We start from the raw sequence: 60,948 nt of genomic DNA on the forward strand, positions 1-60,948 counted from the left end.
ATAGATGATAGATAGATAGATAGATAGATAGATAGATAGATAGATAGATAGATAGATAGATAGATAGATAGATAGATAGATAGATAGATAGGCAAGCAGGCAGGCAGGCAGGCAGGCAGGCAGGCAGGCAGACCAATGATTTGATGGGATGGCATCACTTGGAAAAAAAGCAGCCTAGACACATCTAGGTATGTCTTATTTACAAACTACCCACCGCAAGTCTTCCTTTTCTTAAATTTAATTTTATTCGTGGCATTTAGAAACCACCCCTCTCTCGCACAGAGAGGCTTTGGGCACAGTACAAATAAAAGTATATTTTGCCTTCCGTCATCTGTTTCTCACCAAGTCCCTGTTAACCAGTGTGTTTTGTTATAAAGAACATAGGGTCCTTAATTAGCATTGGTTGGCATTGCAGGAGGTCGAACAGAATCTGTGACTAATAAATCAACTGTGATTGATTCATTACACAATCAAACAGTTGCTTAAGCATAAAACAGTGCAAAATTTATTGTCAACCAGAAAAACAGTTTTGGTCGCTTTAATTTGAAGTAGGAGGTGTGCCTTTTACCCCATTAAAAAGTGGGCCTCGCCTAAGTTTGTTTTTCAGGGTGGGCACACACTTCAAAAGAGAAATCATGTAAGAAAGCTCACAAAGCATCCAGGGGAAGAAATTATTTGGGTAGGAAACTGATTAGGGAACTGCTGGAAGATCATAGACTTTGTCAGATCAGGTAGAAATCTATGAAAGGGAAGATAAAACCATATTTCTGTTTGTAAAAAGGTGTTAGAAAAGGAGAGAGGGGGCAACAATGAAAAGTAAGACTTCTTATGATAACAACAACAACAAAAATGAAGACTAGATGCAAGATAATATGCATCTTAAAAGGATGATATTGTCAAGGCCGGAAAATCAGGAATCAGGACAGTTCAAATGAATACAGGTTTATTGCATGCTAACACTCCCTACAAGAATCTGAACAACTGAGGAGAGGAGAGGAGAGGGAGAGGAGAGGAGAGGAGAGGAGAGGAGAGGAGAGAGAGATGGAAGGAAGAAGAATGGAAGAAGAGAGGAGAGGAGAAGAGAAGGAAAGAGGGAAGGAAGAAAAATGGAAGAAGAGAGAAGAGAAGAGAAGAGAAGAGAAGAGAAGAGAAGAGAAGAGAAGAGAAGAGAAGAGAAGAGAAGAGAAGAGAAGAAGGAGAGATGGAAGGAAGAAGAATGGAAGAAGAGAGGAGAGGAGAAGAGAAGAAGGAGAGAGGGAAGGAAGAAAAATGGAAGAAGAGAAGAGAAGAGAAGAGAAGAGAAGAGAAGAGAAGAAGGAGAGATGGAAGGAAGAAGAATAGAAGAAGAGAGGAGAGGAGAGGAGAGGAGAGAGGGAAGGAAGAAGAATGGAAGAAGAGAGAGGAGAGGTCTGGAAAACTTAATAGCATATTTACATCTAGCCATTAAAGTCTGCTTTAAATAAAACAAGATTTTAACAAAGAAAGATTTTAGCTCCAAGCATCCACACCCATTTCTGCCTCCCATCCCAGACTTATATGGATAACATTCCATTGTGGTCGCATTTATTCTATTTCTTTTGACAGAACCATGTTGTTTTGCAGGTTCTGAATTCCTGCTTCAAGATCTCTCTGAGGTCCACTTAAAAGGAAACTACTCGAATGGCAGAGATGCTAATGATAAGGACTGCCTTGAATTTCTCTCTCATCCACATGGAAATACACCATGAGAAGCTGATATATATTTTAGGCTACACTGATGTAATTCATGGGAAAATGTTAATGCTTTGTGCAGCAGCATTTGGTTGTGATTCCATAGGAAGACCATCCAGACTGAAAAATGGCTTCAGATAAGAACCTGAAATATTTGTTCACATTAGGAATTACAGTAAGAGCTCTGAGTAGATAAAATAAAGGTAAAGGATTATAAATGCAGGGTACTTAGAGATATAACCCCAGGACCTATTATAATTTTATTAATAATGGTTTTATTGGTGTTTATAGAAAACTGAAATATTGGAAATTTGGTAGCATGTGAGTAATACTTAAAATTTAAAATATTGGTGACCTAAAAATGGTAAAGGTTCCCCTTGTACATAGGTGCTAGTTGTTTCTGGCTCTAGGGGGCGGTGCTCATCTCCATTACAAAGCCGAAGAGCCAGCGCTCTCCAAAGACGTCTCCATGGTCATGGGGCCAGCATGACTAAACGCTGAAGGCGCACAGAACGCTGTTACCTTCCCACCAAAGGGAACTATTTTTCTACTTGCATTTTTACATGCTTTCAAACTGCGAGGTTGGCAGAAGCTGGGACAAGTTAATGGGAGCTTACTCCATTACACGAACCCCCAAACTGCCAATCTTTCTGATCGACAAGCTCAGCGTCTTGGCCGCTCAGCCATCTCGTCCCTTTCTCTGAGTAGGTAGTAAGAGGTATTTCAGATGTAGCTCAAAGGAAGCATCCTATCTGGTAATTTTTCGGCTGTTTCCATACCACAAGCAGATGGACTTACAGGTTTGCTTCACTTTTGCTTGCAACCCTATTTTTCTATGGCCTAAGATATACAGCTCTCCTAACCTACAAACCAAGAGCATTTGTAAAACTCTTGCCCCGCCTGCTTTCTTCACAGAGGCATTTTGAAGGACTAACATCAATTTTGAAATCCAGTCCAAGTTTTTCCACTGTTCCAATTCATGCGAAAGGAAACCAAGGGAGGGTGATTTTTGACTTTCTTTCTCGGAATGATATCATCTTTTCTGTAAATTCCCTTGTAATAGCTCATTCATTCTTTCCTTATCCCCCAAAATCAGGTTTAAATTTCTTTGCAGTGTCTGGCCACTGGAAGGAAGACATTCCTGTTCCCTTATTGAAGGGGAAAGGTAGCAAGAACACAAAATCTGCTGGAGGATTAGCTTGTCTGGGAAGTTTTCCATGGAATTCTGGCTGAAATAACATCAGCGAGCAGAATTTGGAGAGGGCACAGAAGTTTTATTTAGCTAGTAGACATAGATGGCCAACTATTGTGTACACGATAATCCTAGATGGCTCGAAATGAAATTCAATATGCATAGAATAAATATGGTCAACCAAAGCCACAACAACACCATATATCCCAACTATAGTGTCACAACAGCACTCAAATTCTATATTTAAATTTACATTTTCTTGCTTTACTCCTTTCCTTGCCCAACGCCTGAGAAAAGACCCAGGTCTTCATAGGTCTCTAGAAGGCTAATAAATGGCGGCCCTCTGAATCTTAGCAACTTTAAGACTTTTGGCCTTCAAATCTCAGAATTCTGGCTAATGATCTCTGGGAGTTGAAGTCCACAAGTCTTAAAGTTGCCAAGTTTGGAGACCCTGTTCTAAAGAGTCAGGACAGCTACTGGAAAGGGGCATTTCTGAGGTCACAGCGGATGGCAATATTTTATGTGAGAAATCTGGAGTACACCCACCCTATTGGAGCTGGTAGGATGGGCAGGTCCCACAAATATTCTGAGCATAAAGTATGCAGCTAAGATTCTTGCTCTTCAGCAAGTCATTGAGAATTGTGTGAAATTGGGAAAGAATGTTTATTTGATGTTTGATTTATAAGAAGTCTAAGCTGAGATTAACTGTGTAGGCATAAAGTCACCACTGATGGGGATGAGCTTCTGTTACTTTCCCCAGCCTCTGCCAACCTAGCAGCTTGAAAGCATGGAAACGCAAGTATATAAATAGGTACCACTTCAGTGGGAAGTGTACAGCATTCCATGTGCCTTTGGTGTATAGCCATACTGGCCACGTGATGAAGGAGACATCTTCAGACAACACTGGCTCCCTCTGCTGGGAAACTGAGATGAACGCAACCTCCTAGAGTTGTACACAATTTTACCTTTTTTTTTTTAATGGACATAAAGTATGGAACGTTCTGATGAATTTGGAGTTGGAGGTCAGTTGATGAATCAAAAAAGAACAATATATAAGGGAAGAAAGTCTAAGGGAAAATAAATGTTCCACCTTGAGGAGGGGTAAAGGAAGAATGAGTGATTCCTCTTGGGTGATTTGATGTATTTAAGGTGAAATGAATAAGGAATGCTTCATGAATTAGAGACACATGGATTGGGGACATAAACATGGATATAGGCTTTGATGAAGACTATGTTGCTCATAATGTGAACGATTAGCAGCTAATGTTAAACAGAGTACATCATGTATCAAGAAGTTGACTGGAAAACTAATATATATATATAAAAGACCAAGATAGTTGCATCTAACAGGAGAAAGTGTAGATGATTGCACTGGACTTTCTGTTTTTTGTCTGAAGACATTTTGCTTCTCATCCAAGGAAGCTTCTTCAGCTCTGACTGGATGGTGGGAAATTGAAGAATTTATCCTCTTTGCAGACCACTGATCGTTTGCATTCTTTTTAAAAAGTCACTGAGGCCACTTGGAGGTTTGTCTGTGTCCTCAGGATCACCTGAGTAGTACAAATGAGTGTGGATCTTTCTTGGAACTGCTGAAAGCACCTGTGTTGCAGACTGAAGATGGACGATGCCTTATCTCTCCCCTTCTGTTGAAAGAGGGCTGTTCAATTTTGACACAGATGTCCTCTTTGACCCCTCTTTCAAACCAGTGGTCCTCTTTGTCCAAAATGTGGACTTTGCTATCTTCAAAAGAGTGGCCTTTGTCTTTTAAATGCAGGTGGTCTGCTGAATCTAGTCCTATGTTGTCTCTCCTTCCATTCCCCACCATCCAGTCAGAGCTGAAGAAGCTTTTTGGATGAGAAGCGAAACATCTTCAAAGAAAAACAAGAAAGTCCAGTTGCTCTTGAAAAAAAGCACGTTTGGAACAACTGGGACCTGGATGACTGAGACTCTCCATAGATATTTGGATGATTGCAAATTACACATAAATGACAACAAACCAAGAGAAAATCTGTGAATTTTCATAGAAGGTTAACCAAAGATGGAAGAATATTTAGATGTGCCAACGCAGGCAGAAAAAGAGTAAGCAATATGTAAGGAATAAATGTTTGTCCAATGAAGCGAAAATGGAATCATCTTTGTTTTAAGGAAGTGAGAATTGGGAGAAACTTCAAAGTAAATTGAATGCAGCAAAGATAGGATATTTAAGAAGCATATGCAGTGAAAGAAGATGAGATTGGGGTTAACAGCGAGCAGGTGCTGAGTGAATGTGGGTTGAATATAAAGGTGACTGATCACTTCAGAATAAATCTTTCTGTCGTTTGATCTTACAGAGAGAACAAAGGAAGATTCCATTTGAATTTTAAAAAAAAATTTTTGAGGAAAGAGTAAATGGCTTGAGAGGAAGAAGATTGCCAATAAAGTTGTAGTTGGATGGACTTCATCTTCTCAAACCCACCCCTCAAAACGCATGGCAAGTGTAAAATCAAGGTAGGGGCATACAAGTAGTCCTTGACTTATAGCCAGAAATTTAACAACCAGTTCTGCCAAAGTGGTGCATACTGGTTGAATCTCACTACTGGTGCTAACCATAATAATACAATTACATATACATTGTTTTTATCTTCCTAACCTTAATATGCTCATTATAATTATAATATATTCTTTTATGTATCAATATGTATATTATTATTTTCCCAATTTGTGCTTATTTTCCCCCCCACTTGTTGTGGTTCTTCCATATTCACCTCTTTATCTTTAATCCATACTATTCTCTCTTTATGATTCCTTATCACTTTCTCCAAAAATACATTAAAACATCAATAACATTTCTTCATACAATGTGTTTATTGACAGCTGTTAGCTCAGTGGCTAAGACGCTGAGCTTGTCGATCAGAAAGGTTGGCAGTTCGGCGGTTCGAATCCCTAGCACCACATAACGGAGTGAGCTCCCATTCCTTGTGCAGCTTCTGCCAAGCTAGCAGTTCGAAAGTATGTAAAAAATGCAAGTAGAAAAATAGGGACCCTTTTGGTGGGAAGGGAACTGCATTCCATGCGCCTTAGGTGTTTAGTCATGCTGGCCACATGACCACAGAGACGTCTTCAGACAGCGCTGGCTCTTCGGTTTTCTAACGGAGATGAGCACTGCCCTCTAGAGCCAGGAATGACTTAGCATGTATGTGCGAGGGGAACCTTTACCATTTTTTAGGTCAGCAATATTTTAAAATTTTAAGTATTACTTACTTTCCACCAAATTTCCAATATCTCAGTTTTCTATAAATGCCAATACAACCAATTATTAATAAAAAAAATTAATTGGTCCTGGGGTTATATCTCTTAATCCCCTGAATTTGTAATCCTCAAAAGCTATAAATTCCAATATATTTTTTGTGCACTGTTAATCATAATAATACATTTAAATATGCCTCCGTTTATTACATTTCTAATGAGCCATAAGTTGGCTTGTTTGAGTTAAACAGAAGCTGCCAAAATCTGTTCTGGGGACCTTCACGGAACGGATGCAGTCTACCCGCAAATCCTTCTGAGATTCTGGAAGTCAAAAGTGATCAACATCTTCCCACCTGCCACAGGCTTGCATTTTCAAACGATTGTTTTCTTCTAAAAGCAAACTAAACCTTCAGCCCTTTTGGGATTTGCCAAAAGCAGACAGCTGGTTCTGAAGAACCCGCTGCATTTCAACGGCCCTTTTTACTAAAACCACCTCATCAACACCAATGCCACAAGTCTTATATCCTAACATTTCGACATACTTTGAAGCTTTCCACAGCTTTTGTCCCCATCTTCCTATTCACATCCTTGACCTGGCCTCTTGTGAATCCGCCGGCACTCACAGGATGTTGTCAGTGAGTAATGAGTGTGGCAGAGGAATGAAAAAACAGAGAGGGGAGGGAGTGGGCATGGAGACCACTGCAGTGGAAAATGACAGGTGAGACCACTCCAGAACAAAGAGACATTATAGCGTTAAGGAAGGCCATAGCGCCCTCTGCTCCTAAAATAAAAGAATCAAATCAAATACAAAATAAAAGAATAAATAAAATAAAGGAATGAAATTTTAAAAAAGAAAAGAATAATAAAAAAGAATAAAAGAAAAGAAAAAATGGAAAAAAAGAAAAGATAAATTAAATTAAAGAATAAAATGAAAAATAAATTAAATCAACAAATTAAATTAAATTAAATAGCACTTAGACTTATATACCACTTCACAGTGCTTCACAACCCTCTCTAAGTGGTTTACAGAGTCAGCCTCTTGCCCCCAGCAATCTGGGTCCTCATTTTACCCACCTGGGAAGGAGGGAAGGCTGAGTCAACCTTGGCGAGATTTGAACTGCCAAATTGCAGGCAGCCAGCAGGTAGCAAAAGTAGCCTGCAGTACTGCACTCTAACCACTGTGCCACCTCGGCTCATTGAGTTGAATAGGTAATCCAGAGTATAAAAACGAGGGTGAAATGAAGATTGTAGCCACTTTCCATAGTCAAGAGCTTCTGGGAGAAAGATGAGATAGCAATAGCAATAGCCCTTAGACTTGTATACAGCTTCACGGTGCTTTACAGCCCTCTCTAAGTGGTTTACACAATCAGCCTTTTACCCCCACCAACAATCTGGGTCCTCATTTGACTGACTTCAGAAGGATGGAAAATTGAGTCAATAGCAACAGCACTTAGATTTATATACCGCTTCATAGTGCTTTTACAGCCCTCTCTATGCCGTTTACAGAGTCAGCCTATTGTCCCCAACAGGGTATCTTCCCCAGCTCCCTTCCCCCCTCATGGCTGATGGCAGATTGGCATCTAGTGAAGCCTAGTTGCAAGCGAAGGATGGCAGCTCTGACAAACTGTTTCACCAATCACTCCAGTAAAGCTAGAATTTGAACCGTGAATGCGGGAAAGCAATGGCGTCAACTTCGCAATCAAAATATATTGCTCTCTCCGTCATCCCAAAGGCCTTGGGGAATGAAGGAGCTTGAGAAACACGACTAAAGGCCAGACGGAAGGAACCCCTCTTTGCTTTGTCAATATTTTTCAGTAAGGCTTTTCATACGGTCTCCTGCTTGGGCGGGTCGTTGGACTAGATGCCCCACAAAGTCCCTCCCAACTCTGTTTAATCTCATCTTAATCTTGTTATGGAAATCAAGCACCTTTCTTGGCCTGATGGACAATGGATAAACAGGGACAGAATCCTATGGATTCTCCTTGAATTTTTAGCAGTACGTCAGGGTATTTTATTTCAACTCCTGAAATATTTTCTGGGAGTTGGTAATTTATGATTTCAATCATTGCTTTTTATCTGAGCAAGCCTGAAAGGTAATCCTGGAGGGAAGAGGTCCTTTTTTGTATTTAACATCCGTCTCCCATGCTGTTTTACCTCCTCTTACATTTCAAATCCCAAAATTATGCAACTAATTTGGGTTTGATTAATTAAGCAGTTTTAAATATCTGTAATTATGTGATTAATTAAGTGGATTTAAATATCTGTAACTGTTTACAAAGGCAAGGAGACTGAAGCCTTCCCTGTCTGTAGACATTTGGGGGAAGCCACTCTGAGGTCACTCTGAAGGAGGAGGAGGAGGAGGAGAAGGAGAAGGAGAAGGTGAAAGAGAAGGAGAAGGAGGAGTAGGAGGAAGGAAAATATTGAATACAAGGCCCACTCTACAGAGTCAACATTATATCAGTTTACCAAGCTTCATTATACTGCTAGTGGGGTGATAATTAAAAATCAGAATGAACACTCTGAACTTCAACGAAGAACACCTAGCCGTTATTTCTTTAGGAGCCAGCAGGTGGAGAGATTTCATTTTTCTTTCAAGTGCTTTGACTAAAACGGCCATGGATGTGCATCTACAATGTTGGAAACTGCAGGCGTTGGGAGTGGTGATTCAATACCCAAAACAAGCTTCGAAGGCTTTCTTTGGCATCCTGTTCCACAGCCCTGATCAGTATCCTTTTTTTCTGCTGTTTTTATTGGGTAGCCTGTTGGGGAATGGGAAAGTGAGTGACAGACAAAGCAGAATACCCTATTTAACAAGATTCATTACCCATATAGCCCCCCATTACTGGCGTTCACTGCAATAACGCAACATGATAATTAATTCCCTTCAATTAATTACAGCATCACTGAAGTGGAGGAGGGGCTGGTGCAGATCACAATAGACGCAGTAACAATTAGCATTTCGAATGAGTGGCCCCCTCGTTTTGTGTGTATGTGCTTATTCATATTTGTATTGCTGCTGGTAAATGAGTTTTAATTAGAGTTTTCGAAACTCTGTTGTTGTTGTTATTGTTGTTGTTGTAGCTTCTGTTTTCAAGAAGCGTTAGCTAATATCTAACAAGAAGATTCTTGCAGACAGAGAAAGTTCCCTGTTTTGTTTTTGTGTTTCGTGTCTCTTGAAGATGTTCCAGACTTAAAAAGCTGTGATTAGCCATTTTATCACTTGGATCAGACAGAAGGAAACAAAGCCTGCAAAATTTACTGCAGTATTTTAACAGCTAGTTGCTTCGGAATGCCTTGGTGATAGGGGGTGTTGGTTAAGGGCTTAGAAAGAATCAAAACATCTGGAGAACATGAGATTAAGAATTCATTGACCAACTCCCCTCCAGATATGCCCAGAACTGATTCATCCACCTCTGAATTGACATTTATTTATTTTTATTTTATTTATTTTGTCAAACAATTATTAGATAACAAGTATAAGTATAAACATGGTTATAAATACATGAAATGGATACAAATAAGAAAAAGAAAAAAGAAACAATAGGGCAGGGACAGTAGGCACATTTTGGTGTGCTTATGCACGCCCCCTACAGGCCTCTTAGGAAAGGGGTGAGGTCAATAGTAGACAGTCTGAGGTTAAAGTTTTTGGGGTTTGGGGAAGAAACCACAGAGTCAGGTAGATTATTCCAGACATTGACCACTCTGTTGCTGAAGTCGTATTTCCTGCAATCAAGTTTGGTGCAGTTTACCTTGAGTTTGTATCTATTGTGTGCTCTTGCATTGTTGTGGTTGAAGCTGAAGTAGTTATTGACAGATAGGACATTGCAATGAATAATTTTATGTACTATGCTTAGATCGGACCAAAGGCAGCGTAGTTCTAGGTTGTCACAGGGAAGAGAGGATTAACTTATTTTCCAATGTACAAGAGAACAGGACAAGAAGCAATGCGTGGAAGATCATTAACAGGATAGTAAAAGAATAGAATTCTTTATTGGCCTAGTGTGATTGGACACACAAGGAATTTGTCTTGGTGCAAACGCTCTCAGTGTACATAAAAGAAAAGATACGTTCATCAAGAATCAAGAATCATTAGGTACAATACTTAATGATAGTCATAGGGTACAATAAGCAATCAAATCATACTAGGAAACAGTTGATATAAATCGTAAGGATACAAGTGACAAAGTTACAGTCATACAGTCACAAGTGGGAGGGGATGGGTGAAAAAATTAAAGAAAGATCTAACCTAGAACTACAGAGAAGTTTCCTGACAGTGGGAACAATTAATGAACACAACTTTGCTTCACAAAGTTGTAGCTGCTCCATCATTGGAAGTTTAAAAAAAAAAAAAAAAAGACAAGACTAGACAACCATTTGACTGGGATGGTATAAGGCTCCTTGTCTTGAAGACCTTAGAGATTCCGTCCAGCCCTATGAATATATGTTCTATGTTTTAGCCAGTGGTGGGATTCAGCCAGTTCACGCTACTTCGTTGTTAACTTTCTGAGCAGTTTGGTGAACTGGTTGTTGGAAGAAATCATTAGGGCAGAGAACTGGTTGTTAAATTATTTGAATCCCACCACTGGTTTTAGCCACTCTTCACCTAGTAAACTTCTGCTAGAACACCTAAGTCCATTAGCTAGAATTGGAGTCAACTGCCAAATATTAGCTCAGTGAGATGGATCAGACGGGAAGACCTAGTCAAGGGTGCTTCTGAATCAATGCTTTGTTCAGGAAAGGGGCAACTAGGAAACTGAAAATCTAGTTTCATAATCGAACTCATGATGCTTCTCTGTGTCATATATATGTGTGTAGGTGGGTATATGCATAATAGTTATCTTTCGAGAGCTGAATGTAATGAAATTTCATTTCAATGTAGGCTGATTAGTGTACATTTAAAGTGACAATAAAGTTTTTTATTCTGTTATGTAATTCTATTTTTTTCTGAAGGCTTTCATCTAAAAAAAAAAGGCCACTCTTGGTTTCTCCCAAAGATTCTTGTTCGGGAATAATTTGTGAGAAGATAGCACTAGCAATAGCCCTTAGACTTACATACCACTTTACAGTGCTTTACAGCCCTCTCTAAGTGGTTTTACAGTCAGCCTCTTGCCCCCAACAATCTGGCTCCTCATTTTATCCACCTCGGAAGGATGGAAGGCTGAGTCAATAGCAGTAGCACTTAGACTTATATACCGCTTTATAGTGCTTTACAGCCCTCTCTAAGTGGTTTTACAGTCAGCCTCTTGCCCCCAACAATCTGGCTCCTCATTTTATCCACCTCGGAAGGATGGAAGGCTGAGTCAATAGCAGTAGCACTTAGACTTATATACCGCTTTATAGTGCTTTACAGCCCTCTCTAAGTGGTTTTACAGTCAGCCTCTTGCCCCCAACAATCTGGCTCCTCATTTTATCCACCTCAGAAGGATGGAAGGCTGAGTCAATAGCAGTAGCACCTAGACTTATATACCGCCTTCACAGTGCTTTTACAGCCCTCTCTAAGAGGTTTACACAGTCAGTAAAAAGTGAAATACAAGAAAAAAGAAAACAAAAGAATAATACAAAAGGAAAAGAAAAAAGAAAATAAATAAATTAAATTAAAGAATAAAATAAAATAAATAAAATTAACAAATTAAATTAAATAGCACTTAGACTTATATAATGATTCACAGTTCTTTTACAGCCCTCTCTAAGCAGTTTACAGAGTCAGCCTGTTGCTCCCAACAATCTGGATCCTCATTTGACCGACCTCAGAAGGATAGAAGGACGAATCTTATACTTATATATCGCTTTACAGTACTTTACAGCCCTCTCTAAGCGGTTTACAGAGTCAGCCTCTTGCCCCCAACAGTCTGGGTCCTCATTTGACCCACCTCGGAAAGATGGGAGGCTGAGTGAAATTGGAACTGCCAAATTGCAGGTAGCCGGCAGTCAGCAGAAATTAGCCTGCAGTACAGCAATCTAACCACTGCACCACCGAGATGCAGCTTTGCCCTTCTTGCTCTCATTATAAAAATGTTAGAGAGCAAATCTTACTGATTTCCTGATCCATTAATCAATTCATCATCTTTTATCAGTGAAAAAGAACATTCCCGAACCACCCCCTGAAATAATAATAAAGACTATTCATATATGTCAAAAATGATTTGAGCACAGAAAGTGATTACTGCAAGACAGGCTGTAAAAAACAACAACAACACAGCCATTCTGGTCTGTCTTGTAAGTGGCGGCAGCTGTAACGTATTTAACAGATGAAATCAAACTAAATATGTGTTTTTATATCCCAGATCAGCTCGGGGACACTGATGGAATGTAATATTTGCCTCTTTGAAGAGGATTGTCATTAGGACCATTTTTGCAAGACAATTCAAAACAAGAAGATGTTTTTCTGTGTCCAATATACAAGATAGAATTATTTAAAATGTTTCATTTACTTCTTGATTGATGATACTGCTAGAGTGATACACAGAAAATGTAATATGAATTGGCTGTCTCTTTCTGCCCCAAAGCTCAGACGTGAGAAAGTGACATAGGCAGGAACCAACTCTCCCCATAGTTTGTTCACAGGGTGGGATTCTACCAGTAAGGACTGGTTCAGGTGAACCGGTAGTTCCAGTGAACATTTGGCTCTGCCCATCCACCCCTGCCCTAGTCTGTCCTTTATTTCCGTGTTTTGCAGCTCAGCTGGTTCGCACAGCAGAGCACTTTTGCCGGGCCTCAGCTGTTTTACTCACTGGGGCTCCAGTAGAAGGTAAGTTTCAGAGCTGAAAATGGGTGGCTTTCAAATGCTGTGCGCATTCACCAAATCAGCTGTTACACCGGTTGAATCCCACCTCTGTTTGTTCACCACGCTGGGAACAGACTCTCGCCTTCAGAAGTTGCCTTCAGAAGTTGTGGGTGCTCCTTCACTGAAGGCTTTCAAAAGGAGATCAGCCAATCATTTGTCTGAACTCCTACCCTCAAAATGACGCTATAGAGCAGGGGTCCCCAACCACCGGTCCCCGGACCGGTACCGGTCCATGGAACAATTTCTACTGGGCCGCCGGTTTGCTGGGCACCGCCATCTTGTTTTGATGAAAAAGTGCTTCTGGTGAGCTTTTCTGGGTAGAAAGTGGCGTTTGGGTGCTGAAAGAATCCTCGCGCCTTAGTTTCATCGAGGGGGGGCAGCTTCGAACAAAACTAAGGCGTGAGGATTCTTTCAGCATGCATGGCAAGGCGAGCCAAGCGACCATCCCGAAGCCGTCATGAAGCCCGTCGACACAGGTACAAAGGAGGAGTTGAAGGTGGCAGGGAGAAGCGGGGGACGGCTGGCTGGCCGGTCACTCGGCTCGCCTTGCCATGTGTGCTGATGCCGGTACCAGGCCGCGGATGATTTTGTGATGCCGGTACCGGGCCACGGCACAAAAGAGGTTGGGAGCCACTGCTATAGAGCACTGCACACCAGAACAACTAGATGCAAGAACAGTTTTCTTCCAAAAGGCCATCACTCTACTAAACAAATAATCCCCTCAACACTGTCCAACTGTTTACAAAGTCTGCATTACCTTTACTATTAATCCTCCTATCCTTCCTATCACCCATCCCCTCCCACTTGTGACTGTATGACTGTAATTTTGCTGCTTGTATCCTAACAATTTTTATTGACTGTTTCTTAGTATGGTTTAATTGCCTTTTTGTGCGCTATGACTATTATTAAGTGTTGTACCTTATGATTCTTGACTCTTGGTGAATGTATCTTTTCTTTTATGCACACTGAGAGTATTTGCACCAAGACATAATCCTTGTGTATCCAATCACACTTGCCCAATAAAGAATTCTATTCTATTCTGTTCTATATAGGGTCTCCTGCTCAAGCAGAGTGGTTGGACTAGAAGGCCTCTGAGGTCCCTTTCAACTCTATTGTTCTGTGTTCTATCAATTCCTTCTTGTCCAGTAAAAAGAACTTTTGTCCAACCGAAATGGAAGTTCTCTAGTAAAAGAGAAGAAATCGAGAAACATGCCAAGGTAGAGAGAAGAGACAGAGAGAAATTGTTTTCCTTCAGCCTCAGATTTAAACTTGGAGTTCTGAGAAAAACCAGAAAACAAGTGCCGGTACAACTGAAACAGAAACAAATTTCTGATGGGAGAACTATGATTTGGATAGACACAGATCGAATAATGTGGTGGCCTATTAGTGAAGACAGTCCCCTCCCACTCAAAAAGTTGAGAGTTCAATCCTAGGGAACAGCAGATATTTCTCTCTCAAGCTGCAAAGAAAAAGTATCTGCTGTGAACTCCATGTAGGTGTCACGAAGGGGGCCCGGACAATAAATTCTCAGCTCCATCCAGTCACCTCAACTCTACCCCGAATTAAGGGATAACAGGGCTTTAAAAAGGGAATTCAGTCTCAGATTTAAACTTGGGAGTTTCCAGAAAACAAGTGCAGTACAGGTACAATTGAATCAGAAACATTTCTGATTGAAGAACGGTGGTTTAGATAGACATAGATAAATGTTTAGTTAGCATTATGCTAAGGTATCATCATCATCAACTGCAATCTAGTTCAGCTACTGTGTTATTATCTCTGATGTTTACTTTCTCTATGCACTCCAGTTATTGTATGCTTAATGCATCTTCGGATTTCTAGGCATATTATTAGCAGTTTCCAATCAACCGCTTTAGATTTATCTTCTCCGTTCTGGCAATCTATTGGAGATTCCTTTTTGATACTGTCTATTATTTTAGTAGCGTTATATATGTATTTATTTCCTCCAAACTTGATTGTTTTTCATGTGCCTCCTTAAAAATAAAAGGAGATTTTTTTTACATCTTCTTTTCCTTTTTTTAAAAAAAATATATTTATTTCTTATGAGATGGATGTACCAATCTGCAGAGAAGGGACTGATTCCCTAGTTGCAGATCTCATATAGGCAATACTCAAGTTACAACAGTTCTTTTTGTGATCATTCAAAGTTACAACTGCGCTGAAAAAAAATGACTGATGACCGTTTTTGACTTGCCACAAAGAAGAGGGAGTCGAATTATCCTCCAAAGCACCTGAAGGCAGGACAAGAAGCAATGGATGGAGACTAATCAAGGAGAGAAGCTACAAAGAAAGTACAAAGAAATTTCCTGACAGTGAGAACAATTAACCAGGGGAACAGCTTGCCTTCAGAAATTGTGGGTGCTCCATCACCGGAAGATTTAAAGAATGTTGTGGTTAGCTGGCAGCAGGTGCAGATGGCTGAGGAAAGTGAGGACTCTGATGAGGGGCCAGGACCATCAGGGAGTGGATAGCTGCCTTCAGAGATTGTGGGGGCTGGCAGCAGTGATGAGGAGGTTCCCGAGGAGCCTGTGCCAAGTGCACGTGCACGCAGGATTGCTCGCAGGAAAGAGCAGCTGCAACAGCAGGGGCGAATTGGGAATAAGGCTGCAAGGTAATGGCCCCTCCCTCAAGAAAATAAAAGCCAGCTGTGAAAGGAACGTACTTTGCAAAAGCTAAAGACATTTTGAAACTCAGCCTCGTGGACATTACAGCTGGTATCTGAAGACTCTTGTATTGTAAACTATTTTCTTATTTGTTGTTGTTGTTGTTTTGGCAGTCTTGCAAAAACTTGGCAAGGCTCTTTCTTGTCAGAGCTAATTAGTTGGAAGCAGCCTTTTATCTGTGAAGAAACAGAATTCATAGATGAAACATTAAAAGATTGTGCTGCTGCCTTTGTCTTGTGTTTGCTCTCTTGGAAACAGGTTTGGGTCAGAACAAAGAAGAGATTGGACAACTAATGGACAGTTGTTTGTTTGAAATGGTATAGGGTTTCTGGCTTGAACAAGAGATTGGACTAGTCGACCTACAAGGTCCTTTCCAACTCTGTTATTCTCTATTCTATATGCTATGTAATGAGTATATATAATTAAACCTTTAAATTGAAAGGAGGGATAAAATAGAAGAAGCCATTTGATTAGTAGCATTAAATTTAATATATCCAAACTGATTTGGATCAATTTGAGATACTCCAATGTGGATGCATGTATTTTAAGCATATCAACCAGTCCAAAATAAATTGAATCAAGCTAGATTCAGCAGTTTGGTATGATCCGTTATGAATCAAATCAATTGTATCAATCAACACAGATCAATTTTCCAACTTCAATTGAACCTTTAAATCAAGCTGATCCCGAGTGGCATATTCTTAATAAATGCATCCCAATTCCCTAATAGGACCCCATGTAATCCAAAACAAAGATTTCATAACCATATGATTAGGGGGCTGGAGGCTAAAGTATATGAAGAACGGTTGCAGGAACTGGGTAGGTCTAGTCTAATGAAAAGAAGGACTAGGGGAGACATAAAAGCAGTCATCCAGTATCTCAGGGGCTGCCCCAAAGAAGAGGGAGTCAAGCTATTCTCCAAAGCTCCTGAAGGCAAGACAAGAAGCAATGGATGGAAACTAATCAAGGAGACAAGCAACTTAAAACTAAGGAGAAATTTCCTGGTTAATGAGAGCAATTAATTGCTTCCAGAAGTTGTGAATGCTCCAACATTGGAAGTTTTTTAAAAGATGTTGGATAACCATTTGTCTGAAGGGATCTGGGGTTTCCTGACAAAGCAGGGGGTTGGACTAGAAGACCTCCAAGGTCCCTTCCAACTCTGTTATTCTATTCTAATTCCAATGGAAGAGAATATATGTAGCTCAGGGTTGCACTGTGGGGTCCTTGGTGCTCTCTGAGTTTGGTTGTTTTCTTGCAGACATTTCACTACCAAACTAGGTAACCTTATCAGTCCACAATGATGTTACCTAGTTTGGTAATGGAATTTCTGTAAGAACACAATCAAGCTCAGGGAGCACCAAGGACCCCACTTGACAAGGGTCTAAGGAAAAGAATGGAATTATACCACCAGCAGGTAAGTGGAACTATGGAACTCAACAGGATAATGAATGAATGTTTAATCTCTAACCCCATTAAATGATTATTTTTAAGTTCAAACCTGGAAAATATTTCTATTTCACATATTACACATCATATTGCACATCACTAAGTTGCAAGGATATGTCAGAATTAATGATGTATAATGAAAAGGCTGAGTGTGAAATTAGCTTTATGAATCAGCCCAACCTGCGCTGTATAAAATTTGGAGCATGGTCTTCGCATAACCCTTTGTTTGGCCCCTGTTATTCCAACGATCAGCATTACAGCTTGGTATTGAATATTGGGGCCTCATTAATTTTCAGATAAACAGCTGATGAATGTGTCTGAGGACAAAATTCTGACTGGAAGGAAATTATTTTATTGAAGAAAATCTGAATTAAAATCTAGGAAATCCAGGGTCAGGAAAACCACTGGATATCTTTGGCTCAGTCTCAAGCTGTCAGAACAACCAACATCCTATTGTATCCTATCCTACTCTCATCCGTAGTTCCCAAACAAACTGGAACAAAGCACTTGCTTGCTCTCTCTGTCTCTCTCTGTCTCTCTGTCTCTCTCTCTCTCTCTCTCTCTCTCTCTCTCTCTCTCTCTCTCTGTGTGTCTTTCTCTCTCTGTGTGTCTCTGACTCTCTGTCTCTCTCTGTGTGTCTCTATCTCTGCCTCTCTCTCTCTCTCTCTCTCCCTCTCCCTCTCCCTCTCCCTCCCTCCCTCCAAGCTGCCTTCTCTTCAACACCAGTCTTCTTTTGGATAGGGGACTGGAGGCTAAAACATACAATGAACAGTTATAGGACCTGGGCCTGGCTAGTCTGGGGAAGAGGAGGACCACTGGAGACAGGAGAGTATCTTCCAATATCTGAGGAGCTTGCCACAGAGAGGAAGGGGTCAAGCTATTTTCCAAAGCACCTGGGAGGCCAAACAAGGAACAATGGATGGAAACTGAACAAGGAGAGATTCAACCTGGAAATAATGAGGAATTTTCTGACTGTGAGAACAATCAACCCATGGAACAGAAGTTGCCTTTGGAAGTTGTGGGAGCTTCATCCCTGGAGGCTTTCAAGAAGAGACTGGACTGCCATTTGTCAGAAATGGTGTAGGGTCTCCTGCTTGGGCAGGGAGGGTTGGACTAGATGGACTAGTTAGACTCAGTTAATCCGTTACGCAGAAACTTCCTGACAGTGAGGACAATTAACCTTCAGAAGTTGTGGGTGCTCCAACACTGAAGGTTTTCAAGGAAAGATTGGACTTGCCTGAAATGGTATTATAGGGTGTCCTGCTTTGGACTGGAAGACCTCCAAAGCTCTTCCCAACTCTGCAAATGCTGCTGTGCTGTTTTTAAAGAAAGGGCAAGGAGCGGCATTCATGAATACTTTTAGCACATGATCTACATGTGAGAGGCCTTAAAGTTTGCTATCCAGTTTCCTGTGAAAGGATCTAAGGCAGAAAGGCTGCATACAATTAAGTAAACTAATGCAGGATTAAAGACTCAGTACGAGATACCCACCCAATTGGGACTCTGCCTAATTAAGATTCTGAAGAGAGACCCATTTGCCATCCAATAGATTTTAGCATTTGCGCCAACCTCCAGATTCATCGGAGTCCAATGTTTTTGCATGCAAATGCTTCCAAATTAAACAAGCCACATTTTTACTGCTTCCTTGATTCACTGGATGCAAGAGCTGGATGATCAAAGGTGTTGAAAGATGACACTTTTAAACAAGGATGCCGCCAATCCTTCTTTCTAGGTAAAACAGATTCTTCCCGGATGATGCACTAAAACCGCTGATGTTCCATTTACGGACCAATCCAAGATAAAGCATCTCTGTGTCACAACGGCTGGGGGAGATTTCTACTTGCATCTCTTCCAAAAAGAGGTTATTTAAACAGACTTTACATCTTATGCCCAAGTAGGAGAGAGATGGATTTAATGTCCTATTGCTTTTCATTCTTTGTCTTTTCTAAAATAGTCCCCATATCAATGTTACTTGCAGTTTGTAACAGATTAACAGAGTTGGAAGGTACCTTATAGGTCATCTAGTTCAACCCCCAGCCAAGCAGGAGACCCTACACCATTTCTGACCAAGGGCAGTCCAGTCTCTTCTTGAAAGCCTACAGTGATGAAGTTTCCACAACTTCTGAAGGCAACTTCTGTTCCATTGGTGGATTGTCCTCACTGTCAGAAAATTTCTCCTTATTTCTAGGTTGAATCTCTCCTTAATCAGTTTCCATCCATTATTATTCCTTGTCTGGCCTCTGGGTGCTTTGGAAAATAGCTTGACCTCTTCCTCCTCTCTGTGGCAGCCCCTCAAATATTGTAAAACTGCTAACCTGTCTCCCCTGATCTTTCTCTTCCCTAGACTAGCCATGCCCAGTTCCTGTAACCGTTCATCTTATGTTTTAGCCTCCAGTCCCCGAATCATCCTGGTTGCTGTTCTCTACACTCTTTCTAGAGTCCCAACATCTTTTTTGTAGTGTGGTGACCAAAACTGGATGCAGTACTCTAGGTATAGCCTTACTAAGTCTTTATAGAGAGGTATCAGTACGTCCCTTGATCTTGATTGTATCCCTCTGTTAATACAACTTGGGATTGCATTGGCTTTTTTGGCTGCTGCTGCACACTGCTGGCTCCTATTTAGCTGGTTGTCCACTAAGACTCCAAGATCCCTCTCACAGTTACGACTATTAAGCCTGGTTTCACCCAGTCTGTATGCGTCCTTTGGGTTTTTCTTGCCTAAATGTAAGACTTTACTTTTCTCTACGTTGAATTTCATTTTGTTGGAATGGCTAAACACACAAAGTAAACAGAAGGTAAGTTTTCACACAACTTGGATTATTTGATATAGATCAAGGGGAAGATTTGTTCCATACTAGCAGGCTTGTAGACCTGCAAATCCGATTGGTCCGTGAAACCCGGGCCGTGATTGGACGATATGAACATCTCTGATTGGTTCGTACAGGGCTTGCTGCGATTGGGTGAAACCAAGCGCAGCAAGCTTGAAAGACTGTCATAGGCTGCCTAGCCGCGGCCGGCTCTATAAAAAGGGCTGCCGCGGCTGGGTTCGTTGTCTCAGAATCTGCCTCCTTAATAAAGAGCTGTTGTTCACCACTCAAACCTTGTGTCTTAATGGGACCCACCAACCATACTTAACAAGATTGGTTTTGGAGAACACTCTGGAGGAAAATTTGAGTTAGTCAATTCGATTGTAAGGATCCTTAACAATTATCCAAAAACATTTATCCAGACAATTATTCTCCTCAAGATGTACCAAATATTCTCCAGTTGTGACGCCCTGCTATACGAAGTAGGGGGAAAGGCAGAATCAAATGCACTTTTTATTTAGCAATTCACCATGCTCCATTGAAGAACCCAAATGAAATACATCAATTGCAACCTTTGGAGGGGGAAAAGAGATCAGGTGGATTATTCCCGATTTACCTTGCAAAGGGAGAGCTTCTATTAGATGACTTAAGCTATAAAAATAGCTTAAAGTCATATACATATGCTTACCTAATAAAGATTAAAAGGATTTAGTTGTCCTGTATTTTGCCTAGACATATCCAAGACTAAATATTAAACTTTGTGATGCTGAAATGTCATTTTCTGCAGAAGAAAGTTTGACAAAACTCTGTGCAAAATATATATCCTTTTATTCTGACAGACAGGTGAATGTGTTGACAGCTGTTGAAGCCCTTTTTCTACCGCATTCTCTATCACAACTGAACCTCAAATTTTCCATCTTGATGAAGCAGCCGAACTCATGTACTTCGAATGGCAAGGAAGGACTTGTGTGAAAAGGAGGGCTTTAGAAGTCAGTATCTAGTTCATCAGGGAGAAATTTTGCCTAATACTTTTTCCTCATAGTTTCTATGAGAGAGAGAGTGACAGAGAGAGACAGAGACAGAGACAGAGACAGAGAAAGGAGAAAGAGAAAGAGAAAAAGAAAAAGAAAAAGAAAAGGAAAGAGAAGGAGAAGGAGAAGGAGAAGGAGAAAGAAAGAGAAAAAGACACAGAGAGAAAGAGACAGAGAGACAGAGAGACAGAGATAGAGACAGAGAGACAGAGACAGAGAAAGGAGAAAGAGAAAAAGAAAAAGGAAAAGAAAAAGGAAAGGAAAGGAAAGAGAAGGAGAAGGAGAAAGAAAGAGAAAAAGACACAGAGAGAAAGAGACAGAGAGACAGAGATAGAGATAGAGACAGAGAGACAGAGAAAGGAGAAAGAGAAAAAGAAAAAGAAAGAGAAGGAGAAAGAGAAAAAGACAGAGAGAGAAAGAGAAAGAGAGAGAGTGAAAGAGGGAGAGACAGAGAGACAGAGAAAGGAGAAAGAAAAAGCAAAGAAAAGAAAGAGAAGGAGAAAGAGACAGAGAGAGAAAGAGAGAGAAAAAGACAGAGAGAGAAAGAGAGAGAGAGAAAGAGGGAGAGGAAGAAAGAGTGAAAGGAGAAAGAGAAAAAGAAAAAGTAAGAAGGAGAAAGAGACAGAGAAAGAAAAAGAGAGAGAAACAGAGAGAAAAAGACAGAGGGAGAAAGAGAGAGAGAGAAAGAGGGAGAGGGAGAAAGAGTGAAAGGAGAAAGAGAAAAAGAAAAAGAAAGAAGGAGAAAGAGACAGAGAAAAAAGAGAGAGAGAGAGAGGAAGAGAGAGAAAGAGGGAGAGGGAGAGAGGGAGACAGAGAAAGAAAGAAAAGGAGAGGAAGAGGAAGAAAGAGAGAGAAAGAGACAAAGAGACAGAGACAGAGAAAGAAAGAGAGGAAGTGGAAGAGGAAAAGAAAGAGAAAGAGAACTTTCAGTTAAGTTTTTATTTATACAGGTAGTCCTCAACATACAACTGAGCCCAAAATTTCTGTTGCTAAGTAAGACATTTATGAAGTGAGTTTTGCCCCATTTTACAACCTTCTTTGTCACAGTTGTTAAGTGAATTGCTTTGGTGGTTAAGTTAACAACACAGTCGTTAAGCGGACCCGGCTTCCCCATTGGCTTTGCTTGTCAGAAGGTCGCAACCATCATAATTATGAGTCAGTTCCCAAGCATCTGAATTTTGATCTCGTGACCTTGGGTCGTAAGTGTGAGACATGGTCCTAAATCACTTTTTTTCAGTGACATTTTAGGTTCAAATGGTCACTGAATGAGTTGCTGTAAGTCGAGGACTACCTGTGTTGGAAAGAAAAAGGCAGATTCTAGTCCTCTCTTAATCCACAAAAGCTCCCTGGTGGATTTGGAACCAAATCTATACAAAAGCAGTACGAATCAAATAAATGCAATCTTAAAAAGTCATCACCCATTCTGGGCACAGTCTAATCTGCTTTCTCAGAATCTTCAACTGACCTACTGTTGCAAATTAAAAAATGACTTGCAAAGATGTATAACCAGCAAAACACTTAATCTTCTATTTTTAATTCCTTGAGCAGTTTAGCCAGCCTTGCATGCTAATATCATAATAAGATGTATTTTTCCTCAAACATTACAATTTGATTAATAGACAGTAAGAAGAAAGGGTCTCTTGGACTTGCTTAAATGCATTGTTCAAATAGTTTAAAATGTATTGCTTTGTTATTGACATGTTTGTAAAGTGTGGTTTTAAAAAACATCTTTCTTTCTTTCTTTCTTTCTCTTTCTTTCTTTCTTTCTTTCTGATATTTCCTTTTTGTTTTGCAGGAGGGATATAATAATTAAGAAGAGTTTTAAGATGCAGGCAGTTTAAAATGTATCACTTTGTTATTGAAATGTTTTTAAAGTGTGGTTAAAAAAATACTCTTTTCTTTCTTTCTTTCTTTCTTTCTTTCTTTCTTTCTTTCTTTCTTTCTTTCTTTCTTTCTTTCTGATATTTCCTTTTGTTTTACAGGAGGGATATAATAATTAAGAGGAGTTTTAAGATGCGGGCAGTTTAAAATGTATTGCTTTGTTATTGACATGTTTTTAAAGTGCGGTTAAAAATATTCCTTCTTTCTTTTCTTTCTTTTTTTTCTTTCTTTTTTTTAATATTTCCTGTTTGTTTTGCAGGAAGGATATAATAATTTAGAAGTGTTTTAAGATGCAGGCAGTTAAAATGTATCACTTTGTTACTGACATGTTTTTAAAAGTGTGAGTACTCTTCCTTTCTTTCTTTTTCTGATAATTTCCTTTTTGTTTTGCAGGAAGAATATAACATTTAAGAAGAGTTTTAAGATGCAGGCAGTTTAAAATGTACCACTTTGTTATTGTCATGTTTTTAAAGTATGGTTTAAAAAATTCTTTCTTTTTTTCTTTCTTTCTTTTTCTGATATTTCCTTTTTGTTTTGCAGGAAGGATATAATAATTAAGAAGAGTTTTAAGGTGCAGGCCAAATGACCCCTTTTGAAGTTTGCTCAGTCACTTTCACCCTGCAGATAAAAACTGTCCAATCTTGACATTCTAATTGTGGATACAAGATAAAAGGCTGGATTAGGATCTCCATAACCTCATGCAGAGAGAGAGAGAGAGAGAGAGAGAGAGAGAGAGAGAGAGAGAGAGAGAGATGAGATCAACATGAGGTCATTGGTTTTGTAAGTAAGTTGAATTTCCTGAGGGTGACAAGAGAATATTTTATTTCTAGCTGCAATAAAACGGGCATTGTAATTCTAATTCTATTTCAGTTTTCAGTTTTTGAAGTCTTTTCTCCCCCATTGAAATGAAGAAAAAGTAGCACACTTTGCTTGGTGCTTCTAACTTTCACATCTGTACATGCATTCCACTCATCTTCACTGTTGTTTTCTTCTTATATGCTGCACTGAAATCTGTGTGTTGTTTTACCTTGTTTGACATTCTAGGTGTCTGTAAGTAAAAAAAAATGGAGTCTCGATAGCTGACCGCACCTAGCTGACCTTGGCTGCCTTTGGAAGATAAGCAAGGTCAGCCCTGGTTAGAAATTGGATGGGGACCATCTCAGAATTCCAATGCAGTATCAACATTCCAAATGACAAGCTGTTGTGGTTCATTGGAAGCAGGTGTGGACGGCTGAGGTCTTGGAGAGCCAGGATTCAGATGAGGGGCCTGTGTGTGATACAGGGATGGGGCCAGGACCATCAGGGAATGGAGTGCTGTCTTCGGAGATTGTAAAGGCTGGCAGCAATGATGAAGATGTTCCTGAGGAGCCTGTGTCCAGTGTGTGTGCACGCAGGGCTGCTCGAAGGAAAGAGCAGTTGCAGCAGCACAGGCGACTCAGGAGTAACGCTACAAAGTAATGGCCCCTCCCTTAAGAGATAAAAGCCAGCTGAGAAACCAGAGTTCTTTGCAGGAAGCAAAGAAGTTTGTGCACTCAAGCCTTGTGAACATTCGGGATATCTTGGTTGGTGTTTGGAGACTCTTTGTGTTTGAAATATTTCTTAGTGACTTGATCTAGTGTTCTTGGCAGCCTTGCACAATCATGGCAAGGCTCCTTCTTGTCAGAGACAATTAATTTGAAACAGCTTTTTAACTGTGAAGAAACAGAATTTGTAAAGAATCATTAAAAGGTTTTGCTGTTACCTCTGTTTTGTGGTTTGTTTCCTTGGAACAAGGTTTTGGTTAGAACACAAACCCAACCAAAGCAAACATGGCCGAAACGATCCAATCTCTTAATGCAAAACTTTATTGAGTACATCATTTCAGCAACAATGAGGGCAAAACCAGATCTAACTCTTTCCCACGCAAACCCACATAGTTAAAATGTAGATTCTACCTCCTCCTATTAGACCAGGTCACATTGTACAATGGAGTCTCCTGGTATTGTTGTGAGAAAGTCTTTTGGCTCTGGAAAACACCTGCCAAAGTGTCCTTGGTTCTCACTGCTGAAGTCTTGATGTCTGGAGCCTACATGCCCTCTCCTTCTTCCCTTCCCACTGGTTCGTTGGCAAGCAGAGAAGCGATAATGGTTGCAACAGCGAAAGTGCAATTTCAAAGCTTGACATACTGACCTGTATTAGGAAATTGAAAGCAATATTCCAGAAGCAGGCAATAGCAAAAATATTTCTATACTATTGTTATTGTGTTGATTGTTTGCACAGTCAGCCAGGTGTTCAGACTGGATTTGGCATTTTTGTCACCTATTGAGTCCTTCCCAATGATGTGGAATAGGCAGATGTTGATATTTTGTGGTATCATCACAGGATGTAAGCTGTTCCAAGTAAGCTGCCTTTTGCAATTGACTAATGGTGAATTTGTCAATGCCGATGAATGTGTTCAAGTGCTGCTACAGTTGTTTTGGGAATTGCACCCAAGGTACTTATTACTCTTGATACTACCTTTGCTTTCTTTTGCCGTGGTTGGTATATTTTTTTATTTGCAGGTATTTATATTTTGTTATTTTCTTCAGTTCTTTCACTTCTTCTATGTCTGGGTACTTTCACATCCACTATCCAGACAATTTGGATTATTATCAAATTTAATTTCTGCCCATCTCTTAGTTCAAAGCAATTCCAAGTGACTTGTTGCCCAACCTACAAGGTTGCAGTTATAAATGTTGACCTCTTCTAGAAGATGACTATCATAGTATAAAGGGGAACTGTACTGAATGCTGTGATTGGTTTTTGAATCGAATTACACCATGGATTGTTGAAAGGTAATTTAGATTGCTAGAGTGGATGACGTATGATAGTGGTATACTTATAGCAGGCTGATCTTAACTTTGGTGACATAAAAATAACAGATTTAATTTTATTGCGTGGTTGAGGCACATTAAACAAAACAAAACTGGTTGGGTGAATTAGCAAGAAAAACCAGACTCCTAACTTGATTTGTGAGATGGCAAAGGCAATGTCAGGTGCAACTAATTTCCTTTTTCCGGAATTGGCTGTGCTGACAGACATATTGAACTCTGTATAACTTCTAAAGACACACAGCAGTCCTTTCGCACTGTCTACAAACAGAAAAAAAAAGAAGAAAGAAGAGTTTAAATCGCTGTCACCAACTGATCAATACACCAAGAGGTAAGATGATTTATCTCAAAATTAGACTTCCTTTGAAAAGTACCAAGTGTGGTATAGACAATAAAATAACTACGAAGTAATAATTCTTAAAATGGAGGAATGCAAAATGGGGGGAGGAGAAGCAGAAACAGAAGCAGGAGAAACAAAAGCAGAAGGAGAAGAGGAAGAAAAGGAACAGGAGGAGGAGAAAGGAGGAAGAGAGGAGGAGGAGGAGGAGAGGAAGAAGAAGAAGAAGAAGGAAGAAGAAGAGGAGGAAGAGAGGAGGAGAAAGAAAGAGGAGAAGGAAGAAGGAGGAAGAAGACGAGGAGAGGAGGAGGAAGGAGGAGGAGGAGGAAGAGAAGGAGGAGGAGGAGGAAGAGAGGAGAGAAGAGGAGGAGGAGGAGGAGGGAGGAGGAGGAAGGAGGAGGAGGAAGAAGAAGAAGAGGAGGAGGAGGAGGAAGGAGGAGGAGGAGGAGGAAGAAGAGGAGGAGGAGGAGAAGGAGGAAGAGAGGAGGAGGAAAGGAGGAGGAGAGGAAGAAGAAGAAGGAAGAAGAAGAGAAGGGAGAGAGAAGGAGAAAGAAAGAGGAGAAGGAAGAAGGAGGAAGAAGACGAGGAGAGGAGGAGGAAGGAGGAGGAGGAGGAGGAAGGAGGAGGAGGAAGAGGAAGGAGGAGGAGGAGGAGGAGGAGAAGGAAGGAAGAAGAGGAGGAGGAAGAAAAGAAGAGGAGGAGAAGGAGGAGAAGGAAGACAAAGAAGAGGAGGAGGAGGAGAAGAGGAAGAGGACGGAGGAGGAAGGAGGAGGAGAGGAGGAAGCAAAAGAAGAATAAGAAGGAGAGGAGGAGGAGGAGGAGGAGGAGGAGGAGGAGGAGGAGGAGGAGGAGGAGAGGAAGAAGGAAGAGAGGAGGAAGAAAAAGAAGAATAAGAAGAGGAGGAGAGGAGGAGGAGGAAAAGGAGAAGAAGTAGAATAAGAGGAGGAGGAGGAGGAGGAGGAGGAGGAGGAGAATTATTATTATTATTATTATTATTATTATTATTATTATTATTATTATTATTATTATTATTATTATTATTATTATTCAAGGTTGTTTGTAACAGTAGAATCATAGGCTCGGCTCCATAGCTGAAGGGTCCCCCTTCGAAAGACAACGACAACAAAGTCACCATCCCCATTTAGCATATATTTCCCATTAATATTGAACACATTTGTCGCTTGAGGAAAGTGCAATGGCTTTCACTCTGCAGACAACTGTGACAAGCTTTGTGTCCATTCAGCAGGCTGTTGAGCTGTGGGGTGTGCTTTTCTGCTCAAAGTAGAGGGCTGACAATAGGGAGACAACAGGCCTCTCCGTTCCGAAGGTTCATTAGCATCCCGTTCACATTAGCACCTGAAAAAGACCCTGTTAACTTGCCCTCCGAGGAAGCAGGTGCTATTAGAACCTTTAACCTTGTTGTCCCCAGACGCAAGAAATGAATATGCAAGATTTTGCGTGAGAAGCAGCCAAAGGACAACAAGAGATGGGGAGGCTGTGAAAGGCAGAAGGGAAATCAGAAGCTTTGAATACCTGAGCAGTTTCTGTGGTTATTTTGGATAATATGCTTCAGTTTCTATTCTATGATGTATTTTTATGATGTTTTAATACATATTCTATTCTATTATATTCCTTTGGTTTCTTTGGGGCTTTTTTTGTGGGGCAGGGGGAAGTCAATCTATTTTTTCAAAGCATCAGAAAGCGAAACAAGAAACAATGGATGGATACTAACTAACCCAAGGAGAGAAGCAACCTAGAATTAAGAGAGAACTTCCTAGCTGTGAGAATAATTAACCAGTGAAATCAGAGGTGGTTATTCAGCCAGTTCTGACCAGTTCTGGAGAACCGGTAGCGAAAATTTGGAGTAGTTCAGAGATCCAGTAAATCCCAACTCTGACTAGCCCCACCCCCATCTATTCTCTGCCTCCCAAGTCCCAGCTGATTGGCTGGGTCTTCTTTGGTTGCCCTGCACAGGAGAACGGAGCTGGAAAGCAAGTTAGTGGGGTGAGAGGGAATGGAGATTTTACAGTATCCTTCTCCTGCTATGTCTACCAAGCCACGCCCACCAAGCCACACCCACAGAACAGGTAGTAAAAAAATTTGAATCCCACCACTGAGTGAAACCATGTGCTTTCAGAAGTTATGAGTGCTCCATTACTGCTTTCAAAAGGAGACTGGACAGCCATTTGTCTGAAATGCTCACATGGTTGTCCAATCATTTCTGGAAAACCTCCAGCGATGAAGCACCCATTACTCCTGGAGGCCAGTTGTTCCAATGATAGGATGGGATGGGATGGAATAGTGTAGAGTAGAATAAGACTAGACTAGACTAGACTAGACTAGACTAGACTAGACTAGACTAGACTAGACTAGACTAGACTAGACTAGAATAGAATAGAATAGAATAGAATAGAATAGAATATTTATTGTCACTTCAAACGTATACTAATCAGTAGTCTGGCTATAGATAACCTCCTCCCAGAGGGGACCAGCAGAGACCATGAAGTGGGTTTGTGGGGTCTCTCACAATGCTTTGAGCTCAAAGCACATCACTCTTATAAGCAGTATCCTGAATAACAGGAAGCAAGTTTCCTATAATCTTCTCCACTGTCCTCACCACTCTCTGTAGGGACTTTCTATCTGAGCCGCTGCTGCCACCAATTGTTTTCAATGTCAGGAAATTTATCCTTAGTTCTGGGTTAGATCTCCTTCTGACTAGCTTCTACCTGTTACTTCTTGTACCTGCCCTCAGGGGCTTTGTATGACAGCCCCTCAAGTACCTAACATAGTAGGGTTAATAGTAGAGTCACAACTGACACTTTCAAGCATGATATGCCTAACATAGTGTGACGTTTAAGGAGATGGTGGAAAGTCTAGTAGATTCTGAAAAGGAGGACCATTATAGAAGAGATTGGAAAACCATTTGTCTGAAAAAGATTCATTAAACCAGGAGAGCAGGAAGCATGCGAACATGACTCAGAGTTATTCCCCTTTATTTACACTAAGGATACGTTGAAGTGGAGAATTGCTTTGAAAGGCTTTCAAGATTCTGGCTACAAGCTGTAAAGTTCCTTCCAGAAGTACAAACAGTTTTTGCTTTTGGAGGGCTTAACAAGTATGTTTACCTCCTCACTTGTCTACTGTGAATTTGTGGGTCAAACACCTTTTTTTCCTCAGGCCAACTTATTTTTAAGGGTTGGTCAAATAAAATTAGAAGAAATCTTCCTCATCATAAACCACTGTTGGTTTTCAGAGAAAAGGGAGTTATACATCCAATAAATACCTCATTCTTGCCCAGCATTCAGATTTTACGATGCCATTAAAAGGCAGCAAAAAGGTAAATTATCTGCTTTTTTATTGTTGCAGTTTTATGATGTGGTGTTGTATATTACAATGAAACTGGATTTTCAGTCTCTGGAACCAAATTGTCTTGGATCCTTTTCAATTGCCATTGACCAGAAAATGACTCTGATCTAGTTATAAACCCCAAATTTTACTGTTTCCAATTGTTGCTGAATTACTCCTTCAGTTGATTGTAGGGGAGTTTATTTCATATAGCATACAAAATGATTGCATCTCTGAAATGATTCACTACTAACATGGGCAACATCCTGCTCACACGCTTTTATCTTTCTTGGTGCCTTGGTAATCTACCTCATATTGACTGGACCCTAAATGAATGTACAACTGAACCCATACACACAACCTTCTACAATGCTGTTACAAATCTGGGTCTGGAACAATTAGTAACCAACAATACTAGACTAAACAACTGCCTCGATCTCATCTTCTGTAATAGTTCGAATTTAATTTACAGAATACAAACTAAAGAACCCTTTTCCAGCAGTAACCACAATATGATTGACTTTTGTCTCAACACACGCCCACACAAAAATCATCACAATGATGTAATCCCCAATTATAACTTCAAAAACGGCAACTATGATCAACAACTATGTTGATCAACAACTGAGGCAACTATGACAATGATCTCTCATCCCTTGATTGGCAATCTCTATTCACTGGATGCAATATGGTAGAAGACCATTACAACATACTTTTACTTGAAGTCAGAGTCATCAAACTATATGTACCAACAACTCCCCCCTCCCCCCCAAAAAACAGATTACCCATAACAATAAGGAAACTTCAATCCAAAAAGAGATCACTCTGGTGGAAAAACAAATCTGGTCACGTTGCCAATTTCAAAAGCCGATACAAAAATTTATGCCACCAGATAAAGACTGGATGCACCAATTATCACATTAAACAAGAGGAAAACCTTCTACATACCAATTCCACCCGTGCAAAATTTTACAATTTTGTAAACAACAAACTAAAAGACTCAAGGTCCATCCCACCCCTGATAGGACCTAATGGTAAAGACTGCAACAACGTCACCATTAAAGCCAACCCCTTTAACACATTCTTTGGCTCAGTATTTGTAAGCAGCAATGGATCATGCCCAGTATTTCCTAGTCAAACCACAGAAAACTGCAATGATCTAATACATATCGATTTTACAGAAGACAATGTTGAAAAAGCACTACGCAATCTAAAACCATCTCTATCTATTGGACCGGATGGAATAGGTGCCTACTTCTTAAAAAAGCTACCCACTGCCATAGCAGAATCTCTAAGTATAATCTTTGAAAAATCTTTCAGGACCAGCTCCTTGCCAAAACTATGGTCACAAGCCACGGTCATCCCCATCTTCAAAAAGGGGGACCCCAGCCTAGTTGAAAATTACAGACCAATCTCCTTATGCTGCATCACCTGTAAAGTCATGCAATCAATTATTAATCAATCCATTATCCTCCACTTAGAAACCATCAACCTACTCTCCAATAAACAATTTGGTTTCAGAAAAAAACTATCCTGTGATCTACAACTCTTACACTGCAAGAACATATGGACTACACAACTTGATCAGGGCAAAACAATAGACACAGTCTACATAGACTTCTGTAAAGCCTTTGATTCAGTGGTACACGACAAACTACTCCTAAATCCTAAACTCTGTTTACCTGTTTCTTTTCATAGTCAGGGTGAATGAAAGCATAGCCTGTTTTCAATGAGTCAGAGGAAAAATAACCTTTGTAAAAATTAGTTCATTTTAAAATTTTTCTAGGGAAGGAAGGAAGGGAAGGAAGGAAGGGAAGGAAATGAACAAAAGGGAGGAAGGGAAGGGAAGGGAAGAAGGAAGGAAGGAAGGAAGGAAGGAAGGAAGGAAGGAAGGAAGGAAGGAAGGAAGGAAGGAAGGAAGGAAGGAAGGAAGGGAGGGAGGGAGGGAAGGAAGGAAATGAACAAAAGGGAGGAAGGGAAGGGAAGGGAAGGGAAGAAGGAAGGAAGGAAGGAAGGAAGGAAGGAAGGAAGGAAGGAAGGAAGGAAGGAAGGGGAGGTAGGGAAGGAAGGAAGGAAGAAAAGAAAAGAGGAGAAGGGGAAGAGAGGAAGAGAAGAAAAAGAGGAAAGGAAGGAAGGAAGATTTATCTCATAACTAAAACAACTCTCAAAAAAAAATGACCAAATTGCTATCTTGCAGATGCTAAAATGATATGAGCTATTGTCACTGAACTACTATAAACCATGGCTCACGGTGTCTATGAAGAAGTTAACTTTGTCATGAAGAATAAGAGGTAAGAGAAAGTTGAAGGGCACATGAAAAAGCAGTGATTATACACATCCCACTCCCTTCTAACACTGATGATGTTTCCTAGCTGGGTAATGAAATGTTCTCAAGAAAACAACCAAAGCTCAGAGGGCACCAAGAACTCCACCATTCAGCCCTGAGCTACAAAGGGAAACCTCCAATACCTAAGAGATTGCCACAAGGAAAGAGCCAACCTATTCTCCAAAGCACCTGAAGGCACGACAAGAAGCAACGGATAGCAACTAATCAAAGAGAGAAGCAACCTAGAACTAAAGAGAACTTTCCTGACAGTGGGAACAATTAACCAGAGGAACAACTTGCCTACAGAAGTCGTGGGTGCTCCATCACTGGAGGCTTTTAAGAAGGGACTGGACATCCACTTGTCTGGAATGGTAGAGGGTCTCCTGCTTGAGCAGAGGGTTGGACTAGATGGCTGCCAATGTCCCTTCAACTCTGTCATTCTGTTAAATATTGTCTTCTATTGGTACACTCATCTATGTTTCTCTAAAACAAACCAACATCAGTTGTGACCACACTGGTGAGAAATGGACACCCCCCCACACACACAAAAAAAATGAGATTGGCTATGCCTCTCAAGGGACGCGGTGGCTCAGTGGCTAAGACGCTGAGCTTGTCGATCAAAAAGGTTGGCAGTTTGGCGGTTCGAATCCCCAGCGCCGCGTCACGGAATGAGCTCCCGTTCCTTCTCCCAGCTTCTGCCAACCTAGCAGTTCGAAAGCATGTAAAAAATGCAAGTAGGAAAATAGGGACCCTTTTGGTGGGAAGGGAATAGCGTTCCGTGCGCCTTTGGCATTCAATCATGCTGGCCACATGACCACGGAGACATCTTCGGACAGCGCTGGCTCTTCGGCTTTGTAACGGAGGAGAGCACCGCCCCCTAGAGCCGGAAATGACTAGCATGTATGTGCGAGGGGAACCTTTAACTTTATGCCTCTCCAACAATTTCCAACTTTAAACCTACCGCATTTCCTGTCTCTAATGTAAGCTTCTCAACAACGTCTCTAATGTAAACTTGTCTATTGTTGCTTTCCGACAACCTGCCTCATATCCCAATCTTTCTGATTCCTGTATAAAATGCACCTGGGATCCTTCAGTGCTATTTTCACTGTCTGAGGCTCTTTTTATGTCTTCTCTGCAGCGCTTCTGGTGTGTCAATAGATAAGGGAAGCGAGCACTGGTGGTACCACTGTGGAGAGTTATTTAGTAAAAGATCAGCTGGAGTTGTTTAGTTTCTTCTGTGCAGGCTAGAGGGGGGGAGGGAGAAAAAAACCCAATGCTTGTCAGTTTCCTGGTGAGCAGCTGCCTTGAAATAGAAGTTCTCCATTCACATTAATCACGGGGATTGCAGTTTTTGCACAGTGGCAATTCCCTTCTCATCACAACGTTCAATTTCCAGGCAGCTCATTTTGAGACCGAACTGGGAATCCTAGACAAGGAAGGCCAGAATAGAATTCAACAGCAGCCTTGGATAAGAAGCAAACCAATTTGATATGGTTGCATTTTGGTTTTTTTTTCCCTGCCCTTAAATTTTTCAAGGCGATCTTATCCTTCCCCTTCAGACAAACTAACCTGATAGGCTTCGGGAGAGGAGAAAAAAACGAAGGATCTTCCCTTCAGGGGGGAAAACGAGATGAAAATTAACCACAGCCATGATTGCCAAATGTCTAAAAGAATGGGGGCATGTTGGCTGCTAAAATAGCTAGAGGCAGATTACAGATTAACAGCGTTGGAAGGGACCTGGTAGATCATGTAGTCCAACCCCCTCGCCCAAGCAGTTCTGATGGATGGCAGTCCAATCTCTTCCTGAAAGTCTCAAGTGATGAAGCTCTCACAACTTCCAAAGGCAACTTCTGTTCCATCGGTTGATGGTTCTCACTGTCAGAAAGTTTCTCCTTGTTTCCATGTTGAATCTCTCCTAGATCAGTTTCCATCCATTATTCCTTGCCTGGCTTTCAAATGTCTCCTCTCTGGGGAAGCCCCTCAAATATTGGAAGACTGCTGTCCTGTCTCCCCTGGTCCTTCTCTTTACTAGACTAGCCATGCCTAGTTCCTGTAACTGTTCATCATAGGTTTTAGCCTCCAGTCCCCTATTTATCTTCTCTGCATTCTTTCCAAAGTCTCAACATCTTTTTTATGGTGTGTTGACCAAAACTGGATGCAGTATTCTAGGTGTAGTCTTACTAAGGCTTTATAGAGTGATATTACTATCTCACTTGATCTTGATTGTATCCCTTTGTTAATGCAGTTTAGGATTGTGTTGGCTTTTTTGATTGCCGCTGCACACTGTTGGTTCATATTTAACTTGTTATCCACTAAGAGTCCAAGGGCCATCCCACAGTTACTGCTATTAAACTTGGTTTCTCCCAATCTATATGTGTACTTTTGATTTTTCTTGCCTAAGTGCAAAACTTTACTTTTTCTTTTCTTCTATTTATTTGCTGATAAGCAACAGCCTCACAAAGGAAGCAGCAGGATGAACAAGATAAATCAAGTAAATGGTACCTAGCTCTAAACTTCTTCTGGGCAGAAAAAAATATAAGCTGTCTGGACAGAACTGAGAAGAACTGCAATGTCCAACATGAATAATATTTAGAAGAGTAAAGATAGCCCAGCAACCAAAATACAGTTTAGTGAATGCAATATTTTTTTCCAAATGCTCCTTATGGCTGTGAAGCCTGGTGTCAGCTTTCCAGGAAAACAATGTTGTGGTTCACCGGCAGCAGGTATGGACGGCTGAGGTCTCGGAGAATGAGGACTCAGATGAGGGACCTATGTGTGATACAGGGATGGGGCCAGGACCATCAGGAAGTGGAATGGTATCTTTGGAGATTGTAGAGGCTGGCAGAAGTGATGAAGAGGAGCCGAGGAGCCTGTGTCCCCGAGGAGCCTGTGTCCAGTGCATGTGCACACAGGGCTGCTCAAAAGAAAGAACAGCTGCAGCAACATTGGGCGATTCGGGAGTAAGGCTGCAAAGTAATGGCCCCTCCCTTAAGAGATAAAAGCCAGCTGAGAAACTGGAGTTCTTTGCAGGAAGCAAAGAAGTTTTGCACTCAAGCCTTGTGGTCCTTTGGACTCTTTTTGTGTTTGGAGACTTTTTGTGTGTGAAATATTGCTTGGCAACTTGATCTAGTGTTCTTGACAGCCTTGCACAAGCTTGGCAAGGCTCGTTCTTATCAGAGACAATTAGTTGGAAACAGCATTTTCACCGTGAAGGAACGGAATTCGTCAAGAATCATTAAAAGGTTTTGCTGCTACCTCAGTTTTGTGTTTGTTTCCTTGGAACAAAGTTTGGGTCAAATGCTTTTCCAACTTGAGATGTCTCTTATCCGCTCCTCCTCCAGGTGCAGAAATAACATGACCTTGACTGTAAAGAAGAATGCTATTATGTCTGACTACAACCACTCTACAAAATCCCCCCTCCCAATTTCCCAGGCACAGGAGTGTGGCAGCATGGAAGCTTCTGGTGCTAATATGACTTCCAAAGCTGACACCTGGATTCTATAAAAAAAAGGCAAATACAAGAAGGATGGACACCTTCAAATTATGGTGCTGGAGACAAATATTACACATTCTATGGATTGCAAAAATCACAAACAAGGAAGTTCTAGATCAAATCTCACCAAAATATCACACGAAGCCAAGATTGCTTAAACGAAGGCTTTATCATACTTTGGCTATATCATGTTAGTGGACTCACCTGAAACGTCGATCGTGCTGGAAGGGATCAGTGGGAGAAGGAGAAGAGGCTGCCCTCACACCTGTTGGCTGGACACTATAAAGAAAGACACCAGGATGGCCATGGTGGATCTGAAGGAGACGTTGCGAGACAGAAGGGTATGGGGAGTGATGATCCCCCAGAGTGGACAAGGGTTGGACACGACTGAATGGCTGATGACAACTACAACTGGGTTATGCCATCTTTGGGAAGCCAAGTTGGATGTCCACTCCATTCTTCGAAGCAGGCATGTGGATATTCCCATTGTATTTGTGCGCTTGCTAGAGTTACGTACCACTTTTCATTCAAGACTTGAAGGCATCTCATGTAGCATTTTTTTTCCTACTTTTCTCATGACTTCATGATAGGTTGGGGCTGACCCTTTTCCTTACCCCATTCTGTCATCCTAGACATCCTAGTTTATGAGTGGAAGCCAGTGATGGGGTTCTATTTTTTTTAACTTCTGGTTCTGTGGGCGTGGCTGGGTGGGTGTGGCTTGGTGGGCATGGCAGGGGGAGGTTATTGCAAAATCCACATTCCCTCCCCACCCCACTAACCTGCTTTCCAGCTCCGTTCTCCTGTGCAGGGCAACCAAAGAAGACCCAGCTAATCAGCTGGGACTCAATGGGAGGCAGAGAATAGATAGGGGTGGGGCCAGTCAGAGGTGGGATTTGCTGGTTTTCCAAACTACTCAAAATTTCCGCTACCGGTTCTCCAGAAGTGGTCAGAACCTGCTGAAGACCACCTCTGGTGGAAGCCACATGCTATTTATTCAATAAATCATGATTAAACCATAGCTTAGCAGGCAGGAGAAAACCACCAACAATCCAAAATACCGCTGGGACTGAAGAAGTCTGTGGATTTTCTTATCGTTAGTGCCAACCTATATTCAGAATAATAATAGCGGCAACTCTGAAGCTAATGCCACTGGATTCCCTGGTGCTGGCTTTAATGAAATTTCCAGGCGGACTTTAATGAAATTTTCCAACCATTCTTGGGGAAAATGCCATCTTTAATCCTACAGAGCTATGATTGCTAATTTAGGCATGTCCACGACACAGGCACTAGACCCACTAGCCTGACAAGAATGTATTTTAAGAGGATTGTTTTTAAGAGCACGGGTGTCTTTTTTTAAAAAAGAGCAGGCAAAAAAAGCACTTAAGATTTAATACATTTTGGTTTTTTCCATTCCTAAGGAGAAGACCTTGGCTAGCGAGTAAGGTCACAGAATGGATCCCTCTTGTAAAGGTAACAGTCGGATAAAAGGGAAAAATGATTTGTCCTGGAGTTGTTTACATCTTCTCCACTTCCTAGACCTATTCCAGGTGGTAGCAATATTGCATGTATTTCAGCTTCTCACCAAAGGCAGCAGGAGAACTGCAGTATTCCAGAGGTTAACAGAAACAGAATAACCGAGTTGGAAGGGACCTTGTAGGTCATCTAGTCCAACCCTTGGCTACATCTAGAGTACTGCATCCAGTTTTGGTCAACTCACTTTAAAAAAAGATGTTGAGGCTCTAGAAAGAGTGCAGAGAAGAGCAACCGGGATGATGAGGGGACCAGAGATTGAAACATACAATAAACTGTTGCAGGAACTGGGCCTGGTTAGTCTAGGGAGGAGAAGGACCAGGGGAGACAGGATAGCAGTCTTCCAATATTTGAGGGGCTGCCATAGAGAGGAGAGGGTCAAGCTATTCTCCAAAGCCCCCGAAGGCCAGACAAGGGGAAATGGATGGAAACTGATCAAGCAGAGATTCAACTTGGAAATAAGGAGAAACTTTCTGACAGTGAGAACAATCAACCCTCGGAACAGAAGCCATCTTCATAAGGAGCTTCATCCCTGGAGGCTTTCAGGAAGAGACTGGACTGCCATCAGTCAAAAATGGTGTAGGATCTCCTGCTCGGGTGGGAGGATGGACTAGATGACCTACAAAGTCCCTTCCAACTCTGTTAATCTGTAATTAATCCATAGGTTTGCAAAAGGACATAGATGCATGGACAAACCTTAGCAGAAGGCTTCCAAACGCTGTTCTGAAATCAGACGGTTTAGTGAGTCTTCTTGATGTTAAAAGATTTTGAGTCTTCCCCCCGCTTCCCTTATTTTATTTTTCTAGATCTCAATGGCAGTGCTGTAACATTGCCTCGGAGAGAAATGAGAAAAAGTAATACACCCGTGGAATGCATAGAGAGAAAAGCCATGGTTACCTTGACAACTAAACTGGAGGAAAGCTTTCCTCCACCAAATTAGAATACCAAATATTGGATAAAATACATATTTCTATACACCAGCTACGGCTTGTGAAATAATGATCATAGCTGCAAGACTTCCTTGCTTTTATACAGGTCCGTATATCCTATAACAGCTGGTGACTCCAGAGGGTGGAGAAAGTCTTATAATTCTCAATCAACTTGTCAAATTATCCCCCTAGTTAGATCCTGGTAGACTGATCCCCAAAGGCTGGGATTTCTGGATCACGAAGCTGAGGTTGGAAGTATCTTATGAATGCTTTACAAAGCCGAGCATTGCAGATCCAATAACAGATCCTGGCAATACCTCCTGGATGAAGAGATTAACTACTGTTAATGCTTACAGATCGCTGTAAATCAGGGGTGTCCAACCTTGGCAACTTTAAGACTTGTGGACTTCAACTCCCAGAATTCCTCAGCCAGCTTTGGGAGTTGAAGTCCACAAGTCTTAAAGTTGCCAAGGTTGGACACCCCTGCTGTAAATATTCATACAGAGTGCCACTAGTTAGGCTACAACCAACCTGGAGAGAACACAATTAAATACAGGCTAAGCAAAACAGTTGTCGAGTGCATTTTGTCCCATTTTTACAACCTGTTTTTGCTTTTGTTGTTAAGTGGATCGCCACAACTTGTTAAGTTAGTAACATGGTTGTTAAATGAATCTGGTTTCTCCAATGACTTTGCTTGTCAGAAAGTCACAAAAAGTGTTCACACATCACCCCGGGATGTTGCAATCATCATGAATATGAGTCAGTTATATCCTGTCTTGGTCACCGCTATATAAAAAAGATGTTGACACTGTAGAAAGAGTGCAGAGAAGATCAACAAAGATGATTAGGGGACTGGAGGCTAAAACAGAACAAACGGTTGCTGGAATTGGGTATGTCTAGTCAATGAAAAGAAGGATTAGGGGTGATATCATAGCAGTCTTCCAATAATTGAGGGGCTTCCACAAAGGAGAGGGGCTGTCAAGCCAGGAGTCGGATTCAAATTTCTTAACAACCGGTTCTGTGCACGCAGCCTAATTTGTGGGTGTGGCTTGGTGGTCATGGCTTGTATGTAAACATTGTAAATATTGATGTAAATATTGAATTTTTTTTATTTAAAAAAGAGCAACTTTTACCCCAAAGCAGGCAAAGCAGGCAGGCAGATTGAGTTGCTCCCAGAATCACAGATTCACTCAGAGATCTACCTTTCTGCAATCTGCTGCCTGAGTCTGCACTGAAAAATAGAAGCTTCACTCCTAAGGAAGGTTCACCTCTGCTCTCAGGACACTTCTCCCTCCCCCAGCCCCCTGAATACCACCTCTGACTGGGCCTCTCAGGGAAGCCTCCTGGGCGAAGGCAAAGCAGTACAACAGCGATTTAAGAAAAGCAAGAAAGCAATAAATCTGATTATCTCCTGCTTTCTAGCTAATCTAAATCGCCCTGCACTGCTGATCTTCGGAAAACAGCTGATGGTCGGGGAAAAAAAAGGAAAAATAGCAACTTACCAAAAATTAGGCAAAGGTATAATGCAGGCAAGTTGGATGGTGTGCATGCCAGATAAGGAGTGACTGGGCGAGGAGGGGAGGGGAGGGGCCAGCCAATGATGTGATTTGCTGGTTCTCCGAACTGCAGAGAACCATAACAACCGGTTCTATAGAACCGGTGTGATCAGGTAGAATCCCACCCCTGGGTCAAGTTAATCTACAAAGCACCAGAGGGTAGGACAACTTAGAACTAAGAAGAAATTTCCTGAAAATGAGAACAATTAACCAGTGGAACAGCTTTGCCTCCAGAAGTTGTAGGTACTTCCATCACTGGAGGTTTTTAAGAAGAGACTGAAATGGTATAGGGTTTCCTGCTTGAGCATGAGGTTGGACTAGAAGACCTCTAAGGTCCCTTCCAGCTCTGTTATTCTATGTTCTTAAGAAGTAAGAGAGTGGCAATTTAAAATAGTTGCAGAAAATCACATTTCTTGCCTATGGTAGTCCTCTCGTCTCTGTTTTGTATGGCTTGGATCAAGGATCTTCAAACTTGGCAAGTTTAAGACTCGTGGACTTCAACTCCCAGAATTACTGAGCTACCATGACTGGAGGAGGAGGAATTCTGGGAGTTAAAGTCCACAAGTCTTCAAGCTGTCAAGTTTGAAGACCCCCTGGCTTGGATCACCTCAAGTTATTGACTGTGTTGTGACTTTATGAGTAACAAAATCTTACCAAAGAGCAAACAGGTTTTTGAGCTAGAGTAACTGTCTGTCAGGATAGATGGCGCATAAGACAAAAGAACGGTGGAGGAGGAAATGAAATAGCTTTAGAATAAATAAAATCGCCTCTGATACCATCAACAGACTTCTACAACCACATGGAATCAGCATAGCACACAAGCCAGCACATCCTAAACAAGCCAAAAAGACCCACCAACCCCAGAAGAAAAAACAGGAGTTATCTACAACAGGAGTCATCTGCAACAACCACTATGTAGGACAAACAGGCAGAATTGCATCCGCAAATACCAACCAGGAGTCAGAAGGCATGATGAAAACTCTTTAATTTCACAACACATAGACAGATTTAACCACAGTTTCAATTGGGAAAATGTGACCATCCTAGACCAGGCCAAGTCCAAAAATGATAGGGGGATTTCTAGAAGCCTAAAGGAGAACAAAATAAGACTCCAACGCTTCACCTGGACCGCAACATTTCTTGAATTCATTTGGTAATGACTATTGTGGGTTGCAGTTTTAAGGCGGGGCAGTTTGGTGCCCACCTTCTCCGGAACAGAATAGCCCTAGAAATTATGTTGATCTCTCTCTCTCTCTCTTTTTTTTTTTTTTTCAGCAAGTCTTTTTGGTTGAAAAATTTGTGTTGAATCTAAGTGGCTCTTCCTTGTGTGTTTATTGCGGTGTTGTGATTCATTTAAGTTTTCAAACTTATTACTACACTAGCTGGATACCCATGTTTCGCTACAAAACTATGTGATCAGGCAAAGTTGTTGGGGAGGAAAATAAGGAAAACAAAATTCTGCCTCTGCCCACCAGCATCCATCGGTATTCATCTGGCTAGCGTCCTGTCAGTGTATGAGAGAGTTGAGGGCTGTTTGGAAACTGAAACAGTATTTGCTGTATAAGGAAGAAGGAGACAGCAAGGAGCCTGGGAGTGGCTTAGCTCAACTGTTCTGTACTAAAGCTGCTTGGTGCTGTGAAACTGAAACTCCTCTCCTCTGCTTGTTTTGCAAGAGATTTCTTTTCAGGTGGGGAGGGGGAGTAGAACTCCTTAGCATCAGAGCGTGTTAATTATAATAATATCAGAAATACTAATGCTCTGATGGTCATTTAGAAAAATCCTTTCTTAGTGAGCACTTAGAAGCCAAGAGGAACATATGTGCCAAGTTTCAAGTTTATAGGCTTTACGGTTCTGGAGATTTTGTGATGATGCCTGAGTGGTATTTCACTTTTATATATATATAAGCTTTTTGGAATTAATGTATTCAATATAGCATTATCCCCTTAAAGAGTAGGAAAACTGAGGCAGAGTATAAAGTGAACAAGCCAACATCCCACCCAAATAAATAAATAAAGGATTTTTATCCTTCCGTTTCAATGCATTATTCCCTATTCATTAATTTCTCAAATCCAGTCTTGATATTTTGATTCATAACTTTTGATTCATCTCCAAGTATTAATTTTCCACCCTTTTGCTCTCTTTTAATAAATTCTTAATCAGGGCATCCAATTTATTTGATTAAGCGATTCCTTCAACGTATTATTATATAGTCTCATTGTTAGGTTTTATTCTCACTGAATTTCAATAAGTTATTTACATGTTTTTCTCATTCTTTTTTTCATGGAAAGGAATACAATAAAAGGAATGCTTCTCTTTACGGACAGCAGTTGATTTGGATGGATAAGGTGAGCTTGAACTGTCAATTTGTAATTCACTTGGTCTTTACAGACCCCTCACATCCCGGACATAAACTGTTTCAACTCCTTCCCTCAAAACGACGCTATAGAGCACTGCACACCAGAACAACTAGACACAAGGGGAGTTTTTTCCCCAAACGCCATCACTCTGCTAAACAAATAATTTCCTCAACACTGTTCAACTATTTACAAAGTGTACACTACTATGAATCTTCTCATCATTCCTTATCACCCATCCCCTCCCACTTCTGATTGTAGGACTGTAACTTTGTCGCTTGTATCCTTACGATTTATATTGAATGTCTCCTAGTATGATTTGATTGTTGATTGTACCCTATGACTATCATTAAGTGTTGTACGTCATGATTCTTGATTCTTAACGAATGTACCTTTTCTTTTATGTATGCTGAGAGTATTTACACCAAGACAAATTCCTTGTGTGTCCAATCACACTTGGCCAATAAAGTATTCTATTCTATTCTATTCTATTCTATTCTATTCTTCTCAAAAATAAAGGGTACATCTCAGTCTAATCCACAGTGCTCAACCTCAACAACTTTGTGGACTTCAGCTTCCCGAATTGCTCGCTGGGGGAATTGTAAAGAGGTTGAGGTTGAGCAATAATCGAATTTAGGTGCAAGAATAGCAGGATAACAGAGTTGGAAGGTACCTTGGAGGTCTTTTAGTCCAACCCCTTGCTCAAGCAGGAGACCCTACACCATTTCAGACAAATGGCTGTCCAATCTCTTCTTAAAAACCTCCAGTGTTGGAGCATTAACAACTTTTGGAGGCAAGTTGTTCCACTGATTCATTGTTCAAGAACTGTCAGGAAATTTCTCCTGAGTCCTAGGTTGCTTCTCTCCTTGATTAGTTTCCATCCATTGCTTCTCGTCCTGCCCTCAAGTGCTTTGGAGAATAAATTGACCTCTCTATTGGAACACTGCTATCATGTCACCCCAGTCCTTCTTTTCATTAAACTAAATGTATCCAATTCCTGCAGCCATTCTTCATATGTTTTACCCTTCAGTCCTTTAATTATCTTTGTTGCTCTTCTATACACTCTTTCTAGAATCTCAACATCTTTTTTTACATTGTGGCGACCAAAGCTGGATGCAATATTTCAAGTATAGTCTTATCAAGGTATTATAAAGGGGTATTAACACTTCACCTAATCTTGATTCTATCCCTCAGTTAAAGCCTAGGACTAAGAATTTAGTAAACCATTAGATGGGGTCCTTGATGGTCCCCGAGGTTGGTTGTTTTCTTCCAAACACTTCATTAACTAAGTAAATAGCATTATCAGTGAGGTATCCGTGATGATACCTAATATCAGGAATGATGTTTCCTCACTAGGTAATGAAACATCTGTAAGAAAACAACCAAAGAGCACCAAGAACACCATAGTCATTGCCCTCCTCTTCCTCCTCCTCTTCCTCCTCCTCTCCCTCCTCCTCCTCCTCCTCCTCCTCCTCCTTCTTCCCAGTCTACAAAACCCATTCCCTTCTATCACCAATGATGTTACCTAGTTGGGTAATGAAACATGTGCAAGAAAACAACCAAAGAGCACCAAGAACACCATAGTCATTGCCTTCCTCCTCCTCTTCCTCTTCCTCCTCCTCCTTTCCCTCCTCCCCCTCCTCCTTCCCCTCCTTCCTTCCAATCTACAAAACCCATTCCCTTCTATCACTGATGATGTTACCTAGTTGGGTAATGAAACATCTGCAAGAAGACAATCAAGTTCAAAGATACCGCCAACGGGGATGTGGTCCCAGGGATGCCGCAAGAGAAATTTGAGAACCAGTCATAAGTCCGTTTTCCAGGGATGTCATAATTTGGAACAGTTGCTGAACAACTGGATGCAAGTTGAGGATTACTTCAGACTTGGATACAATCTGGCATGTAGACTGGCTGAAAAGAATCAGCAGTCTGGATACTGATGGGCTACTCACAACACAGGGAGTGCCTCTTATTTAAGTGCTTTTCTCTTTATTGAACATATCCGTTATGAAATTGTCCAATTACGTGAAAGAAGTTGATGCCATAAGTACATATTTAAGCAGACATGAAGCATATGAAAGAAGGGAGCGGGAGAGAAGCCTTACACTGAATATTTTCACTTGATACTGAATTCTTAATCTTCCAAACAAGCCTTTAAGATTGTAAGTGTTTATAAATGATATTTCAGTCTGGAGAGGGCATCAGATCTTTTTAATCCTCTTTTTTTTTTTTTCCCTCCAGGGTTTAAATCATTCACGAGCCATGAGATGCTTTGCGTAACAAAAGGCATAATTCATGGTGCAGATTTCTCATTTGCTCTTCTTAGAGCAGATGGCTACAAAGGAATTAAAAGGGATCTTGAAGTGTAAGCCTTAAAAATGAAGTCAAGCTCGATAGTTCTACTTTTCAATCTCTCGGTCCTATTGGAACAACCTCCTGAATTATTGTTGAGTCTGCACAGCCCATCTGCCAGTGAAATAAACCTTCTGATTAAGTGTAAGATTGGCTTTGCAAGACAGCTGACGAAGTATGGGTTGCAGAAATCCAGGGGACTCTCTGATACCTTGTAGTAGTTGTTTGGATGCTTGCAGCTCAGGTCTGAGTATTTAGATTTAAGAAGGAGCTTTTGTTTTTAAGTCCCAATAGCCTCCACTTGAGAGCCAGATTAGTAGCAGTGGTGGGATTCAGAAAATTTTTTACTACCGGTTCTGTGGGCGTGGCTTGGTGGGTGTGGCCTGGTGGGCATGGCAGGGGAAGGATATACTGCTAAATCCCCATTTCCTCCCCCCCACCCCCCACTGCTTTCCAGCTCTGTACTCCTGTGCAGGGTTGCCAGATCGCAGTTTGGCTCTGCGGCCAAACTCAAGTCAAAATACGGCCAAATTCGGCCAAATTATTTTTTGCTCATGGTGATGGGCATTGCGCAAGGGAAGGAGAGCGCCAGAGGACGTGCTTGTCCTCCTTTTGCTCATGGTGATGAGCATGCGCGAGGGAAGGAGAGCGCCAGAGGACGCGCTTGTCCTCCTTTTGCTCATGGTGATGAGCATGCGCGAGGGAAGGAGAGCGCCAGAGGACGCGCTTGTCCTCCTTTTGCTCATGGTGATGAGCATGCGCGAGGGAAGGAGTGCGCCAGATGACGCGCTTGTCCTCCTTTTGCTCATGGTGATGAGCATGCGTGAGGGAAGGAGAGATCTGGCCGATTTCACGGCCAAGCAACTTTCGTACAGCCAAATTTCCAGCCAAATAAATTTGGCTGGAGACATCATTTTTTTCACGGCCAAGCAGATAGAAATACGGCCAGATTTCTCGAATTTGGCCAGAAAAACCGGGCCAGATGGCAACCCTGCACCTGTGCAGGGCAACCAAAGAGGAGCCAGCTGATCAGCTAGAACTCAATGGGAGGCAGAGAAGAGATGGGGTTGGCGGGGCTAGTCAGAGGCGGGATTGGCCGGTTCTCCGAACTACTCCAAATTTCCACTACCAGTTCTCTGGAACTGGTCTGAACCTTCTGAATCCTATCTCTGGTACAATGGTTAAAAAGCATCAGGCTAGAAACTGGGAGACTGGGAATTCTAGTTCCACCCAAAGCCCAGAGCCAGCTGGGTGACCTTGATCCGGTCCTTCTTCCTCAGCCTTAGGAAGAAAGGAACAGCAAAATAATTCTGAAAAATCATGCCAACAAAATGGCAGGGCCTTGTCCAGGCTGTCTTTGAGAATCAGACATGATTGAACAGAAAAGAAAGAAAGAAGGAAAAAAATCCAATTTGCATGGAAGACCCAAAGGTGCTTTTTTTTTCAGGAGGCACTTCGACTTTCTTTTGAAGACGTTTCTCTTCTCATCCAAGATGCTTCTTCAGCTCTGACTGGATGGTGGGGATGGAAGGATTTATGCTCCTTGCAGACAGCTGGTCATTTGCATCCTTTGAGAGGGTCCTTGAGGCCACTTAGAGGCTTGTCTGTGTTCTCAGGGTCACCTGAGTGGTGCAAATGGTTCCTGTTCACTACTCAAGTGACCCTTCCGAAGTTGTGGGTGATCCATTATTGCTTTCAAACAGAGACAGCCATTTGTCTGAAAAGGTGGAGGGGCTCCTCCTTGAGCAGGGGTTTGGACTAGAAGACCTCCCTTCCGGCTCTACTCTGATTGATTGATTGATTGATTGATTTCCCAGCCCTAACTAGGTTCATTGGTTACGACCATCTGCTGGGACAGAGTAAGTTTTCCTGTGAGAACTAAAAGGCATCATCAGATTCTACGGAAATATATCCTAAATATCAACAGCTGAGAAGCGATGAGCAAGAACGTTCAGTTGGAAGGGACCTTAGAGGTCATCTAGTCCAGCTCCCTGCACAAGAAGAGAGCGGTGACCTTGAAAGTGGATTGATCTGGTCTAACAGAGCCTTCTTATATTTTTATAAAGCACTATTTATAGGTTGTCCTCGGCTTAACAGTCACTTGTTTGGTGACGGTTCAAAATTACAGTGGCACCCAAAAAAAGTGACTTACCGACCATTTTTCACACTTACAATCATGTGGTCACGTGATCAAAATTCAGACACTCGGCAACTGATTCATATTTACGACGGCTGCAGCATCCCAGAGTCACGCGATCCCCTTTTGCGACCTTCTGACAAGCCAAGTGAATGGGGAAGTCAGATTCACTCAACAACCATGCTGTTAATTTAACAACTGCAGCCAGAATGGTCGCAAAATGGAGCAAAACTCACCGAGCAACCGTCTTGCTCCGGAACAGAAATGTTGTCCACAATTGTGGTCGTAATTCAAGGACTGCCTGCATTTCAACCAGAGCTCAGTCCACAATATGATATTAGCCAGTTATTTTTGTTTCCTGCAACGTACATGGAATCAACATGCAGGGGGTCATTTCTGTTGTTTTTCTCTAAGGATTTCCTTAGAAACCACAATAGCATTTAAGCCTGAAAGTTAACTATAGACTGACATGCTGTTGTTCCATGTGAAGATCAGCTGACCTTTATAGCAGGTAAAGGTGTGACAAGAAGAGAAGGAACAAAGTAAACAATCCAGACAGCGTTCCTTTCCCTATAGTTTAGCAACTCCGTTTTCTTGAGAATTGTGGAATTGCTTTCAGAACAGCAAATAATAAAATTATGCCCCTTTTTTTGGCACGGTTAATGAAATGCAAATTAAAATTGGGTGCACATTAATGCAAAGAGTTGAATATCCATTTAATCAGATCCTCCCTGCAGGGCCCAAATGATAAAAATGACGGATGAGTTGCATTATTAATTCTGGACTTGTCGCGTTGCGTACGCACTTACCTTGTAAACGAACCATTTTAATGGCACCTGCCTGCTGGGCTGAAGCTTATGCTGATTAAGGCTAGGTCAGACAAAACCCTTTGAAGAGCGGTCTCTATTCTTTGAGCTGAGCATCCTAGAGAGTGCAAAGGCTGAAGTCAGATTTACAACATGCTTTTATTGACTTTCTTCCCAGTTGAACCTTCAGACAATCTCCAAAAAGCTGATTGGGATTGTACTACAAAGTCCTACTTAGAACCAAAAGCCAGCCTGGCTAATAATGATCCCGTGAGGAATAATAACCATGCCATGCTCTATGTTGCCACCCCCCACCCAATATATATATATATATATATATATATATATATATATATATATATATGTGTGTATATTTGTTTTCTTAAGTTTTCGCAGGTACTTACATGTATGGAATTCGGCTTTGCTCGGGTATTTTCCCACGTCATAGTAGTTGTGCTTTTAAAGTTGTAGCAACGTCGCTGTGAATTCTGTGCATTCACAGCCAAGAGTCATTCAAAACTAATTGTCCCAGTTAAGAGCAAGCCCTTTCAACATTGCAAAAGGCTGCCAAGAACAAAAGACTAATTGCAGATAAATATCCAAAGCCAGAAGTTTCCAAAAACAAACCAGAGCAAGCAGGGCTTCAACAAGGACATTGAGCAGAAAGAACCTCTTTGCTTCCTGCAAAGAAGCCAACCGCAAAGGCTGGCTTTTATCCCTTACGGGAGGGACCATCACCTTCCAGCCTTACTCCCAACTCACCCGTGCTGCTTTAGCTGCTCTTTCCTTCAAGCAGCCCTGTGTGCATGCACACTGGGCACAGGCTCCCCAGGGTCATCTACCTCACTGCTGCCAGACTACACAACCTCCAAAGGCAGTACCCCACTCTCCAATAGTCCTGGCCCCATTCCTGCGTCACACGCAGGCACCTCGTCCGAGTACTCACTGTCCAAGTCCTCAGCTGTCCTCACCTGCTGCCGGCGAACCACAACAATGCATCTTTTAAAACATTCTGGTCTCATCTATGGAGAAAGAGCATAACATTTAGTGAAGGTATGAAAATATGGCTAAAAATAAAAGAAAGAAAGAAAGAAAACATGGCTACAAATCGCCAACCTAGATTTGCAGCTGTGATCAAAAGATTGGTGTTAGACCTGCTGGTGAGAATAAGTGCATCCTTAAATTTCTTTCCCAAAGCAATAAATTGGACTGAAAGCACTTTATCTTGGGAAGATTTGGGAGGGAGGGGGGAAATGGGAGAACCGTGCAATCATTTTTCATGATGAATCCTGAGGTTGGCTTACTATCTATATTTTTTGCTGCACAGAGGTTGATCCAGCATGATACCATGATTTAATTCTTACTGTGAGCTGCCAGATTTTCAGTTGCAAAATATTGGAAAATCAAAGTGGCTCTTTCATTGCAGTGGTGTAATTTTAAAGTGTAGGAAATTGCTTTGCCTGAAAAATTAACACACTAACAAACAAGCCTGAAACTCTGTATGATGAAAAGCAAATTCAGTCGAATTTGGTCAATATCTATTAGCAATAATAGCAACATTCTTCCCAATAGTTATTTTATTTTTCCAAAGGGAGAGCACATCGTTCTCCTTCTGTCCTGGGCCCTTTTTACAGAGGCATGATTGAGAGGGTCTTAACAAACTGCATCCTTGTTTGGTTTGGTGGCAGCAGTGCTTTAGATAGAAAGTCCCTACAGAGAGTGGTGAGGACAGTGGAGATTATAAGAAGTTTGCTTCCCATTATTCAAGATACTGCTTATAAGCACTATGTGCTTAGAGCTCAAAGCATTCTTACAGACCCCCACACACCCACTTTACGGTCTGTTTCTGTTGCTCCCCTCTGGGAGGAGGATTCGAAGTATCTTTAGCAGGAGTTGTAGATTCTGTAATAGCTTTGTTCCCTATGCTAGCCATCTGGTAAACTCGCATGATTTTTTTTCCCCACCATATATATGTATATATTTGAACTAAACTGTGATGTTTCTCTGTGTCGTATGTGTGGGTGGGTGGGTGAGCACATGCATAATGATTAGAGAGCTGAATACAACAAAATTTCCTTTTAATGTATGCTGATTAATGTATATTTAACGTGACTAAAGTTTTTATTCTATTCTATTCCACATTCCATATTCCACTCTATTCCTATTCTATTCTATTCTATTCTATTCTCATTCTATTCTATTCTGTTCTGCTGTTCTGTTCCATTCTGTTCCATTCCATATTTTCTATTCTATTCTATTCTATTCTATTCTATTCTATTCTATTCTATTCTATTCTATTCTATTCTATTCTATTCGATAGTATTGTATTCTCCCTAGAGACTAAACTTCTAGTTTCTGAAATTCAGGTCATTCCAGCCTTCTCCAGTTCTAGAATGAGATGTGACCCAGACATCAGTTTTATACATTATATATTCACAGATATAATGCTGTGACATTCAGGTCACAAAAAGCCTTACCTCCACACCGTGAACTTCTTATACCAGCGTTATGTAAAACTAGAGTTAAACAAAGACCAGTCTTCCACTTGTGTCTTTAAAAAAACAACAACACACACCTCTTTTCAGCTTCCCAAACTGTAATATTTCTACACAGTCCTGGCTGCTTAACATGCACACTGGAACTTTCAATTCTCAGATGTATAGATCTTCCTTTGTCTTTTGCACTAATTATTAGCTGCCGAGGAATCTTCTCGGTGGGCGAACCCACACGAAAACAAAGGCAGCAAGGTTGTAAAACCCTTTATCTGTAATCTGGTGCATTATTTGATAAGGTGCTAGGCTAATCACAAGGCATGTCAAATTGTGTTTAGACAAAGCATTGTGCTGGGAAATGGAGAGTATATTTGTCTGTAGATACCAATACCTGGAAGAGTCAAGAGGAATTCATATCAATATCTCCAGTATTACTCTCCAGTATCACGCAAAGAGCTTCTGTGGATAGAGAGAGAGAGCGGGAGAGAGAGAGAGAGAGAGAGAGAGAAACAGAGAGAGAGAATGAGAGAGAGAGAGAAACAGAGAGAGTGAGAGACAGAGAGAGAATGTGTGTGTGTGTGTGAGAGAGAGAGAGAGAATGAGAGAGACAGACAGAGAGTGAGAGTGAGAGAGACATAGAGAGAATGAATGAGAGAGAGAGAGAAAATGAGAGAAAGAGAGAGAGAGAATGAGAGAGAGACAGACAGAGAGAGAAAGAGAGAGATTGGCTGCTACAGAGATAATTAACGACTTATTTCTTCTACTGCAATCTCTCTACCTCTGATTTAAAAGTAGCTGGATTTGGTCGAATTCAGTCTGGATAACTTTGAATCTCTTCATCCATCAGAAATGATGGCAGAACCTCTCTTATTCACCTGAAGGTAGGACAAGAAGCAATGGATGGAAACTAACCCAATCTAGAACTAAGGAGAAATTTTCTGTAAAAGATGTTGAGAATCTGGAAAGAGTGCAGAGAAGAGCAACCAGAATGATGAGGGGACCGGAGACTGAAACACACGATAAACTGTTGCAGGAACTGGGCATGGCTAGTCTAATAAAAAGAAGGACCAGGGAAGACAGGATAGCAGTCTTCCAATATTTGAAGGGCTGCCCCAGAGAGGAGGGGATCAAGCTCTTTTCCAAGGCACCTGAGGGCAAGATAGGAATAATGGATGGAAACTGATCAAGGAGGGATTCAACCTGGAAATAAGGAGACATTTTCTGACAGTGAGAACAATCAACCAAATGGAACAGAAGTTGCCTTTGTAAGTTGTGGGAGCTTCATCACTGGAGGCTTTCAAGAAGAGACTGGACTGCCATTTGTCCAGAATGGTATAGGGTTTCCTGCTTGATCAGAGAGTTGGACTAGAAGACCTCCATGACCCTTCCAATTCTGTTATTCTGTTAAATGCTAACTCAGTCAAAACTAGTTCCAAACAGAAGGGAATCCATAAGTGTCTCTGAATGCAAAGTTACTATCCTGCAAAGTTGCATACAAAATGTATACTACAGTAAGGTTATATATTAAGGAAAGTTGGGGGTGACATTCTCTATATCAGAGAAAGACAGAAGTGACCACAATTGTAGATTTATTATAATTACGCAGATTTATGGTTTGATCCAGAGTGGAGACAAGCTCGTTGAATTTAATGGCATGTATAGCTTCTTGTGGGTTGAGGCAGACTCTTGGTGATTGTATGAAGTATAAAATACAAAGGAGATTTAAGCCGTCTTCTTTCTAAATAGATCAATAGGTAGACATTTACTTGCTAGAGCAGCCTAAAGTCTTGATGCTCACTAAATAGCATCTGCATGCAATATTGCATAAGAAAAAGGAAGTGAAATAAGATGTGCTACATTTCCTTACGAATAGGATTTTGGAAATTTTAGAGGTGGGGAAGACCACTGTAGAATGAAAACAACTTATTTTAGGCAACAGATAAGACATTATAGGAAATAGATTTAAGGAGCCACATTAGAAGAATGTTCTTATTTTGAGGAGCTGCGGTGGCGCAGTGATTAGAATGCAGTACTGCAGGCTATTTCTGCTGACTGCCAGCTGCCAGCAGTTCAACAGTTCAAGTCTTACCAGCTCAAGGTTGACTCAGCCTTCCATCCTTCCAAAGTGGGTTAAATGAGAACCCAGGTTGTCGGGGGCAAGAGGCTGACTCTGTAAACCGCTTCGAGAGGGCCGTAAACCACTGTGAAGCGGTATATAAGTCTAAGTGCTATTGTTAGTGCTATTGTTTTGCCTTGCCTTTTGTGGTCCTCAGCACCCTACAGCATCTAGCAGAAGTAATGAGGAAGTCTCTGTTTAAAGTTACTTCTAAGATATGATTGTATTGGGACATGGTGGGAAATTAAACTATGAGTTCGGATCCTTTAATGTCTGTGCTGTTAGGATTTTGAATATCTTCACTAAATGTCTATAGAGTTTCTCAGTCATTCAGGTTATGGTTGTTCCAAAGGTGCTTTTTCAAGAGGCAATCTAAGTTCACTAAGACTTTCCTTTCCTTTGCACTTCCTTCTAGAAAGTGGGATTTACACAAGATGTTTCCTTCTAGGGTCTCGACTGCCATTTTCTGGAGGAAGAGAGAGATGTACACTTACCATTGTGCATAAATGGCGAGGAGGTGGAGAGGGTTGGTAGTTTTAAATTTCTGGGCACATATCTAGGAGGACCTCCTCTTATGGACCATCAATGCTAACATGCTTGTGAAGAAGGCACAGAGAGAAGAGGCTGCACTTCCTGAGAATGCTCAGGAAGATCAATCTATCTCAGCACCAACTTCTCTTCTACTACCACAGCACCATTGAGAGTGTCCCAACATACGGCACCCTTGCATGGGATGGGAGCAGCTCTGTAGTGGGCAAAAAAGCTCTACAGAGAATCATTAAAACTGCCCAGAATAACATCGGGCTCCAGCTACCAGCCCTGGATGACATCTTCACATCTCGCTGTTTGAAGAAGTTGCACAACATTCTCAGATACTCTTCCCATCCTGCTCACAATCTTTATGAACTGTTGCCTTCTGGCAGAAGATCAAGAACAATTAAAACTTGGACCAGAAATTTCCTGAACAGTTTTTATCCCAGAGCTATAATTGCACTTAACAAACGAACTTAAAGATCACCATCAATGAGCTGTTGGACAGGATTACTTGGTCTGTTGTGTGGAAGCTTGTGTGTTTTTAGGGGGCGGGGAATTTTGGCAGGTGGGGTATGTTTGGGGACTGTCATGTGTGTGCGCATGTTGGGACTGGTCTCTGGGTTTTATGTGAATTTCGTTGTACGCATACTGTGTATATACGTACAATGACAATAAAGAATTCAAATTCATTTGTCAGAAATGGTATAGGCTCGCCTGCTTGGGCCGGGAGGGTGGGGTTGGACTAGATGACCTACAAGGTTCCTTCCAACTCTGCTATTCTGTTAATTCAGAGCAGACTAACGTTCCCATGAGAGGATATAAATAGCACCCCCAACGCAGAAGAAGGAAAAAGCCCACGAGGCATGCGCCCAAGTGGATGGGTAAACTCTCTACCATTTGCCACTCGGTTTTCCTTAATTGCGTTTCGTATATTTCACAGCTGAAACACAATCCACGTGTTGGGCAAGGAGATACAGCTGAGACCAGCTGGCCAATTTTATTATTATTATTATTATTTTAATACAAAAGGACACTGTTTCACATCCAGATTTCGGTCAGGTTTCTGCCACAACAGGTCCGTCAGGCATAAAAGCACCAAGTTGGCTTTGTGGCAAAGATCGCTCTTTCAGGCCGCGGCGTATTCTCAGCTCACACAAAGGAACAGGTGCTGCCTCTTAAAAGAAGCCAAGCCACCAGCCCAACTTCTTAAGCCCTCCTGTGCACAAAGAGGCAAGGAAGAATAGAATTTAAAAAAAGAAGGCAGGTTTCATTCAGTTTGGAGAGTGGCATATTTTAAAGAAAAGGGTGAAAAAAAAAAAGACCTCTGGGTCCACAGCACCAATTCAGTATTTTTCACCTTTCAGATTTATAGCCCTTACAAAAGGACACTCTAATCTTACAATTAAAAACAGTGCAAATATACAGTAGACATCGGTATACGCTAAGGATCATCTATCAGCTGCACTGATTAGAATCAATACTGGCCACTCGGATTGGCAATGAACAGAGGAAGTGAAAGCACACAAAAGCATTAAAAACAGTAAAGCGTGCAGCAAAAAGAGGAGGTTACATGCATTAAAAAAAAAAAAACCATCGGCAAAACAAGAGTCATGGCTGTCGCAGAGGAATAATGGATGGAAACTGACCGAGGAGAGATTTAACCTAGAAATAAGGAAATTATTTTTTTTTATAATGGGTGGAAGGAACACATTCTGGATACAACTTCAGTGTGTTTCAAAACAATTTAACTTCTTCGTTTGAGCCTCCAATATATCCATAGCACATTCAACTTTATTTATACATAAAACACTTCCCAAGAGATTTCACTTATGTATATGGGTGCAAGGTCAGAAAAAGAAATTATCGGGAAGCTCTGAAAGAAGAGGAGGAAATAGAGGAGGAGGGGGAGGAAGTAGAGGAAGATGAGGAGGAGGAGGAGGAGGAGGAAGAGGAGGGAGGAGGAGGGAAGGGGGAGGGGAGAAGGGGAGGAGGAGAGAGGGGGAGGGAGGGAGGAGGAGGAGGAGAAGAAGAGGAAGAGGAAGAAGAGGAGGAGGAGGAGGAGGAAGAGGAGGGGGGAGGAGCGGAGGGGGAGGAGGAGAAGGGGAGGAGGAGAGAGGGGGAAGGAGAGGAGGAGGAGGAGGAGAAGAAGAGGAAGAGGAAGAGGAAGAAGAGGAGGAGGAGGAGGGGAGGAGGAGGGAAGGTGAGGGGGAAGAGGAGGAGGAGGAGGAGAGAGGGATGGAATTAAACCATAAAATAATTCAGAGATGGTTGGCTGGAATCCCTTTTATTGTAGAGACTGTCTTTCCTGGGAATTCCTTTCAACGTTCAATTTCTCCTTTGCAAAGACGTAGTGAAAAAACCTCAGTGGAAAAAAAAGAGAGACTAGCGGCATGTGTGAAAATAGTGCCATTTATGCTGGAAAGGGCTGGCACTCACCAGCCTACATTTCGATAAAACACAATTAAGCCTTTTCTCTATTCTGAGATAGGCAGACGCGTTTTGACTCCTTCAGCTCATTGACAAAGCATCTGAACTCTTGTTTTACAAAGCAAAAGGACTTGTGGATAAGGGAGATTATACAGAAGTGTCAACGAAACCATTTTTTAAAAATAGTCCGTCGAAAGAGCCTGCTTAATATTTCTGGAAGGAAATAATAATAATAATAATAATAATAATAATAATAATAATAATAATAATAATAATAATAATAATAATAATAATAATAAAAAAAAAAATAAAAAATAAAAAAACAGTAGTAGTAGTAGTAGTAGTAGTAGTAGTAGTAGTAGTAGTAGTTTATCCAAGCCTTACTATGCATTTAAGGATTGAAGTCAATGGGGCAAAACTCACCAAACAGCGCCACCTGCTGGAGAATGAATGAATCTTTAGAATCTTAGGATGACTCTAAGCTTGAATCTTCTCTGGTTTTAAATAGCCCTCGGATTTCAATCATTCATTTAGCAACCGAAATCACGGTGGGGTTGAAAAAACCTGAGTTACAACCATCCCTTGCACATGACCATTTCTCCTTTAGAGAAATACAATATTCTGCCTTTTTAATATTTCCCAAAATATTTCATTCTTCTAGGAGGGGAAGGCTTCCCCACACCTATCCCATTTTCTGGTTGTCGTTTTGTTTTGCGTTCTACCCTTTGGCAACACAGCTCGGAACAGAACGAATGCCCTCGCCGATCCCAATATTACCCTCAACATTCCCGAGAAGCTGCACAGTGGAGAAAAGCAAGCTTTTACACTTAGACTTTACACTTACACTAACACTAACAAGGTTAAGGTGGAGAAAAGCAAGGTTTTACACTTAGGCAAAGAAAACCAAAGGCACAAGTACAGATTAGGTGAAACCTGGCTCAAAAACAGTCACTGTGAGAGGGACAATTGGAGTCCTAGTGGACGATAACTTAAACATGAGCCCGCAGTGTGTGTCAGCAGCCAAAAAAGCCAATACAATCCTTGGTTGTATAAACCGAGGCCTAGAATCAAGATCACGTGACGTATTAGTGCCCCTTGGTAAATCCTTAGTAAGGCCACACCTAGAATGCTGCATCCAGTTTTGGTCACCACGCTATGAAAAAGATGTTGAAACTGGAAAAAGCTCAGAGTAGAGCAATTAAGATGATTAAGAGCTTGGAGACTAAAACATAGAAAGAATATTTTCCAGGATCTGGGTATGGCCAGTCTAGAGAAAAGAAGGATTAGGGAAGACATGATATCAGCATTCCAGTATTTGAGTGGCTGCCACAAACATGAGGGAGTCAATCTATTTTCCAAAGCACCAGAAGGAAGGCGAGAATGGATGGAAACTAATCAAGGAGAGAAGCAACCTGGAATTAAAGAGAAACTTCCGAACAGTTAGAACAATTAACCAGAGGAACAACTTGCCACCAGAAGTTGTGGGTGCTCCATCACTGGAGGCTTTTAAGAAGAGACTGGACATCCAACTTGTCTGCAATGGTTTAGGGTCTCCTGGTTGAGCAAGGAATTGGACTAGAAGACCAGCAACGTCCCCTCAAACTCTATTCTGATTGAGTCTTATAAATGATTTTGGATTGATGGGAACATGCCAGTCCGCTATTCTTTCACCAGTGAAAGCTCAACCCACTTCGTTTCGAAATTCTGGAAAGTGGAAAATCTGCTGGTTTATATGTGCATTTGGCAGAGGGTTAGCATTACTACATTTAGCCACAATGTTGCCTAATATATGTTGAGAAAATAGGCCACGCATCTCATCATTGTAGAAGAGCAAATGTGCTTTTCCATACAACAGATGCCTAAATGCCGTTTTTTTTCTTTCTTTTTTTTTTTTTTTTTTAGGAGAAAATGAAATCCTTTTAACAGTGATACTGTTTGCTTTCCTCACGCCGCTCCATGATCAGCCTGTGTTTCGACAAAGCCTCGTCCACCAAGAGAATTAAGGACTGGCCATCCAAGAATATCCGTTTGCTGTCATTGGCACGGTTTCCGCCTCCGTGTGATTTCTTGAGAGCTGAGTCTTAAATTTCTCAGTGCTCGTGATCACAGAAAAATCCCCCCCAAAAACCAAAAGTAGAAATACAAAAGGATCCATTGAATTTACAGCCTGGTGATTGGCACCCAGTGTGCACAATCAAACATAGCAAATTAACAGTTTAAGTTGTAAATCAGGTGTGTAATTACTAGAACTGTTCTTTTATTTAAAGAAAAAAACTGTCAAGCGCCACTCAAAGGAAACCTTCCTGAAAATGACAGCTTGTCCCCCTGCACCAAATATTGTATCCAAATACCTAGTTTAAATTCATCCCTAAGAGTTGCAAATTACTATCGTGTTATAATCCCATTATTGCAAATAGCGGCATCGGTTTGTTTCCAAAGGAAAACGCTTTGTATGAGAAGACATGGTTCTGGGGTGGTTCTGTTTTTCTTCTTTTGTTTTTGTCTGAATCTTCTCCCGCAGAGAAATTATTTTACAGCTGAAGAAGTTTCTTGGGCTGATTAAAGGATAAGAAACATCAGCAACCTTGTAGTTGTACAATGAACTCTTAAGGGCTTCTGGAATTACAGCTTCAGTATAGGAGGGTTCCCTTATCTCTTGTCTACCATCAATTTGCTGGGATGGTTAGTAGCTCAGATTCTCGTAGAGAGCTTAATCTTGCAATAAATCTCTATACCTGTCCAATTCTTCTGATTTCTCTGGCGTTATGGCCCGCCAGCGAAACTGGCAGCAGACTCAGACAGTGAGGATGTTGGGGAGGAACATGGGCCAGTCCTGGAGTCTGGGGAAGGCTCCAATCGGAGGCAGAGATGGGGCCCAGGGCCTTCCGACGGTTATCAGCTGCCTTCGGGTGTTAGAAATTAGTGGGGCAGAAGAACAGCTGAAGCCTGTTCCCAGTGTGCGCATGCGCAGAGCTGCCAGGAGAAGGGAACAGTTAAGGAACAAGGGTCGACTCGAGAGTAAAGCCACTGGTGGATAGTGAATGGCTCTTCCCATAGGGAATAAAAAGGAGCAAAGGGGGGGGGGTTGCAAGAGATAATTAATTCAATTCATTAGGGTCAAGATCTGTTTTGACTCCTTGCCAACTATTGTCCGCTACAGAGTGGCGTTTGAAAGCTATCAGCCTGGCAGCTCTCCCAGCCTGATAAAGGTTTAGTTGTGCAATCTCTTGAAAGACTGTTGGCCAGGACTTTGCTGGACGTGAATGAGAAGAATTCACCTTAGCCTAACAAAACGGGGTTTTGTCAGGACAAAGAGTCTGCTTTGTGATTTTGTGAAGCCTAGGTCAGAACAGCAATCCTGACAATCTAAACTACTAACAGTCCAAGCAAATTGGTAGTAGATAAGAGCCAATAAAATTCAAGGTCGGCTGGACTTACATCTCTTGTAGGTGCAAGGGGATTCATCATGACTGATGATGTGTTTGACTCCTCCCTCAGTCTCAGCCTAGTCAAACTCCTACAAACTTATTGTCCCATCTTCTCACCCACCCTGTCATGCCTCTGGGGGAGACTGACTCTGAGGGAGAGGAGGAACAGCTGACAGGGAGTGGAAGTGTGGCTCCAGAGGTTGTGGAGAAGGCTGGGAAAGGGCAGAGGCCGGCTGGGCAGTCAAAGCAGGACCCAGGCCCATCCCCTCTCCATCCTAGGGCACGCAGGGAGGGGAGAGGATAAGGGAGAGATGTGGTCTCCTTGGGAAGAGAGGGCCTTGATCCTCTTCATGGGCTGCAGCTGTGACAACTGGATAAGAGGACAGACATGAGTACGGGTGAGTGCTGGAAACAAAGCGTGGAAATATCTCTAGTTTATTGTTCTTCTCTGAGTTTGGCATCCTTCCCGGTGTGTGTTCTGATATCTGTGGACATCTTCAAGCCCTTATCTTGCCTGGTTTGTGTTGTTTTTTACTCTTTATAATTTAAACGGCATTTCCTCCTTCATGTAACTGTTTGTGGGGGAGTTTTTTGTCTCCAGTCAAGGATATTTGGAGCTTGGAAGCAAAGTGAAGGAATAAAAGGGGCTTCAACTGTTTTTTTGTGACTGTGTTTATTTTGTATCCTACCCTGGGTCATCACACACTCATTCTCCAGGGAAGCTACCATCACCTGAAGATAAGTAGGGAGGTTCCTATCATTTATCTGAGATGTAAATGAAAGGCATAGAAGATTCCTCCTCCACAGGACTAAGCTTTCAAACATATCCCCAAAGCAGTGGTGGGATTCAATTTTTTTTACTACCAGTTCTTTGGGCGTGACTTCGTGGGCATGGCAGGGGAAGGATCCTGTAAAATCTCTAGTCAGAGGTGGGATTTGCCGGTTCTCCGAACTACCGGTTCTGCAGAACTGGTCAGAACTTGCTGAATGCCACCTCCACCCAAAAGTGCTTTTTTCAGGAGGCAGCTGGACTTTCTCTCTTTTTTTCTTTGAAAACGTTTAGCTTCTCATCTGAGAAGCTTCTTCAGCTCTGACTGGATGGTGGGGGGATGGAAGGATTTATACTCCTTGCAGGTAGCTGGTCATTTGCATTTCTTTTAGAGGGTCCTTGAGGCCACTTGGAGGTTTTTCTGTGTCCTCAGGGTCACCTGAATAGTGAAAATAGGCATGGGATCTTATTGAAACTGCTGAAAGGAGCTGTGTTGTAGACTGGAGATTGATGATGCCGTGTTGAGGGAGGGCAATTTTGACATAGATGGCCTCTTTGACCCCCCTTTCAAACCAGAAATCCTCTCTGTCCAGAATGTGGACTTTGCTGTCTTCAAAAAAGCATCCTTTGTCTTTCAAATGCAGAAGGACTGCTGAATCTAGTCCTGATGGGTTTGTTCTCCTATGTTGTGCCATGCATTTGTGAAGTAGTTGTTTTGTTTCCCCAGTGTACAGATCTGCACACGGCTCCCTGCATTGTACTGCATATACCAATCCTTCCATTCCCCACCATCCAGTCAGAGCTGAAGAAGCTTCTTGGATGAGAAGCGAAACGTCTTCAAAGGGGGGAAAAAAGAACGGAAAGTCCAACTGCTAATTGAAAAAGCACCCTTGGGACAACAATGACCTGGATGACTGAGAATCTCCATAGGCATTTAGGAGACACCTGATGGTCCTTATGTTTTTCAGATGCTGGTCTTCATTATTATAAGTATTAATTGCACCTGCAATAAATTTCCTGTCACATCGCTTAGCATGGAGGCTCCAGAGCGGAGGTGTTCTGACCTAAGCCTTGTTCAAATCAAACAAAGTATGTGCAAAAGCAAACCTTTTTAATGCGGCGCTGTGAATTCTGTGCATTCACAGCCAAGAGTCATTCAAAACTAATTGTCCCAGATAAGAGCAAGCCCTTTCAAGGTTGCAAAAGGCTGCCAAGAACAAAAGACTAATTGCAGATCAATATCCCAAGCCAGAAGTTTCCAAAAACAAACCGGAGGATGAGAACTCGAGCATAAAGAATTTCTTTGCTTCCTGCAAAGAAGCCAACCCCAAAGGCTGGTTTTTATCCCTTAGGGGAGAGGCCATCACCTTCCAGCCTTACTCCCAAGTTGCCCATGCTGCTTCAGCTCCTCTTTCCTTCGAGCAGTGTTGAGGTATTCCCCGTTAGGAGAATGAGTGCACTCAGGGACATGTAGTGAGAGTGATGATGAATAACACATGACCAGCATACAGATACACTGAATAGTAAAATGTAGGTTTTACTTCCAGTAAACGGGTAAACAAAGTCCAACAAACAGTCCAAATCATACACGGTTAAAGCAGTTAGTATCAGTCCAGGGACAATCCAAAAACAAAGTCAAGTATCATAAACAAAGTTCAGTAAACAGAGTTTGCGAACAGTTGCAAGACTCACAGCAATCCAAGCAGAATGATGTTCAGGCAAAACGGCAATGGTGAAAATGCAAGAAGAGAACAAACCAGGTTTCTGGCTCCATCTTATGGACGTTGGAGGAACCTCAGCCAATCACAATTACAGCATTCTCTTAAAGATATAACAGTCTTAAATAACTATCCTGGTTTTTTATATTTCCAACCCAGTGAATGCGCACTGAGCACAGGCTCCCTGGGGTCCTCTTTGTCACTGCTGCCAGACTCCATGACCTCTGAAGGCAGCACCCCACTCTCCAATAGTCCTGGTCCCATCCCTGCATCACACACAAGCCCCTCGTCCAAGCTGTCGCTGTCAGAGACCTCAGCCATCCGCACCTACTGCCAGAGAACCACAACAGGAAGATTTATTCTCCTGGTTTGGATGAAAGTCTGCCAGTGACAGGATTTATTAATTTAAAATTTATATCCTGCCACTCCTGTTTTGTGGCTTAGTGCAAGTTTACAAATATTCAGACATAATAAAATCCAACTGTCAGCATAATAAAGTAAAGCTAAGTACCCTAAAGGGCTTTGATATTATGAAACCCTCTTCTAAACTATCCACAGGGAAGGGCAGCTTACAAGATGTCTAGAGGGGGAAAATTCATCCTATTAAGTCCATCCATCTTTTCAGGTCATCCTCAACTTACAACAGTTCATTTAAGGGCCGTTCAAAGTTACAATGGCACTGAAAAAAAAGTA

General features: G+C 41.6%; 1 long non-coding RNA gene across 1 annotated transcript; it reads left to right on the top strand.

Moving 5' to 3' along the window:
• Positions 1-25,841: 25,841 nt before the first annotated feature.
• On the top strand, positions 25,842-50,187 carry LOC148125742 (uncharacterized). The gene is made up of 3 exons (XR_015743668.1): positions 25,842-25,937; positions 31,486-31,579; positions 50,111-50,187. It is a non-coding gene; the product is annotated as an uncharacterized LOC148125742 (long non-coding RNA).
• Positions 50,188-60,948: the final 10,761 nt, after the last annotated feature.

This window comes from Pseudonaja textilis, chromosome 4, assembly GCF_049901715.1.
Source record: "Pseudonaja textilis isolate UNSWEBS1 chromosome 4, rPseTex1.2, whole genome shotgun sequence".
Classification (NCBI taxonomy): Eukaryota; Metazoa; Chordata; class Lepidosauria; order Squamata; family Elapidae; genus Pseudonaja; species Pseudonaja textilis.